The 72,089-nt window shown below is 35.0% G+C and overlaps 3 protein-coding genes and 1 long non-coding RNA gene across 4 annotated transcripts; all 4 read left to right on the forward strand.

Moving 5' to 3' along the window:
- The first annotated feature begins 28,848 nt into the window (after positions 1-28,848).
- LOC145117592 (profilin-2) lies at positions 28,849-30,455 on the forward strand. The gene is made up of 4 exons (XM_079053890.1): positions 28,849-29,095; positions 29,768-29,905; positions 29,993-30,137; positions 30,224-30,455. Exons 1-3 carry the CDS (start codon positions 28,973-28,975, stop codon positions 30,125-30,127), a joined length of 396 nt encoding a protein of 131 aa, XP_078910016.1. The 5' UTR covers positions 28,849-28,972; the 3' UTR covers positions 30,128-30,137; positions 30,224-30,455.
- Positions 30,456-37,235: 6,780 nt separating this feature from the next.
- Positions 37,236-39,055, forward strand: LOC145113662 (uncharacterized). The gene is made up of 4 exons (XR_013710823.1): positions 37,236-37,322; positions 37,414-37,498; positions 38,331-38,394; positions 39,007-39,055. It is a non-coding gene; the product is annotated as an uncharacterized LOC145113662 (long non-coding RNA).
- Positions 39,056-48,614: 9,559 nt separating this feature from the next.
- Positions 48,615-50,637, forward strand: MKK6 (MAP kinase kinase 6). Its single transcript, XM_079053893.1, has 7 exons — positions 48,615-48,809; positions 49,073-49,157; positions 49,275-49,409; positions 49,519-49,743; positions 49,855-50,037; positions 50,131-50,354; positions 50,444-50,637. Exons 1-7 carry the CDS (start codon positions 48,736-48,738, stop codon positions 50,580-50,582), a joined length of 1,065 nt encoding a protein of 354 aa, XP_078910019.1. The 5' UTR covers positions 48,615-48,735; the 3' UTR covers positions 50,583-50,637.
- Positions 50,638-61,051: 10,414 nt separating this feature from the next.
- Positions 61,052-62,021, forward strand: LOC145116247 (uncharacterized). Its single transcript, XM_079052607.1, has 2 exons — positions 61,052-61,395; positions 61,563-62,021. Exons 1-2 carry the CDS (start codon positions 61,160-61,162, stop codon positions 61,804-61,806), a joined length of 480 nt encoding a protein of 159 aa, XP_078908733.1. The 5' UTR covers positions 61,052-61,159; the 3' UTR covers positions 61,807-62,021.
- Positions 62,022-72,089: the final 10,068 nt, after the last annotated feature.

The raw sequence follows: 72,089 nt of genomic DNA on the forward strand, positions 1-72,089 counted from the left end.
TTTATCCTAAGCTATTTCCTTTTTGGATTCATCCATGGTGATTGAGTTGGGGTCCCTTAGCTTGTTTGAGATCTATTTCGGGTTTAGATGCTAGATTTGAGGTTGCAACTTCGGATCTAGGTTAGTTTTGAGCTATGAGAGCATAAAGCATCATCCTTTGGGTTTGTTTGAAAGGATCCTTGTCTCAAACCCAAGCCCTAGAGTGATTTGGACCTTTAAACCCTTGGTTTCACGTAAAGTTTGCAACTTTATGTGAGGGTTAGATTGTAGAAGGGTGGATCTATGGATTGGAGCCCCTGCATGGCTCGAAAAGCCTCTGAATGGATTGAGAACTGGAGAGACTCGACGAATCACATGGGTGTACTCGACGAGTTGTATGTGATGGGTTTTTGAGCATTCTAACACTTCCTAAGTGTACATGCAACCCTAATAACCTTGAATCTATGTTTTCTCTATATACATGCAAATTTCTTTTTCAAGGTTATTTCCTAACTAGCATGGCATGGGGATTACATAGAACATAAAACTAGTAGAAATACATACCTTGTTGTTGCTTGGATTCCTTCAAGACTTTGTGAGCCTAGCACCCCAAATGTTGTGCCTCAAATGCTTCACACAACACCACAAGACTTGGAATAACTTGAGAGAATACTTCTAGCACTCAAAATCGGTTATGCCCTCTCTAGTAACACTAGGTCCACTAGGTCTACTAGGTCTACTAGGTCAACATTTTGCTAGCCATAGGGTTCCTTTTATAGTGTTGTCACAATTAGGGTTTACACATGAATGCCCTTAATTGTCATGACTCTTGATTTCCCATGACCCATGGATTTGTAACTCCCATGGACTATCCATGGAGCTCCATTTGGTTACATCCATAACCCATAAACCATGGATCATTAATCCACCATAAAAGAATTGATAATTGTCATAATCAACCCTATATACTTAATTAGTCTCACTTTGATCACCAAATTAATCCTAGATTAATACTTGATCAATACTAATTAAATAATACTATTATTAATATATTAGAACTTATAATATATTAATAATCATAAGTGCCTTATTCTCTCATTTAGTCTATCCAAGTATTGCAATGCCATGCAACCCAAATGGACCATGCCGGGTCGAGTCAAGTACATACCAAATAAAGTTATGGACTTAGACACTATATCCAACAGTCTCCCACTTGGATAAGTCTAATAACTATATTTGCAAATATGACTTCAAAATCCGAGTAGCAATCGTAGCTCTTTCAAAGTCTCTCGGAACTGAGATGATGATGATACGCCATTTAAGATAAGTGATCATACAATCCTCTGTTCTCATGATATCAGCCGGACAAACACATGGAACATGGTCTTACTTATTTTCCAGCATTTGTTTCTCGATCTCTGATTTGTTTCGACATAGAACTAAATTGAACACATCAATTAGGTTCTGACCGGGCCCGGTACATAAGTCAAAACCAAATCATCGAGGGGCCCAGATATCGCTTCTATTTCTAGAAGGAACAGATAAACTTCGACTGATATGCTTGTACTAACTACTTGTTGAATTATTCACAAAGGCACGTTTTATAACATCGAGTTACCAATGCGTTTTCGTACAATCAATGAATAACCAACTCATAGTCAACAACTCATATCTCTAGGTTTGAAGATTTATATGATATTACCGTCTCACGATCACTCGAGATAAATTCCATGAAGTGATGCAAGTGAGCGTGGGTTGAATCCAATACTCAGCCCTTATGAGTACTCATGAATGTTGTAGCAACCATTGCATTGTCCAAAGCACTTTAGACAAATCATACAAGCCAAATTCATGACAGTCTTGATTCATATCTACTTCCAACATATGACTGACTGTGGATGGTTTGAATAATATGATATATACCATAACATAATTATTCTGGAAGTCAAAACATGCAAAGTGAAACATAAGAATAATACTAATCTTATATGGCCCCAACACTTTGAGTGTAAATAAAAACACCTTTTATTTAAGCACCATATTGATTACTCATTATTTATGTTTCGATTAATCAACTTTATGCTTGAATTAAAACATTAGTTGTCCCATGCTCCAAGCATGTACACTATGTTTTTCCAAACAACAATTATGCCATACTCCAAGTATGCATACTATGTTTACATATGGTCCTCTCTTTGTGAAATAGATCAATTGACAATATTCCAATGATGCTAATTTCACAATTCCAGTCCTCGTTGTAAATGAAAGAATACCAAACTCTTGCCATCTACTGTAATCTGTTAGATTCTAAACTTATATGCAATGATCCCCTTGTAATGACTATGCACAGAAGTCACAAAGACTTGGCAACAGAAATTACAAAGTATTCCAATGGAAAACAATTCCATGGAAATGAAGTCTCAAATTCAAAGTACATTCCTTTGAACATCCTTCTTAGCATTAAGTTCTTTAATCTTACACAGATTCAAAGAATAACTTTCACCTATGGAGACAATTCCATATTACCATTTTGACCATCACTTCTGAACAAGAGTTGCCTCTTTTCAAAATATGTTAATATGGTCCTTACTCTATACTTCTAATTGTCCATGAGCAACCAATCTTTGGTAAACCTCAGATTGTCCTCGACAACTTTGCTTAATCATTTTAGTCATTTCCAGTTCTATTCCTTTTTCCATCTTAATGCCCTAGGCATTTGGAAAATTTAGAATGGATGAATATTATAGCACATGTAATCAAACCTATACCCAAAGCATATGGGACATGATTTATGCTATAAAATTTTTATTTGCCATGTTTTCATAATTCGAACTATGAAGAGGGATGCCGTAATCATAATCGAATTTTGAGAACGCAACATATATAGAATTTCCTTATGTTAAACCATTCCAACATAACATTCATATATATTCTTGACTAAAGTAGATTAAATTCTCAATCTAAGCTTGTAGAATTGGAGTGAAGTATAAAATCATCTCCCTTAATTATAGCAAAACAACTTTTTCAAGGTGAATTGAAACTTTTGTTTTCTATAATTAACATTGCTAACCTGCAATATTTAACATAATCGTCATGCTCCCACTAGCATAATGATTACCAGCATAACACTTTATGCTCCCACTAGCTTTGACATGTACTCAGAAATCTACTGGACTTCTAGAAATCAATACTTTATTGACTTTCTTACAAAAGTTCATATTTCTGATACTAGATTGCTTTGATAAGACTTTATCAAAAACATACACCTTTCCTTAGATAGCTCACATGTTTGTCTAGACCTTTTGCAATTCTCACTAGTTAGTGTGCCGGTTAACCACACACGCTCCACTAACTATATGAGAATGCAAATATCACAACCGCTATCTACTTAAAATCTTCTTAGTGGAAGCGTTTCCTCACCATCATTTTCATGAATCGAAGAGAAACCTTATGACACTTAGATTTTATGGTGTATGTGTTCCTATCCATGTGAATTTGTCATAACCATAATCACAGGACTAGGTTAGTGACACTTCCAAATTCATATGGACTGAACTTGTGCAATCTTAATTTCTTGCCACCTGGTAGCACAATGCCCACCATTGCTTCCGGGTTGTTATGCAAACAATTGAGAACTCATAGAACTCACAAGCATAATCAACTTTCAACTGGAACAGACACAGAAACAAGAATATGTCAACACGATAGGTTACAAACCTCAAGTCGTGGGCTAGTGATTAACAAAACTCTTGATTTAGTTCTTGAAACTATTTCAGAATCATTTAGACTCCCACTATCCTCTTGACATATAAGACTTCTCTTTGTCAAGAACCATTCCTTGACAAAACAAATATTCAAGATCTAGTGCGGATTCTTATCAAGTTAAACACTTCTCACTATTGGTCTTAGCTGGTCTTTGTTTTATCCAAAACATCACAACTTACCAATCTCAAATGTACAAGAATAGGAAACATCTTACTCTACATTTGACAAGTGTTATGAACTTTCTAAAGACTATGTCACTCAAGTTACAATCTTGGAGTATAACTCCAGGATTTGTTTTTGGCACGAAGTATGAATTATCTTTTGATTTAACCATTTCAACAATTCACGATTCCTCTCCTCAGGCAACAAACACACTAAGGTGTCCTTAGAGGATCAATTGTGATATGGTTCCATAATCACTAAGATAATCATAAAACAAAATACACAAGTACTCTCCCATCTCTTCAGATTGGAGAAAATTTTATCTTTCTGCCTTATTTGATTCTTCTTATTCATTCTGCCATACATTGAAACTTTTCCAATGTTTCAGAATTACACTTAAACTCGTAAGCATAACCATATTTACTAAACTTTAGTAAATCATAACGAATAATCTTATCTATCTTTGTGGTGGACCTGACCAGCACACAACCAAGTGTACCCAATCTTTTAGTCCTTCACTTGACTCACATGTACATGTGAACAAGGAATTAGTCTTAATTTCCCAAAGACGAAAACTTCTCATTCATCATACAATACAAGTTACATGATTCCAAGTTTCTATCTAACTGAAACTTTGGGCGATGAGAATCTTTCCTTATTTGGTAAATTATGATACTACCACAAATGAAAGAATCAAATCCATTTTCAAATATTGCTATTAATGGAAACATATAATCAACAATTTTTTCACAAATGCCATTGTAAGGATACTTAAAATAAAATCAAAACTTTTCTTTATTTTAAAACTTTGCGGAAAACTTATCCTTACAACCCATATGAAAACCTTGTTGTTATCTATTCCTAAGCAATATGTCTCAACTCTTAAGTAATAGCTCAAAATTCTGATCACCGAACCATGCGATCAAAATCCCTCTTCGCGATCAGAATCAGCATATACTTCCTTTAAGTTTCTTCACTTTTCTTTGATTCTTAAAACATCAACATGTGACCCAGTCACATCATGCAATAAGAATCTCTGAATAGAAACTTAATAGAGTTAGACAATGGACTTTACCTCAAGTAGAGTCAAACATTTGACTTTACTATCCTTATGGACTTTTAGGTAAATTTGGCAGCTTCGCAACCAATGCCCTTCCTTTGGCAACAGAAACATATGGCCTCTTTGGAAACGGTACACGGGACTATCACAGACTTAGCCTTTCTCTTTACCATTTGGTCAACCGAGTTGACTATGGCCAATCCCTTTCAATTGGGAAGAGAAAGTTTTTCTGGACTTCCAATGTTACCATTGTCAATGTCCATGGAAGTTTGGGAAGTTGATCTTCCAATCAAATTTTGCTTTACCAATGCTCCAAATCATTGCTGATTCAGCATCATCAAGCAAATAGGTAAGATCATTAAGGGTCATGTCGTGATCTGTTATCAGGGAGTGACCAAGTCAACAGCCAGCTACCTTGAGACTTCGACACCCTACTCTCCCGGCTTGTCAATATGTGACTTAATCTCCAAGACCTAAGCACATATAGACTTTGTTTGCCAATAGGGATTGAGTGACTTAGAACTTATCATGTCTTGAAACTTGTGGGATAAGGAGATTTATTGGAGGAGGTGGAGGAAGTGAAGTATGATTTCCAGTCCCACTAATGCACAACAAAGGGATTGATCTTTCACCTTGGTTGCCATTTGGGATATCATCTTCATTAGGAAGCTTGTTCCTAAAGATTTGGGAAGACCATAGCTGTCTAAACTAGACATCTATAATGGGAGAAATTCAAGTTAGTTGATTTAAAGTCCTTAATATAACACCCAATATGAAATATTAAAGCTAGGACCCAACAACCTATTTATAACTGGAAGAGGGATGCCGTAATCCAAATTATAAAATAGTTGAAGGTAGGTAAATGATGATTTACCAATTTCCTACCATAAAAACGAAATATAATTAAGTTTTTAATTGGATTTGAAACTCCTAGATCTTTTGAGATACATTGAACTTTCAATGGCATGTTTGAATCTCGATTGTGCCCTCTCAAGTTTGTGACTGGGATGCCGAGGATCACAAACAAGGTGTGAATAACCATACAAATTGACTTGGTACCCTCAACAATATTACCTAATCGATGTGCCGGTTAACCACACACGCTCCACCGATCTATAATAAAGTCAAGTTACCCTTTGCCACACTTACTAGTCCATGTTAGTGTGTCGGTTAACCACACACGCTCCACTAACGACTTGGTAAGGTACAAAGTGTAATTTTATGGGCTAGCACCAATTTCACATTTTCCTAAAGTAACTAAGATTGGGAATTTATAATGTATAGTTACTTTATAATTCATTATACTTTTAATGAGTATTTAAAGTCGTATCCTACCCGTTCGGCTAACGACCCTCCACCGATCAAGGAAGCGGTGGGTGAGAGTGGACACCCATTAAGTCACCATTTTATAGGCAACAACCTTATACCCCCCTTATAGACCGGCTTCGTGAATGAGGCCTACTAACGGTAAGAATGACATATTCTTATACATATCTATATAATTAAAATTATAATAATAGTATAAGGGTGTATTTTAAACATTTAAAATACTTGGTGGTTTAATCTATTAATTAAACTATACTTAATTTAATTAAACTTAAACCATGTATTTATGGAATTATTAGACAAAAATGCAAAAATGGTCCCTGTGGTTTGTCATTTTTTGTGGATATGGTCAAAACCTTTTGAAAATTGGATTTTTGGTCCTTATTGAGAGGTTTGTGTGTGGAACAGGTCCCTGGAGTTAACCGCCATTTGTTTTTGGCTGTTAAACCCCACATGTGCATTGCACACGAGGGCATAAATGTCTTTTTACTCAAGAGGAAACAATGGGCATAAATAATTCTGCACATCACAATTAAAAACATTACGTGAACAGTTTCTTCAACCCAACACTCAATCAAAACATCACTCAACCACAAATTAACAATGATAAAATCCACAACCCAAACAACCAACAACAATTGAACCCTTACAGTAAAAATTGATTGATTCTTTGTGTATGTTTGCATCTTCATTCCCAGCCAAGAACAAATTGGTTCTCGTTCTCGTGTATACCTGCAACAAAACAAGAAGGAGCTTCATGGAATCCCCATTTCCCTCACGACCACACAGCAACCCCAACACCACCAATCGTCTCCCACAACTCCACCACCATCTTCCTTCCATTGTTGTGACCGGAAAAGAAAGAGAAGAAACAACTGGATTAAACCTATAACAACCCTCTCAACCCAACTTCGGCCTCCCTCGTTGTCACAGAACACCACCAAGACCGACGAGACCCCCCGCTACTTCCATTCTTCTTTTTCTCTTCGGTCCAGCCAAGCACCATCGGTAGTGGCGGTTTTATGGTGAACCATCGAGGAGCTACCCCTCCTCCTCCTGCTAAAAAACATCGCCCCAAAAACCCCTGATACCGTCGTTCTCCTCCCTCTTTCTTCTTCATTTGCAGTCGAAGAACCTCCACCTGAGGCGAGTGTAGGTTTGCCGGCGATCAAGAGGGTGATGACCCTCTTAAGTTTCCCGATGCTCCTAGTCGGCTCCATAGCATCAAACACCCCCAAAATCATCGTCAATCTGCCCTGTTCCTTCCCCTCTCATGATGTGCTCGCCGATCGACCCGTTCGTTTTTTCATTCTCGATCAGACGACGATTAAGCCCACAAGGATCGCCAGAGATCGACGCCCTTCCCTCCCCTCGTGATATCATCCACCGCTGGAGCTTCCATCGATGAATTTAGTTCATCCGTCTCCTCTTGAGTAAAAATACATTTATGCCCTCGTGTGCAATGCACGTGAGGGGTTTAACAGCCAAAAACAAACGGTGGTTAACTCCAGGGACCTGTTCCACATACAAACCTCTCAATAAGGACCAAAAATCCAATTTTCAAAAGGTTTGGACCATATCCACAAAAAATGACAAACCACAGGGACCATTTTTGCATTTTTGTCGAATTATTAACTCTTTTAATTAAACACTTTAATTAATTTAATGAAGTCCATAAAGCTTGAATTTTACCTTTAAAAAATTCTAAGAGTTCAATTTGGAATTAAAGTGTAAGGCTTTTCAAAATCCAAAACTTGAGGGCAAGAATTGAAACTATTCCAAGTCTCTTCAATTTGTAACTTATGAGTTTTAATGGTTCATAAAATGAAGACTCTTCATTTTATGAAACCTCTTTAGTTCTTTAATCATAATTAAAAGAAGTGATTTTTGGTTATCCATAACTTGAGGACAAGTTATGGACACCATCATTAGCATTAAGATCATGAATTAAACAAGCATGTAAGTTACACAAAATTCCTATGATCTTCTAAAAACTCATAAGAACAAATATTCATATCAAACAATTTCAAAAAAATCATATAAACATATACAATACTTGAAAATTGATAAAAAGTCATGTAAAATGGGTTAACATAATCATTATCATTTTGAAAAACAGATTTTACAAGTCCAAAACAAATTGGGATAATGATCTTAATCCATTTCCAGCAACAAAACTCGAAAAAACTGCCCAGCACGCTCCTACTCGCCGAGTGCATTATTCTACTCGTCGAGTAGGATGAATTTGTTCATGGACTCGGCGAGTCCTCCCCATGGACTCGGCGAGTCCAGTCGTCAGAGTGCAGAATTTTCGATTTTTAAGCAGTTTTGCATCAAGTATACAGAAAACAATCCTAGGCTCTGATACCACTGATGGGTTTTTGAGCATTCTAACACTTCCTAAGTGTACATGCAACCCTAATAACCTTGAATCTATGTTTTCTCTATATACATGCAAATTTCTTTTTCAAGGTTATTTCCTAACTAGCATGGCATGGGGATTACATAGAACATAAAACTAGTAGAAATACATACCTTGTTGTTGCTTGGATTCCTTCAAGACTTTGTGAGCCTAGCACCCCAAATGTTGTGCCTCAAATGCTTCACACAACACCACAAGACTTGGAATAACTTGAGAGAATACTTCTAGCACTCAAAATCGGTTATGCCCTCTCTAGTAACACTAGGTCCACTAGGTCTACTAGGTCTACTAGGTCACCATTTTGCTAGCCATAGGGTTCCTTTTATAGTGTTGTCACAATTAGGGTTTACACATGAATGCCCTTAATTGTCATGACTCTTGATTTCCCATGACCCATGGATTTGTAACTCCCATGGACTATCCATGGAGCTCCATTTGGTTACATCCATAACCCATAAACCATGGATCATTAATCCACCATAAAAGAATTGATGATTGTCATAATCAACCCTATATACTTAATTAGTCTCACTTTGATCACCAAATTAATCCTAGATTAATACTTGATCAATACTAATTAAATAATACTATTATTAATATATTAGAACTTATAATATATTAATAATCATAAGTGCCTTATTCTCTCATTTAGTCTATCCAAGTATTGCAATGTCATGCAACCCAAATGGACCATGCCGGGTCGGGTCAAGTACATACCAAATAAAGTTATGGACTTAGACACTATATCCAACAGTATGAACATGTGCATGGACTCGGCGAGTTGGAAGAACAACTCGGCGAGTCTGTTGAAGATTGCCTTGGACTCGGCGAGTCTGTTCTTGGACTCGGCGAGTCTGGTCGCAAAACCCCAATCTCCTCTGGTTAAACCTTGAAGCAGTGAGTCGGGAGGTGACTCGGTGAGTCGAGCAGGATGGGACTCGGAGATCATTGGACTCGACGAGTCTTGGGGCGACTCGACGAGTAGAGTCGTGTTATGGGAGTTTTTTGTATATGAGAACTCGACGAGTCGACGGGTTGACTCGGCGAGTAGAGTCAACCAGGAAGGTTGACTTTGACTGAGGACTTTGACTTTGACCAATAGTTGACCAGTTTGACTTCCAAGGGTACTTTGGTAATATTGGTATTTATGGAATTGGTTCTTTGGTAGTGTTCTGTGGCGAAGTTCGTGTCGGTGGTCGGAGCAGCTTGATCGTATCTCTTTAGTCGGCAATTGCAGGTGAGTTATCCTCACTATATCGACAGGGTCTACGGCACCAAGGCCGGCCCTTTATCGGATGGAAATCCGGGTATTGTTTGATATGTTATTGCTTTGCTAGATCCGCATCCTGGTAGTTAGGATGGTGTTATGTTAGTGACCTGGTTAAGGTCGGTACCCCGGTATATAGGGTAATGTTATGCTAGTGACCGGTTAGGTCGGAATCCTGGTTAGGATGTTGATATGCTATGTGATCTGTTAGACTGTTTGTTTGGTTAAGGATTTTTATGTGATTAATTGTTTTATGTGCACATGGTTGTTTGACGGGGGTTGGGTTGAGGCGGGTCCTGCTTTGTGCTGTAGGCCAACATACCCAGGGAGGATCGGAAAGACCGAAGGCCCGGCGAGCGGTCCGGATAGGCTGAAGGCCCCGAGAGGGCGGACCAGACGTGCCGAGACTCAGAGAGTGGATCAGGTGGATTGAAGGCCCGGTGCGGGCGGACCAATCACACTGTAGACTCGGTATACGTGGCTAGACTCAGAGAGTGGACCAGGTGGATTGAAGGCCCGGTGCGGGCGGACCAATCACACTGTAGACTCGATGTACATGGCTAGACTCGAAGGGTGGACCAGGTGGACTGAAGGCCCGGTGCGGGCGGACCAGTCACACAGTAGACCCGATGTGCATGGTTGTTCTATTTGTGATATGTTATGAGTATGATTATGTGTGGTTGGTATTTTGGGGGTAACTCACTAAGCTTTCGGGCTTACAGTTGCAGTGTTATGTTTCAGGTACTTCAGGAGATCGTGGCAAGGCGAAGGCATGATCGTACTGCTCCTCATGTTTTATGATTTATGTGATATGGTTCTGGGGGATACTCTGATGTTTAAACTATTTTGAAAACGAGATGTATGAACTTAATGGTTTTTGAATGAATTAAAAATGTTTTAATTTGGCTCAATTTTTATGGGTGTTACAGTTTATCCCGTAATCGCCAAGGCATCTGATTAGTCGCCAACTTTCCTATCACCACGTCGTGTTGGAGATCACCACGACGTGGTCTTCAGTCCTTATTTATTCTTCTTCTATTTCAGCTCCTGTTTTCTGTTGCCAGCTCCTCGTATGCTTTCTTTTTTTCCCGAGCAAGTCTTCGCTGCTACAAAACATATTTTAAACATAATAAGCATCTTTTTCCCCAAAATAAACATGATTATAGCCAAAAGTATTAGAAATATGCATGAATTATATAGGTAAATATGCACACATCAGTTATCCCTAATATATCCTTGCTTTTTGATGACGTTTTTTATAAGGATTTCTTTTGGATTTCTAATAGATGTGGCAAAGCTAAGTTAGATTGGACTACTTGGCTTCATAGCCCTTCTACTATTATCATGCAATTGATTTTTCTAGCTTCTTGTTAGTTTAATATAATTCAGCCGTTCCAAAAAAAAATCATACATTCTTCGAACTAAGGGTGTCAAAAACCGACATGGGGTCACCAACCCATAGGGATATGTTCCGAAAAAGTTAGTGTATTTGATAAGATATCGGTGTGGGGCAGGTCTGAGGGTGGGTTTAACCCTCATCTGGGTGTGAGTTTAACCCATGTTTAGTTTTTGTGGAGGGAAAAGATGGATTTCATGAATTACGTTGGAGGTAACCTCTTTCATTTTGTTTGACCACGTTAATATCCTTAATTCAAATAAATTAGATGATGTATATAAATTTATAACTCAATAAAAAATCAATAATAATAAGTTATAAAAAGTAAGATATTGTATGTGGGGAATATTTTTATTTTGGCTTATGCTAGTCAAATCCATCATATATAAAGTGACTTGACACCAAATCACAATTCATGATTTTATAGAAAAAATAATTGATTAGTTATAATGAACACAATCCACTAAAACAATTCTATTTTATGTAGCAAATATTATATAAAATTAGACAAATATCTATGTATTAAGTAAGTTTTTTATAGGTTAAAATGTGGTTGTTGGTATTATGTTTTAATTGTCCATTGATATATCTAATGACAAACAACTTGTTTGTTTCATTATGAATCTTGTTCATATTTGTTACGATCAAACTGAATCCCAACATTTACATTAATCATTTACCTTGGGAAAACCAATATAGTCAAAAAATAAATTAGGACATTTATCGACTCACTGAAGTTATTGACATTTATTCAACTATGGATAATAATAATATTAAACTATAACACTTATTTTAGGAACATACCAAGCATATTAGGATCATTAAACATATTATACCTAACTATGATATTGGTTTTGAATACTTTATCGGTTTTAATAAGGCATTAGGTTTACTAAGTGTTAGACTTATTTTATAATAATGAACTCATCTTTTGGTGATGTGCTTATCTAACGTGTTAGGCCTATATAAATGAAAAGACCTTAATGTCATTGATGTTTAAATATGAATATTAACGGTCATTAAGCAACTATATTTTGGACCTTTAATGTTGCAAAATCTTGGGTAAGTTTTATATAGATTATAAGGATGGGAAGGGGGGGACATTTTCATTCAAAATTGAAAATGGTGAGAGCCTTAAATACTAGGTTTAGTATTACCTTATTTTAGAAAAGCAAGAGAAGAAGAATAAAAGAAGTTGATTGATCGTTTGTCTATTCTTTCATCACATCCCACTAATGTACCACTATATCTTTTTTCAAGCTTTTAGTTAAATGTTTTAGCACCATTCATTGAGGATCACCACTTTGATCCACCTAAATTGAATTTATGGTGTATTTTGTGATTTATTGGTGTTTGGGTGTGGATTCAATTTTTCTACATCCATTATAAAAAGGAAATTTTGTGCAAATGGTCATTTTAGAGGGTTTGGAGTTTGAAATGATGAGGATAGCGATTAACTATCAAACCAACGGATTAATATTAATAAATATGTTACTTATGATATAATTAGATGTTTGTACATAAATTTGAACTCAATGGATCCATCTTAAGTCATTAGGAATCGATTTTAAGAGTTTGACTCAAGTTAGATGAACTTCTAAAGCATTTCTTCTAGGTTTTACTCGTATTTGGTGTTGATGTCCAATTACACATATATTTGTTTCTCGTGTTTTAAATTACATATACAATGTAATTGTTTCATTTCACTCAAAATTGCTAACTTGTTTGTTTTAGGTATGGTGGTCATTTGGTTGCTTCCAGTGCTTCCTTATGATATGTTAAGAATATCAAGAAGATGAAAAAGATTAATTAAGCCTATGAAATCCTACTAATCATATATGACATTAACTAGGGATTTTAATCTTGGTTAATTATTTATGTGTAGGTGTTGTTTAATCCCTCTTACATTTATAGAAATGTTTGGGAGACTAGCTAGACATTTGAGGTAAGTACATTATCACATGGGCACAAGTCCCTTAATATAACAATTTAGTTTAAGTTTTTCTTGTATTTTATATACTATAATATTTCTTGATTAATTCCATGCAAAGTTTTTTGAGAAATAGTATTGATATGATGACGTCTTTGAAATGTTTACTTAATGTATGTAAGACGTTTAGAAGTTTTAAATCATGATATCAATGTATTTTAGAGGTTTGAGAGTGAAATGGATATCCCAACGGTAATCCTGTGAAAAGTTAGTGGGCTATATGAGAATATAACGAAGATCATGAATAGACACACGACGATTATCATTTTCCATGTGAGAAAGAATTTGGCTAATCATGGAACGGTGATAATATACATAAAAGCTTTAGTTTACATGAGAATTTGGTGTTGAGACTTCTCAAATATGATTAGTTAGGAGTGATCAATAATGTATTTGTATCGGAAAGTACTATACTGTAATATGTGATCGGATCTAGATTAAAAAGATAAAGATGGGGTATACTCCAAATTAGGACTTCACATGAGAAATTGAAAAATACCATATATATATATATATATATATATATATATATATATATATATATATATATATATATATATATATAGAGAGAGAGAGAGAGAGAGAAACTGATGTATATGATCAAGTTCGTCGTCTCGGTAAAAAAGAAACCAACTACACCTACGTAGATAGGGCAAGTTGAGTTGAATCTACAGGGAGTTCGCGGTAAAACTTCGTGGTAAATATTCAACAAAAAAACTACTACTTGCAACTATCACGGAAAAAAAATTTAAACTAAGATTTAAATAAAAAGGCAAGCAAGTTTGTATTGCAAACGATTACCAATGATAAATAAATGTTACTTCTGGTTCAATGTGAGATGATTAAGAATCAAGTGTTTATCTCCCCTTAAATTCCATTTTATTTATGAAAACATAATCAATGTCAGTTAACATGCAATAAATAATTTTGGGCACACAATATGCTATTCCAACTAATTGTGTTACTCCATATGTCTATTTGGATTAGGAACAGTAAGTGGTTTACCAATATTATGTCTTATAATTACCATTTGCAATGTTTAGCATTTAAATTCACAAGATTGGAAATGAGACAAAATGAATATGGATTTTGTGACCAAGTTGCCAAAGACCAAAAAATGGCATGCCATAATTGATAGTTTTATTAGGTCACAACAAAAAGCTTAATGCGGAAAAACACTTAACGATTAAAAAGGGGACATGCAACCTAAAAGGATCTATTTCTTTCACATCAAAGCAACATACTTTGAATAACAAAATCTAGCATAAACCGTAGGAATTTCGAAAACTAGAAATTAGGGTTCCATACCTTAAACTTGTTATAGCAAACAAGTTACTTGATTCCTTCCTTTGTAGACTTGAGAAGCTAGCACTAAAAGTTTAGTGCCTCTAATAGTTTGTACCCAAACCCTAACAACAAGAGCACAAGAGGAGAGAGGATAGAAGAAGCAGAAATTCGTCTCTTCTTGGAGTATATAGCATGGACGAAAATAAGGCATCCAAACGGTCCTATTTATACCTGATAAGATAACCCTAAAACCCTAATCCTGAATAAAATAATACTATTTCAAATCTGGGTGGTTATCCAAATTCTTATCTTTAGAAGGAATATTCTAGATGTCTTTGGCATCTCCCAAAATCGTCCACCACCATGGAAGGTTCTGGAATTCCTTCTTGTTCAACTATTGAACAATTACACTTCGGTCTTTGCACCATAAATTACTTCCAATTAACTCATAATTAAATCCAAATTAATTCTGATTAATTTTTAATTAATTATTATTATTTCAAATTATTATATTAGTCATATAATATATTAACAAATTATTTATTGTTTTTTATTAATCATATAATAAATTAATAAATCAACCTCTCTCTTCAAATGACATTCTACATATTTACTAGTTATAAGGGCAACCCAAAAAGAATTTTGATTCTAATTACAAGTCATACCAATTTAGTTATGAGGTTAGACATTTTAATCAAATAGTTTGGGTAATAGTGGATTGCTTGACCACAAGTACATTTTTCTTGGCAGTAAGAAAGAGTTAGCCAATCGAAAAATTTGCAAAGTCATATGTGAAGAAAGTGGTGAGATAACCTGGAGTGCATATATCCATTGTGTCAGACATGGATAGTCGTTTTGCTTCATATTTGCAAGAGGAATTCGGGACCGAATTGTGTTTTAGTATAACTTATCACCCGTGAACATATGGTTAAAGTGAGAGAACCATTCAAAATTTAAAATAAATAAGGTGTTAATAAAAGCAATTGACATTAATGTAATAAAGTCATTGTAATTTATGAATTTGACATAAAATTTGAAGCAATAGATGCTATTATAATAGAGAATTTAGTTACAAATCCTTCAAATGAAATGCTTGTCGGCAGGGTCGACTCAAGTCGATTTGAGGCCCCTGGCAAAATAAAAAAATAAGGTCATTTTTTGCCTCTACATGCGACGACTTAATACCAAAAACTTTTTTATTTATAAAAAAATATAAGTAGATATATAAAAATGGGCTCCGCAAATTTGGAGGCCTTGGATCATCGTCCATACTGTCCTACACTTTGATACGACTCTATTTGTTGGAGGAATTCAAAGTTAGAAATCATTCATTGTGCATGTGTGATGTAATGTGTATTTATAACTTGAAAAATTGAAATGGAGATAAAAATTGAAATGGAGATAAGAGAAAATCAAAATGAAAATGATTCAATCGACAAATTTTGATTTTGGTTAATATGTTACTAATATGAGTTTTATGAAGTTTTTGTTAGAAGGTTAAAGGATTTTTTTATTCAACAGATTCGTTCAAAAATCTTACCAAACAATATTAAATCATTCATGCATCTTAACAATTCATCAGTAAATCATTCCGTTTCTACCATTCTGTCATTAACTGATTCCTACACACGACATCAGGATCCCTACCGATCCTTACCTCGCTGGATCTTAATAGCATTAGTTCATACAAAACAAAACGATTTATTAGATGGCTAGAAATACAAAAACAATTTTGTAATCAATATTACTAAAAAACTAAGTTAAAGGATATTCATAATAAAAACTTTATAAGAAACTAAGGGGGTGTTTGGCTTGTCTTTTGAGAGCCCAAAAGTTCTTTTTGGAAAATATAAAATGCAAAAGATGTTTGGTAAAAACATTTTAAAAGCAACTTTTGGATTTTTTATGCCAAAAGGACTTTTGTCTCCCAAAAAGATAAGCCAAACACCCCCTAAATTATAGAGTATGTTTTTGTCACACCCCGAAACCGTGATGGCGGAATCGTTCCGGGGTGGAAGACGTCATGCGTAGTATCACAACAACTGTATCATAGCAAGCATAGTAAACACAACCAGACATTGAATACATATATGAAAAAGGTTTACATTGTTTAATACATAGTTTTAATCATATCAAAAGTAAAATGGTAAAGACGTGACTCTAACGCTCCGACTTCTCCGAACTCTTGGAAGTACCTGTCTACTAATTCCCTGAGAATACAAGCAGTTTTGAAATATATCAGCATAAAGCTGGTGAGTTCATAAACGTTTAGTTTTGGTGGAAAAATGTTCTTTGATCCTTTTGAAAAGTGTTCCTCCAGAAAATCCTATATTTTCTTATGAAAAGCGTGTTTGAAAACCCATTCCTTCCATGACTTCCAGGTTCGTACAGAATATGTACAATCTAATGAGTCGTGGAATGAATATGAATATCCGTTGGTTGTAAAACAATCCGTTTTGAATAGCCGGTTTATCCCGGGAAAATCCTATATTTTCCCTGAAGGTTGAAGGTTGATTATCCGTTTTAAACTGAGGTTTGCAAGTATCTACCATACTCGTGTATATAAAAGCATTTTTCTTTTAAAAACCCTGGTTACACCCAGAGAAGTATATTAGTCTTAAAAACTAAATAAAAGAAAACCGTGATGAACTAAGTCCTGAAGATATTATTATTAATACCCTCCAGTAATTAAATCGGTTATTACGTTGAGGTTAGTTCACTTGATTCATTATTACAAAAGTAAATCTCTGCTACCTAGGTTTTGAGTTTCATGACCATAACTGACTGGATAAGGCCCGCAACGGCCGATATCCTTAATGACTTTGTCACCCGCAGACCTGCCGGTCCGACTGTAGCTAGAAGTGAGGTGCGAGATTCTCAGTCCCGTATAGATCTATACACAACAGTTACGCTCTCCCTACAAGAGACTATGGTCACAAGTGCTAGTCCTACACCCTGATTCTGTGGGAGTGTTACCAAGGACGTGTCTCAAACTTAGCCTAACAAATTTACAAGTAATAATACAAAAAATCCTGTTTATGATTTGCATGAATCCTTTATAAAATAATACATTTTACTACATGATTCACAAGTTCATTGTTCTAGTTTTGAAAACTGTTTCTACGTGTTGATTTCTTAATCGGTTGGTAAAACTGTTTTCCGTGTTAAAAGTATACTGAAATATGATTATCTTAAACAAAATAATATATTTTGAGCACAAGTTTCCTTGTACTTTTGCTTGTATTCCCCCCCTGAAAACATGAAAAACTCGGAAAAAGCGTAGGGGTACGAACTCACCTTGGATGATTTGAATGAAGGATCGACACGAAAAGTTGGGTGTTCAAGTGAAGTCTTGAACACGATTTGATCCTAATTAACATGCAATGATACATAAAGGAGTCAAATGAAGGTATTTCACCACCAAATGTGATCGAGAACCACTCTAGGAACTTGGGACTACTTGCACTAAGTGTTAGGACCTTAAAGGATTGCGTTAGGTGAGTGTATGGCCACCTTTAAGGTGTGTGCGGCCATGGCTGTGCGGCCGTACAGAGGGTGTGTGCGGCTGTACACAGGGGTGTGCGGCCGTACACCCTTCATATGTGCCCCAAGAGTCGATTTTTCGGCGTTTTAAGGTTCAAACCAAGTCCAACTAGAAGATAGGGAATGAAACTCTCACTTTGGAGGTTCTTTGAGGTGTGTACAGCCACCTTATGAAGGTGTGCGGCCGTACACCTTCATGTGATGAAGAACATGATGAACTTTGATGGTTAAGGGCTTAGATCAATGGGTCCTTCATGTATGATAAGCTAGGTGATGGAAAACTCACGTTTTTTAGGCCTTGAGAGCGTTCTTGGATGAATTTTTTAGAGAGAGAAAGTAGAGTGCAGCCAAATGAAAGGAATGAGTGAAGGGGTCAACCTATATAAATAGGGATGAGTGTGCGGCTGGAGGATGGGTGTGCGGCCACACACTCATGTGTGCGGCCATACACTCAGGTGTGCGACCATACACTCCTTTTGATGGAGTGTTTGGCCTATTTGCAACCCTAAATCTTAAACCAACCCATCCCTAATTCAAACTTTGGTTGTACAAGGCTTTAGATCATCCAAACAGGCTCAAAACGATGCTAAAAGATAGCTGAAACGAGTTTAGCATTGATAGAATTGGCTAAGTGTACAAGATAAAAGTTTCGGGTTGTCACATCATCCCCTCGTTAGAGGGAATTTCGTCCCGAAATTCAAGAATAAAGTTGTAATTCGCAGACTTGGAAAAGATGGGGTACTTTTGTTTCCTTGGATTCTCGTGCTCCCAAGTGAATTCAAGTTCTCGTTTGGTATCCCAGTGAATCTTCAATATCTGGATACGACGTTCGTCTCGTGCGCTGGACTTCCTGGTCCATGAGTTCTAATGATTCCTACATTAAGTGTAGACTCTCGTTTAACTCGATATTATCGAGGGGAATCGCAAGTGTCTCATCGGACATACACTTATTTAGGTTTGACATGTGAAAGACGGGATGTATGTTGCTAAGTTCTCGAGGTAACTGGAGTTTGTACGCTAAGGGACCGATCCTAGCTAGGATCTCAGACGGTCCAACGTATCTTGGATTTAGCTTTCTACGCTTTCCGAAGCGTATCAGGCCTTTCCAGGGTGAGACCTTTAAAAGGACACGGTCACCAACTTGGAATTTCAAGGGTTTTTGTCTCTCATCGGCGTAGCCCTTTCGTACGATCCTTTCTGCCGTCTCTCGGATGATGACTTGCGAGAGTGCTATTGTGGACTTGACTCTTGTCTAGCTGTGTGTTGCCCACCTCAGCCCAGCGCAGATGGGGTCTGTACTTATGGTTGCAGAGGGCTTCGAACGGCGCAACCTTTCTACTGGAAAGGTCGCCGTTGTTGCAAGAAAGTTCAATTAAGGGTAGATGTGTGTCCTACGACGCATCTTCAATTGTCCGGATGGTTCCCTTACTTTGTCCTTCTCTTTGTGGATGATACTCTTCGTATGAATACTTTCGGGTTTCGAAGAGAGATGAATTTTTCGAAGTTCGCATCTAGTTTATCGTCACGAGCGACGGGAGTTTCGCGTTCGAACGATTTAAGACAAAAGGGTTTGATATAACATAGACTCAGTCGAACTAGACAGGATGATGTCGTAGAATCGCACGTTAAGTTAGTCCGGGAGAATCGTTTTGTTAGAACATTGATGTTCCTAGATGAACGTCTCTGGTGTTTTCTGTGTTTCATTTGAGCTTGGTGGGTAATACTAACGCGAGGGTCCTGATATTTTGAAACTATGAACTCTCGATGGAATGGTTCTCACTAGATTTTCCTATGATTGCTTGGCGTATACAAGTCATGAATAAACACAACTGACTCTAATGTAACACTAGGCTACCATAATTTACCCATTAGGGCGTCAACTTTTAAAAGTACGTCATGATTAAATTTGGACGGGAAAGAAATCACGATTATGAATATTTATTGAGGTTTTCGGAACGTACCAATACACAGCAGGTTTCTTTGATGCTTCCTCATTCCCTGAGGTTAGACTCCTCCTGTTTCCTCATTGTTCTTCTCTGTTGGGCAGTCTCTTTTGAGATGTCCCATTTCGCCACATACGCAGCACACTTGGACTATGCTACCATCAGTAGTGGAAGTGATGTGTTGGGTCGGGGTGTTTGCGAAGCGGGCTTCCTTGCCATCCTTAGCCCTTGGACAATTTCTTTCGAAATGTCCGGGTTCGCCACAATTGTAGCAAACCTGACCCATCTTCGAGGTGTTTGGCTGTGCAGGTGCCCTGCAGTAACGGGTGGTGTGTCCTTGTCTGTTGCAGTTCTTATATTAAAGTGTTCGGCACTTTCCTACGTGGTGGAAGTTGCATTTCTCGCAGCTTGGAAGTTTTCCAGCATATTGCCGCACTGGCGTTGGCACTGGTTTGGCGGATGTGGTGGCTGTAGGAGTTATCACGGGTTGTCGTCTCTTAGCTAGTTTCTGAGACGATTTGCGCTTCACCCCTATCCAGAATTTTTGTTTGGCGCTCTTGGGTCTGGGAGTTGGAGTGTCCTCCTGGATAAGTCCTTGTTGGTTTTCTGGTGTGCTACTACAATTCGAGGTGTGGAAACTGTTCCCATTTGGGTTGTTAGCATTAAGAACAGCTAGAGCGGCTGCTACAGCTGCTGTTACAGTAGCTTGGAACGTAGCTGAGTCCATCTGGAGGATTGGTGCCTTACTGGTGGATTGGTTCTGTTTCTTCGGAGGCACAATCTGCTACATGTCAAGAAAAGAAGCTTGTGAGCAACAATGGTTGCCTCTGGATGTATCCTAAATGTTTATCTATGCTTTAAGATTTCCCGTTTTGCTATCTGACTCTCATTGATTCGACCCACATCCCCATGATGTGGTCTTAGCAAGAATAGAAAATTTTGAACGCAATAAAGTTCTCATACAATAAACTTACGAACTCCTTGTTATTCAGCTCATTCCGCTGGCTGGATAACTCTCACATTTTCGTCGGCTCTTGACGATATGGAGATTTAGATATACGGATAGTTTCGGGGGTCAAGTCGATACGGGATTCAACTTGACACTCGGAAGAAATCCCTTGACTGTCTTTGGGGAAAGCATCAGGAAAGTTGCAGACTTCGGAGATGCTCTTGAGGCCTTTAACTTTTTGTGTCTCATCGACAACATGAGCCAGGAATGCATGGCATCCCTTTCGCAGATACTTCCGGGCTTTGGCGCAGGAAATGATACGAAGGTTCGAACAAATTTTATTACTATGACCAGTGAGGACTTCGTCAGAAAGAAAGACTGAGACGAATCACCCTCTCGAAGCAAAGGACATCGGCATGACTTGGGCTCAGCCATCTCATGTCGATTATGACGTCGTAGCTTTTTATGGAGGCCGATATGAAATCGATGGGAAAAAGGAATGATCGTCTTAAGGTAAGAGTACTTCCTATGACGCATGCTTTTAAAGACAAAAGAGATGTTTACAGAAAAGAGCTACTTAGAACATAGATATGAAGGTTATTCCTTAGACCAAAAAGGGAGGATGAGTAGAGTGTTCTCCTATCGGCGACGGGCACTCCTCAGATGGATCCTTAAGTTAGCCAGTTGACGCTCCATGTCAAGCAGGCAGCTCTCGTATACTATCTGGTGTGCTCGGAGCTCTATGACCTTAGCTCGAGTGGTAGATAACTCTCGTTGTAGGGCTTCATTGTTCCTTGCAGCTTGCGCATGAGCAATCTCGAAGCAACAGATGCGGTCCGTGCTGGTGTTCGAATCAGTTTCGAGCTTCATAGTTCGCTGAAGGGTTGCCATACATAGCTCCACATTACGATCCACTCGGCGTATCAGGATTGGAAGGGCCCTGTCCGCGGGGCCTCCTTCGTTCAGATTGTAGAAGTTGCGGTTTCCTTCATATGGGAGGGGTTGGTCTTGCTCATAGCTCCACCTATTCAAACTCCCGACCCACATAGGCGTTGGACCTTGGAGTTCAACTCAAGGGTTAAGATTTGGTATTGGAGTCACTTAAGGTAGGTTTTCGAATTCAGGTTCCGAGTCAGTCTCTTTGGGAAATGGTTCGGCAAGGTCATTTTCCAAAGGGATTTCATGGTTTCCTTCTGGCTCTGGCTCGATCCATCCATCATCTCCTTGGTTGGGAAAGTATGGGTTGCCAGTGAGGTGGAATCCAACCATGCTATCTACGCGAGGTGATGGTAAAGGGATAGGCATCGAATCTAATAATACTTCCAATGATGGATTCTTGGGTAAGTTTCTGGTTTGGTCGTTATAGCATCCTAAAATACTCCTATAGTATTTTAACCCTTATGTTTGGTTCTAGAACTCTTCTGGTATCTAGGTAAGTTTTTAGGCTTGCTGCAACACCACAGTCACTCCCGAGCACATGTGGTCATGTCTCGACTGAATACAGTTGATCAGGCTATATTCACCCTAGACATGATTACATAACTGCCCAGGTTTAACCGCGAAGTCCAACATCCAAATACTTTTGTTTTGTTCTACTTACGACACAGATTCTGATACTCGGGTATACTTATATAAAAATACTTGTATTTTTTTGAAAGTATACTTTTAGTTTAGAGCACTTAGGCCTCTTAATATTTATAGTTGTATACCATGTAAGGTTCGGTATACTTAGTTCGCTATAAACAAGGGCTCTGATACCAATCTGTCACACCCCGAAACCGTGATGGCGGAATCGTTCCGGGGTGGAAGACGTCATGCGTAGTATCACAACAACTGTATCATAGCAAGCATAGTAAACACAACCAGACATTGAATACATATATGAAAAAGGTTTACATTGTTTAATACATAGTTTTAATCATATCAAAAGTAAAATGGTAAAGACGTGACTCTAACGCTCCGACTTCTCCGAACTCTTGGAAGTACCTGTCTACTAATTCCTTGAGAATACAAGCAGTTTTGAAATATATCAGCATAAAGCTGGTGAGTTCATAAACGTTTAGTTTTGGTGGAAAAATGTTCTTTGATCCTTTTGAAAAGTGTTCCTCCAGAAAATCCTATATTTTCTTATGAAAAGCGTGTTTGAAAACTCATTCCTTCCATGACTTCCAGGTTCGTACATAATATGTACAATCCAATGAGTCGTGGAATGAATATGAATATTCGTTGGTTGTAAAACAATCCGTTTTGAATAGCCGGTTTATCCCGGGAAAATCCTATATTTTCCCTGAAGTTTGAAGGTTGATTATCCGTTTTAAACTGAGGTTTGCAAGTATCTACTGTGACAACCCGAAACTTTGTCCGTTTCCGTTACGCGATTTTCGTTAATAAAATTTCGAATTCATTAACTTTTCCGTCAAACTTCTTGGTTTAGAAAATAATCTAGTTATTTATATAATTAAATTATTTACGAGTCGAACCAAAAATCACGCGGACACCCGAATATCTCGAAAAATCAATCAAATCTGGCTTAAGTGAGTTTACAACCGTAAACTCATTTACGACCGTAAACTCGTTTACGGTCAGCAAATGGTGGACCCCCCACCACCGACCACAAAACCACTATAAATATGAGACCTCCACCTTCATTTGAACATTTATGGCCAAAAACTCTCTCCTTCTCTCTTTAAGAACCTTGACCGTAAACACCTAAAAACACCTTCAAACTTCGGGAAACATCGAGAAACACCGTTTGGAGCCACTTCGGAACGTCTGGAAACGCTTATCTCTTCGAAATCTACAACATTGTTCTTGAGTTTACGGTCCGTCTTCAAAGACCGTAAACACTGTTCTTGAGTTTACAGTCCAAGCCTTCAAAGACCGTAAACCCTGTTCTTGAGTTTACGGCCGTAAACTCACCAAGCCTTCAGAAACCGTAAATTGTCTGTTGACCGTAAACCCTAGTTTACGACCGTAAACACCTTTTTGGTGGTGCTTTTGACTGAAAACCCACTTTCATCGATTCGATCAAGTCCCTGTAACATTCCTTAACCGAATACAAGTGTACCTCTAACACGTTATCTAACGAAATCGCTAATTTAGATACATATATGTATTTATTTGATAATAGGATTCCGTTAAGTGTCACGTGCAACAACTCGAGGATCTTCATTTCAGTCAACGATTTCACAACAAGAACTGTGAGTTCATACCCCTACATTTTCCGTATTTTTAATGTTTTCAGGGGGGGAATACAAGCTAAACATAAATGTTTTCAAAACTAATGCAATTCTCATACTTTAACCCTTTTGTACTGTGTTGAGCATAAGGGACGTTTTCACTAAAATTGCATAGTTTTCCGGATTCGCTATTCACTACGTTATACATGCAAACTATAATCGGTATAGTTTGGGATTTTATAAACATAACAAGTACAGAAACTTTCACTACTAAACATATGCACTAAGACAGAAACAGTTTACAGTTTACCTCACTACTTTATCATGGTATTCATAACTGTAATTATCACTACATACGGTATACATACGGATTTTCACTATGGTAGAACGCTACTACACTACATGTAAACTAGATTGTACGATACTGTGAGGCGCTACTTCAATACTATACCCTTAGGTGTACATGGATAAATCCTATCATAGTATAACCAGAGTCTCCTGGAGGGAGAGCGTGAGATTTGTGAATAGATCTATTCGGGACTGACAATCCCACACCCGAACTGCTAGCTACAGTTGGGCAGGCATGCCTAGGGTGACAAATGTCATTTAACTCGACGCCTGAAGAACGTTGGAAAGGTCTCTAGTCATATCAAGTATGGTTATACGACTCACAATATGTATAAATCACCTTTAGTTTACAACTTAACACTCTTCAACAGTTCTATTTTTACTAAATAGAACTGATACACACTACGTATACTGGCTAAAGCCAGGGTTTTTCAAACAGAACCGATTATGCAATGGTTTCACATACAAAATACTTATACCTCATGATCAGTTTTAGCTAGTCACATGAGGTAGTATTTTCGCATATCACTACAGTTTTCAGTAACGAACATTCATGGTTTTATACGAAATCGATAACGCTACCTTTTCACTAAAGAAAATATCGGATTTTCTTGGAACCATACAGATATTCATGGTTTATTACAGAACTGATAATACTACATTTTCACTAAGGAAAATATCGTATTTTCTTGAAACTATAAAAATATTTTCCGAACTCATCAACGATTTTCACTACAAACCACCGCTTATGAACTCACCAGCTTTATGCTGATACTCTTTCAACTTGCTTGTATTCTCAAGAAATCAGTAGTCAGGTACTTGATGGATTTTCGAGGAACTAGAGCAATAAGAGTTTTATGTTTATACTATACAAAGCTATTGGATGTAATTCAAACAAAGTTTCAGTCAAGTTTCAACTGATGTAAACATTTTTATTTAAGTATTCACTGTAATGGTTGTGTTGCTATGATTGATGTTATTCATTGGTTGTGATGCTACACATGACGTCCTCCGCCCCGGAACATTTCCGCCATCGGTTTCGGGGTGTGACATCTACCATACTCGTGTATATAAAAGCAGTTTTCTTTTAAAAACCCTGGTTACACCCAGAGAAGTATATTAGTCTTAAAAACTAAATAAAAGAAAACTGTGATGAACTAAGTCCTGAAGATATTATTATTAATACCCTCCAGTAATTAAATCGGTTATTACGTTGAGGTTAGTTCACTTGATTCATTATTACAAAAGTAAATCTCTGCTACCTAGGTTTTGAGTTTCATGACCATAACTGACTGGATAAGGCCCGCAACGGCCGATATCCTTAATGACTTTGTCACCCGCAGACCTGCCGATCCGACTGTAGCTAGCAGTGAGGTGCGGGATTGTCAGTCCCGTATAGATCTATACACAACAGTCACGCTCTCCCTACAAGAGACTCTGGTCACAAGTGCTAGTCCTATACCCTGATTCTGTGGGAGTGTTACCAAGGACGTGTCTCAAACTTAGCCTAACAAATTTACAAGTAATAATACAGAAAATCCTGTTTATGATTTGCATGAATCCTTTATAAAATAATACATTTTACTACATGATTCACAAGTTTATTGTTCTAGTTTTGAAAACTGTTTCTGCGTGTTGATTTCTTAATCGGTTGGTAAAACTGTTTCCCGTGTTAAAAGTATACTGAAATATGATTATCTTAAACAAAATAATATATTTTGAGCACAAGTTTCCTTGTACTTTTGCTTGTATCCCCCCCCCCCTGAAAACATGAAAAACACGGAAAAAGCGTAGGGGTACGAGCTCACCTTGGGTGATTTGAATGAAGGATCGACACGAAAAGTTGGGTGTTCATGAAGTCTTGAACACGATTTGATCCTAATTAACATGCAATGATACATAAAGGAGTCAAATGAAGGTATTTCACCACCAAATGTGATGGAGAACCACTCTAGGAACTTGGGACTACTTGCACTAAGTGTTAGGACCTTAAAGGATTGCGTTAGGTGAGTGTATGGCCACCTTTAAGGTGTGTGCGGCCATGAGTGTGCGGCCCAAGGGGTGTGCGGCCGTACAGAGGGTGTGTGCGGCCGTACACAGGGGTGTGCGGCCGTACACCCTTCATATGTGCCCCAAGAGTCTATTTTTCAGCGTTTTAAGGTTGAAACCAAGTCCAACTAGAAGATAGGGAATCAAACTCTCACTTTGGAGGTTCTTTGAGGTGTGTACAGCCACCTTATGAAGGTGTGCGGCCGTACACCTTCATGTGATGAAGAACATGATGAACTTTGATGGTTAGGGGCTTGGATCGATGGGTCCTTCATGTATGATAAGTTAGGTGATGGAAAACTCATGTTTTTGAGGCCTTGAGAGTGTTCTTGGATGAAGTTTTTAGAGAGAGAAAGTAGAGTGCAGCCAAATAAAAGGAATGAGTGAAGGGGTCACCCTATATAAATAGGGATGAGTGCGCGGCTGGAGGATGGGTGTGCGGCCACACACTCGTGTGTGCGGCCATACACTCGGGTGTGCTGCCACACACTCATGTGTGCGGCCATACACTCGGGTGTGCGGCCACACACTCATGTGTGCAGCCATACACTCGGGTGTGCGGCCATACACTCATGTGTGTGGCCACACACTCCTTTTGATGGAGTGTTTGGCCTATTTGCAACCCTAAATCTTAAACCAACCCATCCCTAATTCAAACTTTGGTTGTACAAGGTTTTAGATCATCCAAACATGCTCAAAACGATGCTAAAAGATAGCTGAAACGAGTTTAGCATTGATAGAATTGGCTAAGTGTACAAGATAAAAGTTTCGGGTTGTCACAGTTTTAAATAAATATAGTCAGATTAGGAAGGTTTATGACGATTTACAAGGGACCATGTGGGATAATGACTTAAAAGGGTAATATATTTTTCGATTTGTACACATTTGGTCACTGAGTTTTTTTTCGTCCACATTTACCCCTTCAACTTGTTAAACTGTATACATTCAGTCCTTATGACCGACTACTACAGGTTACCTGGTAAAAATGACTTAATAGGGTAATATATTTCTCACTTTGTACACATTTAGTCCTTAATATTTTTGTACACATTTAGTCCTTTTTTTTTTGCAAAATAAGTCATTTTTTTTGTACTCATTCAGTACTTATGAAAGATTTTTTAGTTTTTTCTCAAGAAATATTACGTGGGACATTCATTAATGAGGTGTATGAGGCTTTTGATGCTTATATCCATCGCGATCTCGACTACTCGGTTGCTTAGGTCATGTGTTCTAAACGTCATAACTTCTTCATATGATCTCGGATTTTAACGGTCTTTATATCCATGCGTTCGTATTTTAGTCTACTACAACTTTCATTTAGATTACTCCAATTAAAAAATAATATATTTTTACTTACGATTTTTATATCCATACGCGGTGGCGGATTTAGTATGGTCCCGGTGTTGCACCGACAACACCTGTTTTTTTTGTTCACAGTGGAAAATTTTTCGCTTTATTTTTTACGTTTATACCTATTTTCCATATATCGACAACACCTATTTCATCTCGGCAACACCTGCTATGTATTACTGCGTCTTCCCCTGTCCATACGTTTTTTATGAATGCATGTATGTATGTTTTTTTTATAAAATCGTTAGTAAAAAATATATTACATTTTAACGGGAGTAATCTTAATGAAAGTTGTAGTAGACTAAAAAAATGAACATGTGGATAAAGATCCTTAAAATCTGATATCGTATGAAGAAGTTACGATGTTCAAAATACAAGACCTAAGCCAAACCACAAGACTTACGCAACCAAGCAGTCGAGATCGCATTGGACATAAGCATCAACAACCCCAAACACCTCATCAATGATTGTCTCACGTAAGATGTCGTGAAAAAAACTTAAAGAAATCATTCATAAGTATTGAATGAGTACAAAAAAATGATTTATTTTGAAACAAAAAAAATGTTAAGGACTAAATATGTACAAAAATATTAAGGACTAAATGTGTACAAAATGAAAAATATATTACCCTATCAAGTCATTTTTCTCGGCTAACCTGGAGTAACAGTTCATAAGGACTGAATGTGTACAGTTTAACAAATTTAAGGGGTAAATGTGAACGAAAAAAAAACTCAGTAACCACAAATCGAATGATATGGTGCCCTTTTAAGTCATTTTCCCGTACAAGACCATACCATGAGGACAATGGAATAATTTCTTATAAGTGCACGTCATATTGCCGTTTTTTGTACGCTCTATTTATCTCCTTCACCTCTCCCCCACGATTCTCGAACTCCAACAGCTTCTCTCCACACAAATCACCCGAATCGGAGCACATACAGCGATAATCGGAACAAGATGTCGTGGCAAGCATACGTCGACGACCACTTGATGTGCGAGATCGAAGGAAATCACCTCTCTTCCGCCGCAATCATCGGTCACGATGGGAGCATCTGGGCCCAATCATCCAGCTTCCCTTCGGTCTAATTTCTCTCCATTACGTTTCACTTTTTACCTAGTTTCGCTTCATCTAACTCGTTTTAGCACGTTTGACTTCGATTTAACTTCGGATCTGATCCAAATCGTCACTGTTTATTGTTAGATTAGTTGAATATTTTCCGTGAGATGTTGCATGTGGTTGATTCGTTTGATCTGTTATGGACCTTGATGTGGATATCTATACTGTTTGAGTTCTAAAGGCGCATGTGTTTTCATCGATGTTAAGGTGTAAAAACGCCGAGTCTCTGTTTATTTTGACCTAATTTATTTAAAATCAAATTCAACCAGTACAAAATCTTGACATGACGTATGATTGTAAACTTGATCTCGACATTCGATTGATTTGAATGATGTGAAATATCTGGATCGAAACAAGGCTGAATGAGAAACCATTATTGATTATTTGGTCACTATAAAGGGAGAAAAGCTTTTTGGATGAGAAACATCAACAACGAGAGACACATGACACATATTAACACCATGAAATCTTCAGATATTTGATTAGTTCGACTGAAAATCTGGTTATGGCAGAAACATATACAAATTCAATGTTTCTATATGCTTTTTTGTGTGGGTTTCAAGACATCAGAAACCCATCTCTAGATGTTTATGATATGCCACTAACGTCCATCATTCATGGCTGATATTTTACAGGTTAAACCAGAGGAAATAACTGCAATCATCAATGACTTCAATGAACCTGGTTCACTTGCCCCAACTGGTTTATACCTTGGTGGGACCAAGTACATGGTTATTCAAGGTGAAGCTGGAGCTGTGATTCGAGGGAAAAAGGTAATATCACTTCACAATTCACATTGATCTTGATTCATAATTATCATATATAAAACACAAGGGTATATAAGTAATTTTGACTTGCAGGGACCAGGAGGTGTTACTGTTAAAAAGACGACAATGTCCTTGATCATTGGTGTGTATGATGAACCCATGACTCCAGGCCAATGCAACATGATTGTTGAAAGGCTTGGTGACTATCTCCTGGAACAGGGTTTTTAATTGCTCTTTGGTATGTTTTTGTGTTTGCCCCTCTTGGTATTGATCTGTTGCATTTGGTGAGGGGTAGTTTGGTAAATTTGGAATATTATTTTGCAGGGAAGTGATACAATTTTAGTAATTAAAGTTGTGCAAAGATGTCCTGGAGTTGTAAGCCAGGTGGTTTGTGCTTGATACTTTTCACTTGTATTAAGTGTGATGATGGAAGTGGGACACTTGTTTAGTTCCTTATTTTTATTTTTTTAAAACTTTATGGAGTGATTTTTGATGGATGTTTTTAAATGATTTGGGATTATCTCATATTAATATGACTACACCTTTGCTTGTGTAACATTTTTTTGTGGTTTTATTCACCTTTTAATTTTGTGTTTGAGCCTTGTGGTCCCCTTTGTTAAAAAAACATGATAGGACAGATCGTACTGTGTTTAAAAAAAGTTGGACAAAAACTTGTATCCATCTATGTAAAAGACATGAATGTCCTTCTTATTGTCTTATTGTAAAAGTTTTGTGTTTTTTACCACATTTATCCTATATAGGCAGAATGTATAACACCGTTCTTCCTCATAACAAAATCTCAATAAATATCTCCAATGTTTGGAGAGAGCAATGCAAAAAACTATTTGGTAAAATATTCTGTAAAAATAGTCGTCATTTTTATGTTATTAGGTAATATGCATGCAAGAAGAGCCTGTTCTTAGTTGATTTGGTGAATATATTCTTAAAATCAATGTTTTAGAGTACATATTGCAAGTTTGTTATAACTTATAATGTTTTAGAGTAGTATATTATTAGGTGTGAAACTCATATATTATACGAGTTAATTTAAAAAAAAATTAAACATTAAAGTGTAAGCAGTAAATATTATTTAATGTAAAATTTTAAAATAAGAAAGGAAGAAATGTTTTCATTGCAATTTAATTTCATATATATTATATTTAATACTTTACATATATAAGTATATGACTTTAATTTTAAAATTTGAAACAAATCATAAATTGACAAGTGGATAATATTTATTTAAAAAATACCACAAAATGACAAATGTCAAAACTAATGAGAGATTGACAAGTGTCAAAATTATTTTCATTTATTAGGGAGGATATATATATATATATATATAAGACAATAAATAGTTTAGTTCGTTTGATCATTTATGTTAGAGTAAATTACACTTATTACACTTATGGTTAGGGCCTTGGGGTAACTTGTATGTTTGATTCTTAATTTATTTTTTATTTTGATGGTGCAAATATGTTACATGCGGAGTCCAAATATGTTACATGCGGAGTCTTAACATTCAGTCTTTTTTAACTGGTAAACCCAAGATTGTCAAGATTGTTAAGATCAGAATCCTACGTAAGATCGTTTTTGGGTTTACAAGATCGAGATCGGGATCCTAAAATCCCACAAAATAAAACTTAATTTTAATTTATAATTTTAAAACATGAAATCTCTCTCTCTCTCTCTCTCACACACACACACACACACATTTAAAAGCCTACATTCACAAACTAAACAATTGATTCACAAAGACATATGTTGAACAAAATAACAGAGAGCGGTACAAACCACTCTAATCAACATTGAGATATCCATCTCTTTACATGGTTACAAGATCAAGTGTGAACCCAGAACAATGAATTATTGATCTTTTGAACAATATGTGAAACCGAATTACCAATATAGGAACTCTTGATCAAAACTAGGAAATGACAAAAGTCTATCTAGAACCTAATCGATCTATGTGTTTGATTAAAAATCGATCTATGTGTTTGATTAAAATCCTAAATGAGATGTAGAAATTCAATCTCTGACAAATCAACGGTTTAAACAAATGATTAAGAAAATCATCATAAGGATTCAATAGCATTTGCATAATCAGTTTATCACACCAAGAATCCAATCAATATCTTCTAATCACATATTCAACCTTACAAATTGAGTCGGATTTTGCAAGCTAGTTTCTTTAAATTCCAAATGCAAACAACTCCCTCAACATAAACACCGTTGCAATAAGTTTATTGTCGTGATTGCGTCAATTTCTATGATTGTTATGATTGTGTTAGGTGTTTGTGTTTATCTCGTGCACGAGCAATTGGTAGAAGGGTTAGGCAAGATCAGAGGTATGGATTTGGAGGGCAGAGGAAGCGAAAAGGGTTCACGAAGTGTAGTTATAAATTGTTGATGGAGGGACCATATTAGAGTTTTTAATGAAGTATAGTTATAATGTGGGGTGTTAGTGTTTATGAATGGATGCTTGTATACGAGATATATTGGGAGGTTTGGAGACAATTAGGGCCAAGGCAATGACGTCAAGCAAGAAGGAGATGTATGTTGTTCTTAAAGAGTTAGTGTTACTAAAGGACACTCAATGTAAAAGACAACAATACCCTTGCATACGATGCACGTGATGGGTTTAAACAGTGAAACAAGACAAAATGTTAAGGCAAGGACTAAGAGCGTAACATATTAAAAACTTGCTGACCACCTAAACTAAAAAATAAATTAGAAAACAAACATACAAGTTATCGCAAACCATAAAAAATGTTCATGTAAATTACTCTTTATTATATAATAAAGATAAACCACAAGGACCATTCTTGTAATTTACTCTTTACTTTATTATAAACCTCTCACACCATCATCCAAATTGTTGACTTCTAAGCAAATTTGCTAAACAAGACAAATATTTGATACCTATATTTTACTTTAATTTGTCCTATTTACATATAGATAATATTTTAAATCAATTATACTTTTTTCGAAATAAAGTGCATCTTTTCATATAAGTAAACACATTCCTTTAATAACAATAACAATAAAAATACATACATCATGTTAGCAGCCACACCGTTTCCATAAATCTCCAACATAAAAAGAAACGTAGAGCCATACGGGAGGATCTCCTGCAAAATGAAATATCAGCTCATAGTGAATTAATAACCATTAGTTTGCGGCAATAGGGAAAGACAGACACACACAATAAAACTGGAAATAAAGAGAATATACTAATACACAATTGGCGTGAGCAACCAGTAGCACTAAAAGTCTAAAACATGAAATAAGTACTAACATAATAAGCTGAAAGTAAATGTACGACAAGTATGGCGGTAAAAACGGCACATCAAGTACCAACATGGAAAAGAAGCAAGTGGCGGTAAAAACGGCACATCAAGTACCAACATGGAAAAAAAAGCAAGTGTCTACATTGCTAAGAGCATCTTCAATGAGGATTTATTTTAGAACTTTTTATTATGAGAAAATGTCAGTGTAACCCACAAACTTTACATATTTTGGTTTAAAAGGTCATTATTGTTATTTTTTGGCTTTATAAGGGCATAAATTCACAATTTACTGGCTATTTAGGGATTTTGACCCTATTCAACCGGTTTCCTTGCCTAGTCACCACCCAACTCGGTTAGAGAGTCATCTCATCCAACTCGAATCAACGACTCACCAACGAGTTGGCTTGCTTGGGCCATAAGGGGTTCAATGGTCCCCTAGTATATAATAGAAGGATCTGGACAAAACCCTAAAATATCGTTATCATTTCCGGCCAAACACTAGCCGACAACCATTCGACAACACTGTCTTCCATGGATCCTACACCCACACCATCACCGGATACTATAAACTCCAAAAACTCCATAAGCTCAACCAACGGACTTAACTTGAACGATTTGCACACGATCTTTTGTGATTGTGGTGAAAAGATAGTTGAGCAACAAGGTCAGGTCGAGCGTATGAAAGAGGACATGGGTCGAGATTACCTTCATTTCAGGGTCGATGTCCTCAACATGCAGCAAATGTTCGACCATGTTGAGAAGCAAATTAAAGCGATTGCTCTGTTGGTTGTGGGTGTTGTCGTCTTGGGGTGAGCATTTGGACCGAACCGGGCCGGCTCTTGGACCGGACCGGTTATGGAGAATATTGTGGACCGTGGATCGGACCGGATGAGTCGTGTCCGTGTCCATGTCCGTGTCCGGGTCCAGGTCCGGGTTTTCCGGTTCTTAGACTCGTTTGGACCGGTACAATTTTAATTGCATAGAGTACAAGTCGTTAAAATAAGTTTTTGGGTTTGATAGAACTCGTTAAAACGAATATGTTGTTGGGTTTGATACGATACAACTTGTAGAAATGATTACTTTTCTGTTTCATGCATTACTAATCCACCTTGATGTATAATATTATAACTTTTAAAATTAATTTTCCAAATAAAAGCAACTAACATATAAATCAAGTTCACCAAGATCCTTTTCATATGATTTATCTGTCAAAGATACATAAAATTCAAAATTATAGTCTAAAATAATAGTTAAAAAGCTGAAATTTTTCAGCTTTGATAGTTCAACTTTGAAAGATTGTAACTCATTGAATATAATATCAAAATCAACAAAATTATAGTCTAAATTCATCTACAAACTGTAAATTAAATGTTGGAAAAAAACCGCGTGTCAATCCGACTTAAAACAAATAAGTTATGGTTGTTTACAATTTTTCACAGATTACAAAATTTTAAAAATGTTGCTGAAAAGCTGAAATTTTTCAGCTTTTATAGCTCAGCTTTGAAAGACTATAGCTCATTGAATATAATACCAAAATCAATTAAATTATAGTCTAAATTCATCTACAAACTGTAAATTAAAAGTTGGAAAAAACCGTGTGTCAATCCGACTTAAAACAAATAAGTTATGGTTGTTTAAAATTTTTCACAGATTACAAAATTTTAAAAATGTTGCTGAAAAGCTGAAAATTTTCAGCTTTTATAGCTCAACTTTGAAAGACTATAACTTATTGAATATAACACCAAAATCAACAAAATTATATTCTAAATTCATCTACAAACTGTAAATTAAACGTTGGAAAAAACCGCATGTCAATCTGACTTAAAACGAATGAGTTATGGTTGTTTAAAAATTTTCACAGATTACCAATTTTTTTTAAATCGGGTCCAACCGGTTCTAAACCCGGTAAAAACCGGACCGGACCGGGAAAAAACCGGACCGGTTTTGATGGATTCTTAGAACCGAGAACCGACCCGGGGGTCCAAAAAAATGGTCTGGTCCAGTCAGGTGCACCGGTCCAAATGCTCACCCCTATTGTCGTCGTAATGTTCATGGTCATGATTTTCATCATTCACTTGATATTTAGCAAGTGAATCTAATGGACATGGGTTGTGATGGTATGCTAATCTAACGGTCGTAGTATAATGGTAGTTGTAATGGTGTTCCTGGTCATATATGTTATTAGGATTATGTGTGTTTAGTTTGTGTTAATGACAATCCAATGTGTTTAGGTAGTGGTACTCCAGTGGTGGTTGTAATGGTAATGTTTGGATGTATTTTGAAGTCTTGGTTACATGTAACAGGCATTTTGGTATGATATTGGTATAAATGTAAATTGAAATACATGTCTGATAAAATCAGACATGAATGGCTTATAATTTTTTGCGTTCATTGGTGTTGTTGTTTAAGGGTAACTTTTGGTGGATCTATGAACACGATAAGCACTAGAAAAGATTATGAATCTGTTGTTGATGGTAAATATGAATAGTTGGATGTACTTTGTTTGTCTTAGTTAATGGTAATTAAGTGTGTTTGGTGCACCAACTATGACAGACGTTAGTGAGGCCAAATAAAGGGGTATTTTCGTCAGTTCCTCTTTAAAAGTACTTTACATCCTTACTCGACAGTAAAGTGGAGATACATCCCTCTCTTTTTACCTATGTTTGTTTGTCTTTGGAATTAAGTATCCCTTGGAATTAACGAAGCAAAAATGGTGAAATGCTCGTGTGGATGTGTCGTCATAATAAGAATGTATTCCACTCCGTCCAACCATGTAAGACCCTTCTATGCTTGCCCCACTAAGGTGTGTGTTACTTTCTTTATTTGTCCACTGTATCCCTAAATTATTACTTTCTTCCATTCTCAGTCTCTCACTCAAAAATTCTTTTTGTTAGGGACCTCGTGATGGTTTTATTTGTTGAGTAGAAGAAGCATACACTAAGAATACGAGTGTTGAAGCAGTTATGATTGCAGGTTTGACTAGGTCAAAAAAGAAGCTTGAATCAACGATTTGGAAGATAAAGATGTGTTTAGTTGTGTGACAACCGTCAAATTTCGGTCAAGTCAAAGTCAAACAAAGTCAACAAGTCAAACCGGTCAACTCCATTAACCCTTGTATGTTAGGGTTTACATTATACAATTCGCTATTTCAATGAGAAAACATCATTTGAAAAATTCATGTGTTTCATTTTCCTTAGCCTTAACAGTGCTAAACAACGAACCAAAGCGATAAAACACTATTGCACAATCATCGGGATTGTGTAAGACACTAAATCATGGCTTAACGGGGTTTATGGACCTTTCGTTGCGAAGCCGGACACTCAAAAAGATCACAAACGAAACCTCTCACAATCTCTTTCACTCAACCTCTCTCTATTAAAATCTCTCCCAAATCTCTCCCGAATCTCTCCCAAATCTCTCTCAAAAGTTCCTTTAAATTTTTGTAATCATTCGGGCCATCCCGACCCTTAACTGGGTCAAAAACCACTTGAAACGGGATAAAAACGGGTAAAATAGGCTTAAGGACCCAAAACTGAAGCTTCAGGACCGAAGTCCCTGTCATAAAGGAAGACGACACACATTTGTCTGTCGTAACCTTACGACGCGCGTGTTGATGACACGCAATGAGTATCAAGGAAGCCCCCGTCATAAAAGAAGACGACATGCATTTTTGCGTGTCATAAGTTTTCCGGTTTTTCGACTACGACTTCGTTTTAGGCCCGTTTTTCATCATTTTAACGCGGGATTTTCACCAAAAACTTTATTTTTACAGTTAGAACTCTATATTTCAGTAATACCCACGTTTTTAGGGCCATTCATACCAATAATTAGTGGGGGAGGTGCTTGAGGTGGAAAGATGACTTTACTTTACTTTATGACACATGCCACCACTCACACCCACTACATGGCCAACTCTTTCCCACTACATGACCAGCTCTTACCCATTACATGACGAACTCATACCCACTACATGACCAGCCCCACTCCTTGTCTAAGTACAAAAACCCATCCCCTCTCTTCATACTTCTTTCATTCTCTCATTTTCCTCCAAGGATCACACTCCAAATTCTCTCACCATTCTCTCTCAATTCCAAGACTTCCAAGGCTGATTATCAAGCTTTCTTCCACTCTTGGTAAGTATAATTCATTCTTCTTATGATTATTACACATCCTTCTACTCAAAATCATAAGAATCTTACACAAACATCGTCACCTTCATGTTAGGTTCTCGATTCGTCAAGGCATCTTCTAAGTGTTCTTGGGTTGAACACTTCTCTTCTCCAACATCCATCCTCTAATAACACATAAGGTGAGTTCATACCCCTATATTTTCATGTTTTTCTTAAGTTTTAAGGGGGGGAATACAAGTTAAAACACCAAAAACACAACTAAACTCATTTAATAGTCTTCAACAGAAACGTTTAACTCCATTCACGGACTGTTTTGGTCAACTTAAAAATTTTAGTTTTCAAAACTGTTTCAGACGCATATAGTTCAGGTTCATACCTTTAAAATGACTACTTGCACATCACCATATGATTTTTCTACGATTTATGGTGATTTTTACAAAACTGTCTATCATTTCAGAAACAAAACCGGACCAGTCTGTGAATATGAATATTTTCACACAAGTTGGAGATCACTAAAAATCATGAGAAAATTTATGAACAAACTAGACACACTTTATAAACTCTCAGAATTTGCGGTTTTTGATTTAGACCTTTGATGATTTTTCTATAAATTTTCTAAGAACAGTAACAGAAACGTTATTACTAAAAAAATACCATCAATTTCATTTACGCCTTGTAACTCGTTGAGCAAGGTGTATATCATTATGTAATCATATATTATTACATTATATGTCATTTTGTCTTGGTAATTAGACATACATCAGAAAACAAATGGATTTTTACCTTCACAAGTATGGTAAATAATTAATTTTTATAAACAAAGTTTACATCCGTTATACACAAACATTTGGTAAACTATGACAATTATAGTTTATGAACACTACTACTACCCTTGTTGTGATAAACTATAATAGGTATAGTTTATGATACATTTACATAACAAACTATAATTTGTATTAATACTCTATTCTCGTTTAGCAGTTCCTAAACCAAAACTATTAATTATATTAGGTTCTACGCCATTTTGACTCGAACCGTCTATCGTACGACACACGCATTTCGTTTTGGGACTAATGTGAGTAATCTACCCCATATTTTATAATTTTCAATACTTTTGGGGTGTATCATGTGGTTCTAATATGTTCCAACTTCATTTTATTGTTTTATCACAATTGAGACATTGTTGGGACATTTATACGTGAGTCATTAATTGTATAACTATTGTTTGTTTACGCTACATGTACTTGTAGTGCATTACCATTTTTAGTCTAATCTCCATGACTATGCCCATATTCTTGAGGTACGTTATGGACAATAATAGCGCTATTGGGTTGACCACTCCGCCTTGGGACGCTAAGGTGATTGATCGCACGTGGTTGAGTGTGTTTGATGATTAGATGCTCCATCCTATATATATTATATATATATATATATATATATATATATATATATATATATATATATATATATATATACATATGTATATATAGGGTGAGGACTTATTGTTGTTGTTATCATTTGTTAATCAATTTTGGATTTATAAACCGTTATCTCAAATACAATTGTTTGCCGACTTCAAAAGAAAACAAATTTCAAATTATAAATGTTTCAACTTCACAAATTTTCTCTACTAAAATTAGATTACTCACCAACTCTCGTAGTTGACCTGTTTTTACCCATGATGCAGATTTGAAGAATGAAGTTGATGAAAAATAGGTTGTGCCTTAGAAATCCACAAGACTATTTAAATTTGATGTAATAAATGTTGTTCGTATTTGGATTTGTATTTGTATGTTGTGGATCTTGTTTGCATACTTAGTACTTAATTGAATCTAATCATATTATAACATAGTTGTCATGAGACTTTGAACAATATATCACGCCTTGATCGATTCCGACAAGGATCGGGGTGTGACAAGTTGTTAGTTGGATTGTTTTCTTTGGCATAATTGTTTACAAGTTGTAATGGTGTGTTGATGTTAATTTACTTGTTTCCATGTATCTTTATTTTACTTTAATAAAAAACAATAGTTATGTTAGATTGGTACTTTATTTGTTGTTAGTGACATTGGACATAACTTCAATTAGTTTAATTGCACATTTCTTTGCTCTCCTACACTGTCCCATACTCACATCAATTCCAAATTTCTGTTTCACTTCTTCCTTAAGTAGCCTAACACTCATTTTTTGTTTTTGTAAGAATTGTGTTGTATAATAACTACCAATCCATGCATAGTTTACAATTGAACCCATTTTGAAATTTCTTGCACAATTATACTCAACTATAAGAGACTTAATCTGGAAAGAATTTTCTTCACTCATCCATGAAGCCCACAATCTAAACATGCACTACCCTGAACAACATTTAACTTAAAGTTTCCTACTGTCATCTTTTTGTAGCACAATCGATAACCTTTAGCAACAACATAATTACACAACATATGTTTTAACTGTTTAGGACTTTCAAATCTCATTCCTAACACAGGATTTTGCTTTTTCCAATGAACATTTTCATCAAAAGTTGTTACCTCCTCAAGAATTGGCATGTTTTCATCCATCTGATCATATGGATCCTCATGAGGTGGACTGTCTGGGGCTGGTTGATCCTTGGAGCAGAGCTTGTTCAAAAACGCATCATTCAAGGTCTTGTTCATTGGAATTCAATCAACATCTGCAATGTTATCGTCCAAATTACCTTGCACTTGCACTTCATCTAGGTCAATGTCACTTTCTGTCTCAACATGCAACTCTTCTATTACTTCACCTACACCAGAAAACTTGTCCTTGGGGGTGCATACTTCATCTAGCACAACAAGAATCCATTAATGGACATTGACACCAACATGATCCATGTATACATAAATTACACAACCACAATCATACCCTACTTCGATCAACTCCTGGTGGTCTTTTTCAATTGCTATTATCCTCAAACCATCAGGGAACTCAATATCGGGCACGCAAAAGTACACATTAACACATGTCTCGTTTGCGAATCTTTGAATGAACAACACAAATTCATTTTTGTCCATTCCAGCAAAATCCACATCCTCAAACCTATGCTCCTCTCCATCTGAGTAACTTATCACCGGGTACCTCGTAAACATACCAGCAAAGTGAAGATTGATCTTCATGTAAACGGCCATAGCAAGAATCCAATGGAGAGTTTTTGCGAGGAACAATAGAAGAAAATAGAAGAAAGGGGCAAATGAAAGCGACTACACAAGAATATATCTTTTAGAGGAAGGGTTGCATATCTCATTTAACGATACATTAGGTGGCATCTTTTTTATGACATGTAAAACATAACCGGATGATTGGGAAGGGGGTCACCGGGTGACCCCTTCACTTTCTAGAAAATAGCATTAAAAGCCAGTAAAATGTGAATTCATGCCCTTATAAAGCCAAAAAATAACAATAGGGACCTTTTAAACCAAAATGTGTAAGTTCGTGGAGCTACAGTGACATTTTCTCCTTTATTATTGATTGCATCTTCAATGAAGATTTATTTTATAGCTTTTTATTATTGATTCATAGCTTATTTTCATTTAATACCATTGGAGTGCATTATTTTTTGTGTATTTATATTGATCACTTAATATATCTTGCATCGTCAATATCCTATAAAGTTTTTGACATATAACCCCTTCTATTTTTATTATATTTTTTTTATCACCTTGATTATATTTTAGTTTTAAATATTTTCCATTTATTTAATTTTTTAATTATTCCTATCATAGTTTTTCATTCATGAAATGTTTATATACTAATTTCTAATCATAATCTAGTTTAAAATATTTTATATTAGTTTATAACATGTTTAAAAAACAACTAATTAAATGTGGAGAATTTATAAAACATTTTAAATATATGAGGGTAAATTAGTTATATTTAAAAAAAAACTATTTAAATAAACTTAACCATTGGAGTGGTAACTTATTTAGAGGTCAAAATTAATTTTATGATGGTATGATATTTATTTGAAATGATAACATAGTCCACCATTGGAGATGCTCTAATACTACCCACTACCCAACTTTTAATCTCAATACAAATCTACAAGAAGTTAGTGTATGATCTAATATGCAAAAAAACAAATAGTTTGTTATACTGATAGTTAAACGTTAACTTATTGGGTCACACAATGAACCTTAAAATATATGAAAATAAATAATATATTTATGAGTGATAAATTACTATTTAGTAAACATAATGAATGAATAAACAATTAGTTATTTTTTGTTTATTAAAGGGTTATTGTCATTGTATTTATGAGTGACAAACTTTAGTATATTGGTTTAAATGGTCCCTCGTGACTATTTTTTGCATTTGAAGGGCACAAACTTATATTTTCAGGTTTTGAAAGGTCCTTTTGAAAAATTTGAAGGGGTCACCCGGTGACACCCATTCTAATCAGTAGGTTTAGATGCCAACTTAATTGCCACGTGTCACACCTAATGTAATGCTTTCTTTAGAACCTGAATCCAATCAAATCCCTTATAATCTTTCATCTTCGCCTGCTCTGATGTTGTCTTCTCCGGCTCCGCCGCTGTCTTCTTTGGCTCCGGCGGTGACCCTGATGTTGACTCCGGTAGAATCAAACACCAAGCATAGAGTAAGCATAGAGTCTGGTATGATGAAGATCGATTGAAGGCTTAGTGTGGATGGGATGCATTCCTTCTTTTTCAAGGGTTAGGAAAACCTGTCATCGTATTTTTTTTCAAACAAAAACCCATATCGATCTTTTGGTTAAAAACGAAGTCCATCCCTTGTGTAATAGTTGTTAAAAAGATCTAGAGAGAGAAACTAATGAAGATGAAGACCGGTGAAGATGAAACCGATGTTACCTCAATGAAATTGAACCCCAATCCCATATATGTTCAAACAAAATAACATACTGTTAAATGTATCCAATATCTAAATTAAACTATTAATTGAATTACATATATGATCAATAGAATCTCATAGATGTTCAAACAAAAATCATATTTTTACATCTTCAATCAAATCCCAAATATGTTCTTCCATGGCAGCGATTCTTCTTCTTTTCCTGTTCTTTCATGTCATTAATATCCCTTTATGTTTCCCTCATCTTCAAGCAGACCTCTAAATTAAACCCTAACAAAATCCGCCCACCTAAAAATTCCCTACAAATCGAGCCTTAAAAAGATTCACCGTAGATTATAAATCAAGAACAAAAATGGTGGAAAGTATAAGAAAGTTGGTTGATTTTTAAATTATGTCTGGGAAAAAAATTAAGAACAAATATTAGTGATGTAAACTCACTTGCTAAGCTTGATGACAAATCAAGAACAAAAATTTTGGAAATTATAAGAATAAAAATGGTAGAACGGAGGCTCGGATCTGTTGTGATCGAGTTTATTTTGCCCAAATCCATCATGGTTGCAATCACAATTGCAATGCATATCGATTTCCGAAGATAAATCTTGAATGAACAACATAAGCTATCTGGATTGCCCAACCAAGATACATATTAGGACACAAAATTCTGATTTTGCTCATTCTACATTTCATCATCACCGCCACCACCATGAAGAAGTCGACAGATTACCGTCTCGATTTTGAAGATCCAAATTATTAACACCAAAACAATAAAGGGGTGAAAGCTTGAGAACGGTGGAGTGATGGGTGGGGAAGAACCTGATTTTCAGTTTGTGTTTATGAAAGCATGTCAACTATAGAAGAAGGTCGAAGAAATGGAGATAATAAGTCAGTGTAAGATGCATACAAAAAAAAAACCACATAGATTATTCTTTTAAGTTTTAGTTTTTAAAAAGAAAAATAAAAACCAAATAAGTTTATTGTAACCAGTAAAACCGGCTTAAAATGTGTTATATCCCTTTATTAGCAGGTAAAACATAAGTTTATGCCCTTAGAATGCAAAAATGTTCACGAAGGACCATTTAAATCAATATACTAAAACTTGCTGGGCTACACTGACAATAACCATTTATTAAATAAAGCAAATAAATATAATGGTGTATTTATTACTTAAATAAATTGGTTATTCAAATATTCATTTTGTAATGTAACAATTTTGTTCTATAATATTATTGTTTGAAGTTACAAATTATATATATATATATATATATATATATATATATATATATATATATATATATATATATATATATATATATATATATATATATATATATATATATATATATATATATATATATATATGATACTTGATGTGTTGAAAGTAAGCTTTAAATTTATATCCCAAATTATTCAACTCAGAATACAATAGGTAGTGTATCTAGCCGCATAGTAGTAAAGTAGAGTAAGTAAGTAATCGATCACAGGGAACAATATTCTAATGAAAAAAATAATGATAAAAATTAAACTAAAGAAATAAACTTCAAATGGGGGTTTTATCTGATTTTTCAAGTTCATAAAAACTTAATTCAAGCAATCACTAAAAACACTTCAATTAAAGCAAACAACTAGAAAATGAGATTTAATCAAGAATTAAAAGATACTTTCGTTTAGTTTCGAATTCTCCTTTTTCATATGGTTAATTTCAAGACAATTGATTAATTCAGTTGGTTACCAAATTAACTATTATTAGTTATCTTGGTCCGATTAGCTAGTATGTGTCAATTTATGAACTTTATCCACAATGATCATGCAAATTAAGAACACCAAATTGATTTTAAGATATATTTGGACTATGAATGAATAAATCTAGGAATTATCTATCTATGATCAAGATAAACAATCAAACACATATTATGATGTAATAATGCTCTCTAACACATTTAATCAACTAACTTTACCACCTATACTAGGATTTGTTCAGTCACTAGCTCTAGCAATCCAATGATCATAAACAACTAGGTAACAGGTTCATGTAATCAAACCGGTCATCTAAATACACAAAACTTGTTGGCAAGAAAATAAAAATTGAAACTTTAACATGCTAGGATATTGATCTATCAAACACAAGCTAAAACCAACTTCAATAATCCATAAAAATAGAAATTAACTCATAGTAATAGGGTTCATCTAAAATAAACGAAAGCAAAGGAATTTTAGCCCATGATTACAGCAGAAACACATATAATAAAAAAGTAAACTAGGTCAAACATTGTAAAATCTAGGAAAACCGAATGATTAATGATGATTCTTTACTCTAATCTCTCTAACTTTTGTTCTTCAATCAAAATCAGGCCTCCAATGGGTCTCTTAGAGGTTTTGGTTGATTTTGGTCGAATAAATTAACAGCTCTCCTCCGGATTTGACCTAATAATCAATATTTATACTTGCCAAGCATTAGCATCCATGTCGTGGCTATGTGCTTGCCACGTCGTGGAAACATTTATAACACGTATTTCACGAGTATTGTTACTAACTCATCGAGAAGGTTCTTCATCTCCATGTCATGGGTTAGGAAATGCCATGCTGTGGAATCTTCTTTCATGCATGATTCTTCTTTTCTTCTCCTTGATGCACGAACCATCCCCCAAGTTTCTAACTTTGTTCAGTTTTGGTCCTTTTTCTTGAGAATGTCTTTCTTGGCTACAAAATAGAATTTATACTTTATAAGTACCAAATATCTTTGTATTTAACCAAATTATAGCTAAAATATATTGAAATAATGCATAAATATATGTATAAATATAGCAATATCAATACTCTTCAAACAAACTACTAAACAAACTTAAATGAAAATAATGAACCAACAACCAACGATACATATCCTAGATAAGTCACTTCTAGGTTGTTTTTAGGCTATTTTTATATAGCAATAAGGTACATATGTTGAACGATACTCTTGTTCTCCACTCCAACATTGCTTAATCGTTCTTTTGAACTCGAAGATGATAAAACATTGACAACATATAATCGTGGAGGTTTGTCCGCAGTGACTCCAGGGCATGAGACATAGCCTCATGTTTGCAGCGGGGGATTAGTCGGTGCACGGAAGCTAGTCGAGAACCCTTGTTAGGGAAGTTCCCATTCCAAAAAGAATATGGTTAAATGATAGAATCGTGATTTGAGTTCATTATAAACTACAATTTTGTCTTCCCCTAAGTTAGTTTTCATCTTAAACACATAAACTGATGACAAAAAATATCATCGTGGGAATGACATACTTGAAATCTAATGTTGCATAGGAAAACAATGGAATGACAACGAATCACCAACAAATGGACGAATAGTAGGAGACCAATAATTACATTGCGATGACCAAACAAGTGTTTTGTAGACATAATCTATCTAACCTAATTATATATGACATCACAACTTAGTTGCGTTGTTCATTTATATGTGCATGGTTAAACAAAAACATCGTGGATATGCAAACATAATTACTCACTCATGTTTAGATATCAAAAATTGGTAGGGACAGTTGAAACTAACTTTAAAAAATCAGACGAAGAATATACTGTTCCTCCGAATGTGTAGTAGCGGTTGTACATGGCAAAATGAACTTAGCTTTTTATATTGTGAATTCACAATCACTCTTTAGTGTGCTTTGTGTTTATTTTGTTACAATATGAAAAAATATGTGTAACACCCAGTTCCCAGAACAAATCGATTTACGACATCAAGGAGTCAAAAGCATGGTTTTGGGGTAAAACCGGGTGTCACGACGTCACCATAGAGAGGTCATGACGTGACAAGTGAATAAATGAAAATACAAATTTAACTGAGCTCACAACATAAGACACAAGTGCTCACGACGTAATATGGTATGCAGCTCAAGCCCATGATCTTTTAGGGTTTCCTTCATATTTAAACCCCATAAACTTCATTTTAGGGTTCATTAACTGAAACGTCCCATCGTGAGGATCGAAGGTCACGACTATTTTTTCTTTTAGTGGCTCACGACGTGACCAACAGATTGTCACGTCGTGAGGGGCCGTTGACCGTTGACTTTTATTGACCTTTGACCGTTGACTTTTTGATCAGTTTGACTTTGGGTCAAACTTGAAGGATTTGGCCTGTTGATTAATATTCTTCCATGTTTTGGTGCTAGAGGCCTCGTGGGATCAAGTAGTGCAGAAAAGGGAGTGCGTCATAGTGTTTCTGGGTTCTTCGATTCAGATGAGTTTTCCTCATTGTACCCGTGGGTCGAAGGCACCAATGCCATCCTACTAGTTTTGGTTATCATTTAGTAGAAGGATGCCATAGGGACTGTATGTAGTCACGTAGGATAGACTGATGACTCTTGATATAGGCTTTCTTGCCTGTTCCTTATTTGGTTGTGGCTCTAGAGTAGGATCATTTGTTCAGGTGTCTATCTCGCTTGTGGATACATATGGTTATGCATTCCTTGGAGAGTTAGTTATGTATTCTTATGTATAGGATGTTGTTGTGCTGTAGTGATCCAATATCTCTCTCTCTCTCTCTATATATATATATATATATATATATATATATATATATATATATATATATATCCTTGTGTGTTAGGATGCAACAATAGTGGTATGCTGGTTAGAGTACCAATAGGCTGGTTATCGTCTAGTGGAGTGCGCTACGGGCTGTATGTAGTCATGTAGGATAGCCTGAGAACTCATGATCTAACTTTCTTGCTTGTTCCATGTTTGGTTGTGGCTATAGAGTAAGATCATCTGTTTAGGTAGCTATCTCACGTCTGGTTACTTATGGCTATGCATTCCATAGGGATTAGTTGGTAGCGGAGCAGTGTGTTGTGAGGGGTCTAATAGGCGGTAGTGAGTTGTATGCTTTATAATTGCCTGTATTATGTGTCTATTTGATCCTTGATTGTTTATATGCCGATATATGGTGACAGATGGGGTTGAGGCGATCCTGTTGTGTGTTGTATGCCAATAGACCAGGTGCGTACCGACTGTAAGCCCTAGGCACGGAGGCTCGGGAAGAGTGGTTGGGTTAATGTGGCATGCCAACATACCCGAGGTAATCCAGTCCCATGTCTGTGGGCCCAATATGCATGCTTGTATATGTTATGATGTGTGCGATATTTTGGGGGAACTCACTAAGTTTCGTGTTTACCCAACTCTTATTGTTTTTCAGGTATCATTGGTTATTATGAGAAGATGAAGGCGTGACTGTACACATTCATCAACAACAATGAAAACTTCGCGTTTGTTATATTACCTTCTTTTTCAACAAATGTAAATTGGAACAAATGGTTTTCTCAACATGGATTTTACAATTAAGAAGTTTTACCTCAATAAAAATGAAATTTTTTGGTTGTGAAAATGTGACGTTACAATATGGTTATGTGGAATTATAGTTCTATTTTATATGATCATTTTTATGAATAACTCAAGTTTTTCTATGGCCTATCTAACAATTATCCAACGATTCAAATATCAAATAAAGACATGTTAGACATTATAGAAACAATCGATACTTGAAAACCTAAAATGGGTGTTGCCCTTGTCTCCCCTCCCCTCCCTTTGTTAGGTGACACAATACTATGAACCATGTTAGATGTTAGTTGAGTTTGCTAGTGTCACATGTCTATTCACATTTAAGTGGAAACTCGGTGATTGGTGAAGCTCTATTACATTGCATACTAGTTGTTAGACCCATGTATTAAATGAGTTAATTTAAAAAAAAGTTAAATATAAAGGTCAAAATATTTGAGAACTTTGAATTTATAAGAAATTAAGAAAAATAATAAATTATTATAATGGAAATGTTTTTTTATCTTTTAAATTTAAACAAATAATTTAAATAAATAAACAAAATAAACTAATGAACTTTAATTTTGAGAATTTTGAAATTAAAAGGTAAGTTGATTAATGAAATTGATATTCATTTATTACTATATTTATTGCAATTATTACATTAAAATATTATGTAAAATTTAATAAAATAGAAAAAACTCATAAAATGACATGTAGAAAAAAAATTAATTCAAAATAACCATAAAATGACATTTGACAAATTGAATGATAGTGTGACAAATAACAAAAAAAAAAAAAACTTTTATTTATTAAAACAGATGTTGTGATAGAAAATACAATCTAACATAAATGCACATATATAGGTATCTTATCCACACAACTGAATACATTTTGCTATTACCTAGAAATAGTATAATATGCATAGATAACTATCTTTTCGTGGATAGCATCACTCGTCTAAAAAAAAAAGAACTTGTATTTTTAACTCAGAGCTTTTCATTTTAACGTCATTCTACAAGCAGGGTTAAATCTGGGGGGCCAAAGTAAAAACATTTATTAGTTTGGGGAGTAAATCGGGAAGAATGTAATCTTTGTATTTGAAGTTTTGGGGACTTTTGGCGGTCATTTTTATTTGAATTTTGTTTATTATTTTCAATGGCGTCGGTCAGTCAGCTACTCAGCTTAACTATTCCCATTTCCATTTTTCTATCCGTTTCACTTTCACACATAAGTTGTGAGAAACCCTAATCCTACTTACAACGATGAAGGGCATGAAGTCACTGAAGCAGCTCAAGCTCTCTGTTCCTGCTCAAGATGCTCCGATTACCAGCTTCTTGTAAGTTTGCATCCGATCTCCTTTTCAATTTTGAACTAAGCGACGCTGTTTCTATGTTGATTTGATTTGTAATTGTGTTCGGATCATGTGAAGCCCTAATTTGTGAATTTTTGGTCTAATGAATATGAACGTAGTTACGCGTTTGTAGCGTCTGATATCTCCATTTGATATCATTTAAAGCCCTAATTGGTGAAAATTTTGATTTAGTTTCAATAAACGTAGTTACAGTTTTGTAATATCTGATGATTATAGTGGATTCTTAGGACAACGAGTGGGACATTTCATGATGGGGATTTACTTCTAAATTTGAAAGGATTAAGACTTACATCTGATGATAAGGAAAATCGTGTAAGTCTCTCATTGTTAAACCAAATCTGATTTGTTAGATTTGATTTCCTTTAACTTCTTACCTCCATGATCTTCCTAAAAACTCACTTTCACAGTTTCACTTTCGTATTTGTACAGCCCTCTGATGCCAAGGAGATCGACCTCCAATTTTCACTGGAAGACCTCGAAACCATCAAAGTCATTGGAAAAGGAAGTGGAGGCATTGTTCAACTTGTTCGACATAAATGGATTGGGAGATTGTTTGCTTTGAAGGTTGGATTTCATAAAACTCAGATTACTTTCCATCGTTTCCAGTGTTTGGATAAATGCCTTCCATATAAATATAAGCTACACCTTTTAAATGCATCCATTATGGTGACAGGTAATCCAGATGAACATTCAAGAGGATATACGCAAACAAATCGTGCAAGAGCTGAAAATCAATCAAGCATCTCAATGCCCTCACATCGTTGTCTGTTATCACTCTTTCTACCACAATGGAGCCATCTCTTTGGTTTTTGAATACATGGATCGTGGATCTTTGACTGATGTGATCAGACAACTCAAGACCATTCTCGAACCATATCTTGCTGTTCTCTGCAAACAGGTTATTGAATCTTTCAACACTTTGCACCTTCTACCTAACTCGAGAGTATAAAGAGGGTATTTACGTCTTTTTCCATGTCCTACCTTGTGAATCTTTTAATGTTTATGACAGGTATTACAGGGTCTTGTGTATTTACACCATGAAAGACATGTAATTCATAGGGACATAAAACCATCTAACTTACTTGTAAACCAAAAAGGTCAAGTAAAGATCACAGATTTTGGTGTTAGTGCAATGCTTGCTAGCTCAATGGGTCAACGTGATACATTTGTTGGAACTTATAACTATATGTCTGTAAGTTGACTTTTCATACCATGTTAGCATTATTATTTAAAATATTGTTCATGATATTATTTATTTGAAATTTAAAATGTTTATATTTTTAAGCCGGAAAGAATTAGTGGGAAGACATATGACTATAAAAGTGACATCTGGAGTTTGGGTTTAGTAATATTGGAGTGTGCTATAGGAAGATTTCCATATATACAATCTGAAGATCAACAAAATTGGCCAACTTTTTATGAGCTTCTGGACGCCATTGTCTCAAAGCCGCCGCCTGCCGCCCCATCAGATCAGTTTTCGCCGGAGTTTTGTTCCTTTATCTCTTCATGGTAACTTAACATATTAAATATGATGATAATTTATAAAAATAAAAAAACTGTTTATCAAATTTATAATATATTTGTATGTAAATGTGTAGCATACAGAAAGAGCCTAAAGACAGATCATCAGCTCTAGAGCTTTTGGGTCACCCGTTTATCAAGAAATTTGAGGATAAAGATATTGATCTTGCAATTCTGGTAAGTTCCTTGGAACCTCCTATAAATTTTTCTAAATAAGTTATGTATGTATTATAATGATATCAGATTTTTATTACAAAAATATGTAATGATATTATCTTTTGCATACTATAAGTCTATAATAGGTAATTCTAATATCATATGTTTGTGGCATGCTTTTTTGCCATTTATCTCATATTGAAAGCTTCAACGAAGTGTATGCAAATAGTTTCTTGATTGATTTGAACTTGATTCATTGTTATTGTAAAAATTAGGATTGGTCTGAATTTTTTAATATCCGGTTTTATAATTTCTGGTTAAAAGTTTATTTAATACTAGACTTTTTAATATGTATTAAAAAAAACTGTTTGTAAATATATATATTTTAAATACCGGTTAAAAATTCTAGTTACTAATTTTTTTTTTTGGGAAAAAATAGTGTTGTATAAATCGGCCTAGGTGGCTGAAGTTTTTAAAAATTTTAAAATTTTAAAATTTTACATCAAAGTTTTTAAATTTTTAAAATTTTAAATTTTAAAATATTACATTAAAAAATCTCAAATTTCAAAATTTGAAAATTGTAAATACTTATTTTTTAAAATATATTAATTTTTAAATAAATAATGATATACCCGATTAATCCTCTATTGAATCCCTGTTTAACCGATTAATATTTTAATATCCAACCTTTTAAAGAAAAGGCCTGGACCTTATAATTGGTGACGAAATTCTAGTTATAGGTTTTCTCACATTCGTTATTATTATTAATCTTTGGAAGCCCAACTTTTTAATTGTTGACTTGGCCCACTAAAAGGCCCCTTTAGCCGGATTTTATGATCATGAATAAAATGTGTTTTTATGATGAGATGGTAAGACAAAACCATAACACTCTTTTATTTTCTGATGGGAAGACGTTTTTATTTTTTTGAGCAAAAACCGAAAGCATGCGGAGAAAACGTATTTAAAAGATATCTAAAAAAGATAAAGATAAAATGATTTTTATTTTTTTCAAGATACAAAAGGATTTATAAGCTTAAATTTCATAAAAAAATAAAATCGATATTATGGATTTGAGGTTAAGGTGAATTTTCCATGCCTTCTTAAAAGAAAAAGAGAAATACACCTTTTTATAACAAGTAACGATTAACATTTGATTCGATTTTTCATAAGAAAATAAAGAAACATAAAGTTCCTTTAAGAATGGAACAAATTTTCATTCATGAGTCTTACCTAACTAGGCGTGAGAGGGTACTAAGACTTCTCGATATAATTACATGTTGCATTGCTATAACTCCTTATGTGGAATTTGGGATAATGACTTGAAAGGGGTTTCATTGCCTTACATGGTGATTTTCAGTAGTTGAGTTTTCAGTGTGTACTCTTTAGATCTTCTAATGCAAGCTATAGATCTTGTAACGTAGCTCCTTGTCCTCGTGATGTAGTTCCTTGTCCGTGTTGAAAAAAGCCTTGATATGGTGGATATGATGATCATGTGAACGTAAGGATCATTAGCTATTCAATGAGAATAGCTAGGGCTGTCTGTGATTGTTTCTCCACTTCGACTTTTGGCTTTGGGCATAGTATAGAGCCATTTACATAACCAAACAGGTTGTTGGAGACAAGAAATGGTTCAAGCATAACCTTCCAATACCCATAGTTTGTGGGTGAAAGCGAATTTGTGAGAATTATGGGATGTTCGTTACCCTTTTAAGTTATTATCCCGTGAAGTTTGCATCTTAAGCCGTTTCAAGATTTTGCAAATGCATGTACTTTGAGAGAGACTGCTTGGCCGCTTATATAACGAGCTAAACATTAAATCAAAGGTTAATCCTCAGTTTATGACCTAAAACCCTAAAGTTTAACCCAAGGTCAAACTTAGTCAAAAAGTCAACATTTGGTCAAACACCCACCCTGCACCCTATAAAGGACGCCTCAGGCCCACTAAAAGATAAAATAATTGGGATCTCAGGCTAACATAGACGCACTTCAAAAAACCCTTGAAAAGCACGTCGTGCCAGGGAAGGACGTGCCACGTCTAAACCTTTTTTACAAGGTCAAATGACTTAATCCTTTAAGTTAAAACCCCAAATTTATAGATTTGGTCCTTAACAATGATTTAATGGATAAAGTTTCCAACTTCACCCATTAAGATACTCCACTCAAGCAAGATCCAAACTTTGTTACTAAAAAATGACTTAAATGACCATACAACTTGCAAGACATAATGGGTAGGCAAAAGATCCTAACTTTTCTAGTCCAAGAATTATGTGCTTGCGGAATTTCACTTAACACTTAAGGGCATATGTAACCTAAATGATCTATGTCATGGATTTATAATTATCTTTTAATTAATCTTATAATTAAATTTGTTTTTAAATCCATAAGGATAATGCATTTAATTAATCTTATAATTAAAAATTATCTTTCCAAGATTATCTCCTATTATTTAGGGTTTTAATTTTAATTATCTAAGGCATTCAAAAATCAGCTTTTGACAGATTTAAATATAAATAATTACCAAAATTAACCACACAAATCAGACTAGGCAGCAAAATCCTGAAAATCGATTTTAGGCTAATGCCATGTCGTGGTAGATAACTTTTCAAAAGTTTTTGTTTTATTCAATTCATCTCATGTACAACCAATGTTAGACACACTTAGGCTCTGATACCACTGATGTGTTTTATAAGTTACAGAAATTATGTGTTTGCGGAATTTCACTTATTATTAAGGACAAATGTAACCTAAAGGATCTATGTCATGGATTTATAATTATATTTTAATTAATCTTATAATTATATTTGTTTTTAAATCCATAAGGATAATGCATTTAATTAATCTTATAATTAAAAGTTATCTTTCCAAGATTATCTCTTATTATTTAGGGTTTTAATTTTAATTATCTAAGGCATTCAAAATCCAGCTTTTGACAGATTTAAAATTAAATAATTACCAAAATTAACCACACAAATCAGACTAGGCAGCAAAATCCTGAAAATCGATTTTAGGCTAATGCCACGTCGTGGCAGAAGGTATGCCATGTCGTGCTAGACAACTTTTCGAAATTTTTTGTTTTATTCAGTTCATCTCATGTACAACCAATGTTACACACATAGGCTATGATATCACTGATGTGGGGGAAATGTGGAGTTGTAAACCATGGTCTAGAGTACCTCTGAGGTAGTGCAAAATGCGCTTAAGTACGTGTAGATGAGGCTTCCGTGGGTCATACATGAATAGACAAACCTGCTGGATCGCAAAAGCAATGTCTGGACGAGTGAATGTGAGGTACTGAATAGCTACAACAAGGTTGCAGTCAAGGTTGTAAAAATCGCTCGGTGGTAGCTCGGCGGTCGACTGGCGATAAGCGATTAATCAGACTCGGCGGGGATTAATCGGCGATTAATCGGGGACCCTAAATTATTAATAAAATTATTTAAAAATTTAATATTTCCTAAAAAATTAAGTATTTGGAAATTTTAAATTTTAAAATTTTGAAATTTTAAAAATTTTAGTATAATATTTTAAAATTTGAAAGCTTAAAAATATAAAATTTTAAAATTTTGGTGTAATATTTGAAAATTATTATTTTTTTGAATTTTTTAAATATTTCCCGCCTATAACCGCTGAGGACCGCCAAGGCCGCCTAGGACCGCCAAACCTGAGTTTGACCGATTTTGACCGGATTCCGCCAAGCACCATAATCATAATCGATTCGAGGCCGCCAAACGATTAATCGCCGATTAATCGGCCGCCAATGCCGATTTCTGCAACACTGGTTGCAGTACATGAATGGATCGTCAACAGGAGGACCAGCGCCATCCAACTTATGAGAAGTCTCGACAGGTGTGCGAGCTGGATTACATTGAGACATATGTGCTCGCTCAAGGATCTCTGATGCATATTTGCGTTGAGATAGGAGGAGACCTCAGAAGAGCGGGTGGAAAAAATCCCAAGAAAATAGTCCAGAGCTCCGAGATTGGTCAAGTCAAACTCGCAGCTGAGCTGGGCAATAATAGACTGAAGAAGAGTCGTAGACTAGGCCGTAAGGACAATGTCATCAACATATAGAAGAAGATAGGCAGTATCAACACCATGATGGTAGAGTCAGTGAGACTGTGTGTGAACCCCATGTGAGTAGCATGCTGAGCGAACTGCTGATACCAGGCCCTAGGAGCTTGTTTTAGGCAGTACATGGTTCACTAAAGGTGATATATATAATCTGGATGCTGAGGGTCTCTGAATCCCGGGGGCTTATGCATGTACACAGTCTCTTGAAGATGATTGTGAAAAAAAGGCATTCTTCACATCAAGCTGGTGAATGAGCTAGTGCCTGGAAATAGCCAGACTGAGAACCATATGGATAGTTGCCGGTTTGACAACCAAATTAAGAGTTTCATCACAATCAATCTCCTATTGCTGACTACGATCATTGGCTAAAAGTCTTGCTTTGTAGCGAGATAGGGAGCCATCAACATTAAATTTGTGTTTGAATAACCACATGGAACGAATCATGTTGGCTCCCGGTGGACATGACACCAATACCCAAGTATCGTTAGTAATAAGAGCATTGTATTTCTCATTCATGGCTTTATGCCAGTTTGGATCTTTCAAAGCCTGTAAGTGTGACCTCGGGACAGTAGAAATTGAGGTGGAGAAAAGATTAAGGTGGTCTATGGGTTTCACAATGCCACTCCGAGATCAGGTGTGCATGTGATGAGTAAGAGGTGGATGAGGAAGGGGAAGGATTGACTTGAGGTGGAGATGGAGGAGGTGTGGGAGGTAAGGTAGTGTCCCCAGCTTCGGAGGTACGGGGAGGATCAAGTGAGTTGGGGGAAGGTGGAGTGGGGTTAAGAATCTGATGAAGATTTGGTGACATAGCTGAGTCAGATAGGAAGTCATAAGAAGGAGGGCCGGTGGGTGTGACCGAGCCGTAGGGGAATATAGACTCATAAAATGAAACATGACAAGAGAAATGATATTTCGAGTGGAAAGATCGAAACATCGAAGACCTCGATGATAGGTGGGGTATCCAAGGAAGATACACGGGGTGGAACGAGGTTAGAATTTGTGAGTGGTGTGAAGGCGCGGAAAACAAAGGCAACCAAAGACACTCAAGTGGTAATATGCGGTATGACGTTGGAAAAGGCGGTAATGTGGAGTTTCATTAGAGATGGAAACAAATGGTAAGATATTAAGATAGGTTGCCATGTGGAGAGCTTCGGGCCAAAAAGTGAGAGGAAGGTGGGAATGAAATAAAAGAGTTCGCATCATGTTATTGATAGTGAGAATCATTCGTTCGGATCTACCATTTTGTTGGGAGGTGTGAGGACACGAGAAACGAAAAGTAATTCCATGAGAGACGAGATGGTCATGCAAAATTTTGTTGTTGTATCCCCGCTCCCCCTCCCCCCGGTTGCAACATTGTAATTATTTAATAATACCCCCAAATTGAATGATTATGACGTTGGAAAGATGTAAGAATTTTTGAAAAACTTCAGATTTATTTTTGAGAGGATATACCCAAAGATAATGAGTATAGTAATCAAGAAACAAGACATAATATTGCAAACCACCATTACTAGAAATAGGAGACGTCCACACATCAAAATGAATAATTTTAAAAGGTTTAGAAACAATAGAATCAAACAAATAAAATGGAAGTCTAGTGTACTTGCCAAGTTGACAGGCTTGGCAAGTAACATTATTTTTTGGTAAACGACAAGAAATTGAACTACTAGAAAATAAATGCTTCAAGACTTGATCTCCAGGATGACCGAATCGTTGATGCCAAATGGTAGATGACGTGGAGATGAAGGCATGACTGTTGGAGCCGGTGATAGGATAAAGAGGCCCGAAGCTATCACAACGGATGAGAGGACGACAAGTCTGATAATCGAGAATTATAAAACCGTAATGATCAAATTCAATAGAGCAATTATTATGAGTAGTAAACTTGCATACTAATATAAGATTTTTGATCATATTGGGTGTGATAAGAACATTTGGTAAATGAAGAGTACGATAAATATTTGGAACATGAAAAATTGATTGTCTCGAAGTCACAACAGGTATTGTAGAACTGTTACCAAAAAAAAAAAAAAAATAGAACGAGGATAATGATTATTAGAGACAGATTTGAGTATACCTGCATTGGTGTGAACATGGTTGGTAGCCCCAATGTCCATTACCCAACCATCATTTCCTGGATCATTTAACGACATCGTGTTGAACAGTGTTGGAAGCGAAGTGGGCTGATCGTTACCAAGCCAAGCCCACAGGGGCTGATTTGGGGCAGTCGATAACACATGGGTTTGTGGAGTAGTAGCTCAAGGAGTTGGAGGTCTACTTTCTAAAATTCCTGGGCTGTTAGATGTGGTCCTGCCCAAATATTGGTTGTTGTGGTGGGCCGGTTGAAGTAAAGGATGAGAAGGAGCCCATATTTGTGGAGTTAGGGCCGAAGGGATCCAGGAGGGGGTTGCAACGACCGAAGGTAAGAAATAAACCCACCCACATTGTGTGTTGATCGATAACTGACCAAAAAATGGAGAGGGATGCTGATGTTGTCGTTGATAGTTGTTCCTGTCGCTGCCTCGTTTTCACACCCTCGGCCAAGGCGGCGGAACATGCCGGGCTGTACGACTAAGTTCAAGGATCACAATATATAGCGCAAGTACAACAATAAACAAAACAACATTTGTATTTCATCTTGATGTTTGAATACATGGTTCTCTTACAAATAATAGTATAGTACACAAATTGCCTTAAACAGTTAGTAAGAGTTACAAGTTTTCTGCTAACAACAATAATACTTTTAAAAAGTCTAAAAAGTATTTTCTTTGTAAGTATAACCATACCCAAAACTATGTTTGTAAAGAGTCTTTGAAAGCCAAAATGTATTTTTGTATAAGTAAATCCATACTTAAAATTGTGTTTGTAAAGAATCCTTGAATATACTTTGAAAACCAAACTGTACTGTTGCATAAGTAAATCCATACTTAAAATAGTTTTGAAAGCAACCAAGCCCATGGTTTGTAGTGAGAGAAAGAGAAATTCTAGTTAATGTTTATAGTGAGTTATATAACCAAGCTATGACTGAGTGTACCCCCTACAACGCTTCATTGTACGTCGTAGTAATGATAGTAGATACTTATCACCCGCTTCGATTGATCGGCTGAGGTTGTAGCTAGCAACCGCATGTGGGGATGTCAACCCCGTATATATTTATACATATGCATCTCACTCCGAAAGATTAATGGTTATAGTAGTGTGAGTATGCTAAGTGTTTAGACTTAGCTAATGAATATAGTCTCACTAAAAAGCCTTTAACTAAGGTATGTTAATAGCTCTCAGCCCTAATTTATAAGTGGATAAGTTACCAGGCATAATGAATTGTATGGAGTTTATAAAAACCGAGTATATCTATTATGAATATGTAGTATAAAGTACTCGCTTTTATAACGAGGTATGTCTCAAGAAATGTTCATGTATAAACTTTATAAATATACATGTATAATTTGGATCCTTGAAATACTACAAGGTTTATGACATGCTAATTTATGACATACACAGTCACATAAAATCATAGGTTTTATAGCAAAATGACATATGTTATTTTTATTAGTTGTATCGTTTTAACAACATAACATATATAGATATTGGGGTTTAAAACTAGTTCATGTGTTTGTAACATATAAAAGTTAAACCTTATTTTATGTGTATTTTTGTCTTATCTAGTCGTTAACTCAAAGCGTAACTATCCTAACGAAGCGATTGAAAGTCATAACCAAGTATTATCCGATTACAGTTATACACTTTCTTTTCGTAAAAGAGTCGAGACGACGTACGACGGGAAAGTTAGCTCCTAAATCAAATACTACATCAAAACCTTATTAGTAATATATATCTAACTTTTCATTCCGAGACCCGGAACTGACCCCACACAACGAAACTTAGGGAAGAAGGCGAACTTCTTGGCGGAAACAGGCGTTTAGATGTCTCAACCCTATCCATAACGGATCAGGGTATTTTTCGGGCATAAAAAGTTAGGAACATGATAACTTCCTAAATTAAATAGGGTTCGTAAGAAAATTGACCGGGAATCGAAATTCATTTCCTAAGACACCCCATGATTCAACCGAAGGTTGTGATTTGACACTTAACATGCATTTAACCATTACATGGTTGTTCAATTTCTTAAAACGGTCGTATCTTTTGCATACGAACTCCGTTTTGAACTTTCTTTATTTTTTCGGACTCAGGTGAACATGTTCTACGAGACTAGAGTGATTGCTTCGCTCATAACCGCTTAATATGGATTTTCAGTTTTTCAGACATATTACTAGGGTTACAATTTGTGTTTTATGATTCCTTTGAGATTTTTCCATCAATGGAAGTAAGATAATATTTCATATCTTATTTTAATTGTAATGAAACTATTTATTTTCCAAAAGATGTACTAAAACTCAATAGGTCAAATTACAACGAGGTTCGCGGTGACTAGATAGTCTATAGTTTTAGACCTAAATTTCGGTATGTCACACTCGTCGACTGAAGTTTCCCCGGTGAGAGTCGCCCCTGCCCCTACGGGTCGCCGACAAGGGAGGAGCTGCGGCGTGAAGAATGAAGGTGCTGATGAATGATGTTCGTGAGAAGGAACAATCACACGAGAGGGACCAAGTCTCGTTTCTTCAACCAAAAGCGTTGATCTCATCTCAGAAAAGGTGGGTAGAGGCTTTGAGAAGGAAATTATGTCGGCAACACTGTCGTATTTCTCCGGGAGTCCATTTAGGGCATGAAGAACAACGTTCCTATCCTTAACTTTTTCACCAAGACCTTCAAGTAAATCAGTAATCTTCTTTATTTTGTCAAGGTATTCATGAATGGTTAAGTTTCCCACCGTGACGTTTCTGAGATTGTTTTCTAAATGCATCGTAGTGGACTCAACATCATCATAGAAGAGTGCGTGTAAGTTCATCTAGATTTTGCGAGCAGAAACTTTAATGGAGTAGGCTGAAGTGATCAAGTTCTGAGAAATAGAAGCAAATCTGCATAGCTTGACCACTTGATTAAGTTCTTGCTACTCCGTGTCTGTAGGTGGGGAGGAATTGGGGAATCGTATGTGGTGTCAATATGATCAACAACACCATATGCGATGCAGTGAGCATGGAAGATATCACTCCATGGTTCGTAATTACGAGCTAAGAGATCCAGAATGAGAGGGACATAGGTTTTAATATATGTGATACCATATGCCTTATTAGTAGGTTTTGTAGAAGAATTGTTTCACCGGTCATTGTGATGAAGAAGAGAGTAGCAAAGAAAGAAGGGAGAAGAAGAAGAACGTTGACAGGAAGGAAGACGGGGACGCGGCTAGGGTTGAGAGTTACGCTCTGATACCATGTAACTCAAGCGTATATATAAAAGAAACAATGGGCCAAATACCTATAGGGCCAATACAATACAAGACTAATTATACATGGGCCGAATACAATACAATATACACATATACATATAGTTCGCTAACAAAATGATTTTAATACTATAATTAGTTTTATAAATGTGATATTTTTTAAATTTTATTGCAAACACAATGAACGGACCTAAATGAAAGTCAAAAGTTTTGTTTAATTAACGATCACTTGTTATTGAAGAAATGTGAGTAGGCAATTACAAGGATGAAACCTTGACCACATAATTTTAAATCATTGATTATTCATCCATGCCTTCATTTGTGGTTCAGATCCGTTGTTAGTTTTATTAAATAATGGAAGAATATATATGTTTGTCCAAAAGGCACCAATATTGTCTCATTCTATCATTATTTAAGTCTATATTATATATTTAAGTAAATTATAATTTTGGGTCAGGAGCTTGATGTTTATCTGCAATTTTGGTACAAGTTGTGAAAAATTCATACATGTAGTTCCCGTTCGTTTCAATTTATTGCACGTATGTTTGTCGTTATGTCTAAACTTTTATAAGTTTGATTTCTAAATAAGAGATTTTGCAAAAAAATACCAAAAAAAAATTGCCACTTTCAATAATTACCAACGAGTCTGCAGAAAGGTTTCTGCACGAGTCCGCAGAAGGGTTTCTGCAGACTCGCCTTAGATACTGCAAACTCATTATCAAAGTCATAGAGGTTTCAATGGCAGATAAATGTCCATCACAATAACAAACAAAAAGTTTTAAATTTGTTCAAAACTTGGACTAAAATTGCAAATAAATGTCTCACAATAACCAAAGGGGTTTTAAAATTTTAAATAGATTATTATCTAAAATAAACTAGACAATAATCATTTCAATTCAAAGAGCTCGACACGCACGAACACTATCCACATATTAACTAAAATTATGGCAATTTGCGTCCTCATTCTAAGGGAATTCCATAAATGGAAAGGTTTGGTGACTAGATATGATAGTGTTGGAATTAAACATGGACCTTATTCATCACCACTCCTATCCGAGATTTCCCTACCCTACCCCTACACCTACCCCAAGTAATATATTTACATCCCAATACCCTTTTCAACATCATAACAAAGAACCCCTATATACATCTCATTCTATTCATCAAGTTTTGTTCATAAGAATCAATTGGTGATAGTAAGGATAATCAAATATTAGAAAAAAAAATGAGATTTAGTTCAAGTGATGAGGAAAGTAGCCAATCTAGACAAATTCAATGGATTCAGACAGAAGTTAGTATTACTGATCCTGAATATGATTTTGTCGAAAACTGCATAGAGGTTTCATGTGATTCTTTAGAGACATTGTCATCCATTGAAACGATTGATGACACTTCTTCGACATCATCTCCCGATGGTCCACTGTATAGGTTATCCGAGCTTATGGCACAATTACCTATCAGGTGAGATATTGTTTTCAGTATGTATGTTGTATTTAAAATGTTAACAAAATTTATAGTTTTCTATTATTTAAAACGTTAACAAAATTTATAGTTTTCTATTATTTCAAGAAATTTTTGACCTGGTAAACTACAAGTTGTTAATCATAAGTTTTTTGAATCTTATGTAGGAGAGGATTATCAAAGTACTATCAAGGGAAGTCCGAATCATTTGGATCACTTGCAAATCTAACGAGCTTTGAAGATCTTGCAAAGAGGAGTCATAGATTTGGAAGGTCAACAAAATCATCAATTAGAAGTGGTCAAAGTCAAATACTAAATCCCAAGAGCAACATTGTTAAAAGCAGAAGGAGTTCTTTATCTTTCATTGTAAAGAGTTCTCTGTTTTCTTCATTCGAAGCAAACCTTCTCTAATCTTTATATATATAGACTATAGTTAAAGAATATAAATGGGGTTTCCTATATACACTAACAAATTCGTGTGTAGTGTTATTGAGCGAAACTACCGAGACTATGATTTGATTAAGATTGGTTTGCTTTTTCATGGGATTTTTGTATTTTTATTACTTAAGATGTAATTTCAGGAATACAAATGTGTATAAACATACTTTAAAGAGTTGATTTTGTTATTTGCAAACTAGTTTATAGTGATACAAAAAAGTCATCATATTTCTAGTAGTGTAGTAAAAAATTCGAAATTCAAAGTATATATTGGAGTAAATTACATTTTTGATCTTTGAGTGTGGTTGGTTTTTGCGGTTTTGGTCTCAAAAAGTTTTGGTTTACAAATTTGTTCTTATTCTAACGATTTTGGTTACAAATTCAAGTAAAATGACTAAACTTAAACTTTATATTGTGATGACATGTTATTTATTTTAGAGTAAACTATAAATTTTGTCTCTATTATTCGCCCAAAACTATTGATGGATCAAAAACATTTTCAATTTGCACCACTAATTATAAAAAAAGAAAAGTTTTATGTTTTTGGTCTCAGACAATCTTCTTTAGAAGACTTTTTTCCATTTTAGTTTCTTTTTACATTGTTTAATATTAATATTAATATATTTATAATTAAAAAAATAAAGAATAAGACACTAAATAGAAAATATTAATATTAATATTTCTATAATCCAAAGATTTACGATTGATATTGAGCGATCGAACATCAAGGATCATCGGCGTATATAAAGAGCTCAAAGGTTGGTAAAACATTAAAGTGACGATGGAAGCAACCAATGTTTAATTTATCATATAATATAATCTAAAGATTTTCCATTATTCAGTAAATGTCTTTGGGAATTCTCATCCTATAGAGCTCATGATCAACATCATCCATGTATCAATAGTCAATCTTTCCCAACCCATGTCTTTTAACAAAGAAAAGAAAAAGGAAAAAAGTTGAGGTGAACGATTTGATTAATGTGGTGGTTGAGCTCGTGAGATGTGGCGGTGACAATGGACTGGTGGTGGTGCTGGTGGTAGAGTTGTGGTGGGAGGAGAAGAAGAAGTCATGGGAGGAGAAGGATAGATAGATGATGAAGAAGGCGGAGACTATGTCAACGATGGGTGGTCGTAGAAGAGAGGCGAAGACAATCCCATCCGTTTTAGAAACCCAAATGAGTGTTATTACTCAAGGAAGATGATCAATTATATGAAGATGTTCGAGTTAAAATAATAATAGAATGTCAAAATTGTAAAAAAATTGATAACATAATAACTTTGGTGACATTTACCCTTTAACATACAATCCATATACATTTACGTAAAGAAATTCACACTCACACAAACTAAGAGGATTTTGCCTTAACATTAAACTTGTAACAACAAAAATAAAACCAATAAAATTTGAATTCATGTTGAAATTTATAGTCCTTTTATAATTGTGTTGTGAGACAAACTGAATTTCATGCCTCATCTGGGTTTTAATTTACAAATCTGAATTACTTAAGGTTATAATCCACGTTGTAAGAATTTGAAATTGATGCCTCATTTAGGTTCTAACATCTACGTCAAATAAAAATGAATCGGAAAACTAAATTGTATATCTAATAAATTGAAACATAAGGTATCTTAGTGAAACTTAACCAATGGACATGTGGACATGTAATGGGCCTTTTGGTTTTTTGGCTCATTGCTTATAGCTTCCATTCACCTCTTACATCTTAGGTCTCGTTTGATAGTTCCTAACCAGGAAAGGTCGTATAGGTAAGAAATCCCGAATGAGTAAGAAACCATGTTGTTTGATTGTACATCTGACTGAATGCGCTGACTAATAAAAAATGACCATGTTACCTTACTGCTCTATATAGTGATAGATGATGTTGCTGAAGAATTATAAAAACATACTAGTATTTGTTATAACTTATGATCTACAAGATATTAGAATAAATTTAGATAAAATAAGTTTCCAATATAACATTTTTAAGTTTCAAAACTTATTTGACCCAAGAAGCTCTTATAAGCTCTAAGAAATGGTGGCTCAACGGTTTTTAGTCTCGCCATAAAGGATGACCAACTTTCGACATGGTGCCACAACTGGTCACATACTACATGTGAATATTTGACCCGAAAACAAAAGAGATTCTTCGATTTGCATAGGATACAAAGAAAATTGTTCAGAAACATCATTTCCAACAAAGACTATCTTGTTTCCAACATTCCACACATTCGTGAGAACCACCTCTACAACCACCCTTCTCCATTCGCACCACCATCTATGTCATTATCACAACATGTCAACATCATCATCTTCTTCACCCCACTTTAACCTCCATTATCACCCATATTGAACCTCCACCATAACCCCATCCATCCATAAAACCCCTTACCTCCACCATTACACCCTTATCTCCATATCAACCATCAAAATCACCAGCCTTCATCTCCATTAAAACCTGATATGTATGTATGTGTGTATGAGCAAATCAAATTGACGAGAAGAATCAAAACTTTGAAATATGAACAGAATAGGAAAAAGCCAATTTAGAACAACAAACATGAACATGAGAAAAAAATAATTGGAACATAACAACAAAAACCCAACTGAAAACAACATACATGAACATAACAACAAAATCGTAACTTTGATGAGAAAAATCGAAACTTTAAAATTAGATGAGAAGAATCCAGACATTTTCAAATCGTCGATCGGGGTACCCAATGAGAAGAGGCAGAAGGCGTACCTGATAAAAAAAGGAGAAGGCGTCGATCAGTGGGGGAAGAGGCACAAATCGTCGACAATAAATTGGAGGCGTGAAAGAGGAGAAGAATTGTGGATGGAGGCGCTGAAAGAGGAACGTAGGGCAATGGCACAACTGGAAACGCTTCTCTCTTGCTCAGTCAGTCAGTTGCCATCTTCTTACTGAGCCAAACTTTGCTTCTCGAGTCAGACGCCCAAAAATGATCTATCAAATGACTTTAACTGACCGAGTCAACAAAAAATGTCTGACCCGACTCGATCAAACGCATATCAAACACAACCTCACTATTCCTTTTCGCACTTATCATAGTCAACAACATCGTTTTTTTTAAGATGGGTTCATATCCTTTGATTTGATATTTTATCCTTTGTTATCTTTTGTTTTTTTGTTTTTTGTGTATTTTGTTTTGGTTGTCTTTTATTATTATTATTATTATTATTATTATTATTATTATTATTATTATTACACAAATGGTCCATGTGGTTTGTGGTAGTTTACGGTCTTCATCTGTATTTTTTTATTCAAGTCATATATATATATAATGATTTTGTTGTTGTATTTTAATTATTGAAGCCACTATATACCCCTTGTTGATGTGTTGTCGAAGAACTGACCATCCACCATCTACAACTTATATCATTGTCTATATACATCAAACCTCAAATACAGAGGAACCATATGGTAGAAGTCAGGTTAAACAACATGTTGTCACCATAGCATGACCGCACACTATACCACATTTCTTCATTTCCCACATGTACATGTACGAAGTTGCAGACCTACAACATTAGTTTTCTTGAAATCTGATACTTGAAAAATGTTTGGCGACATCTTTCTTGCCTGCCACCGAACACGCTTGTGCATCCTCCTGCACCATCTCTACATATGTGGTGAGTACACGAGTGACCCCCCCATTTCTAAAAAAGAAGCATCATGATTTTGGTAATTTTACAACTAAATAATATTTTGTCATTTATATAATATTTTACCTTCCAAGTCACCACGTTGAATAAAAACCCCTCGAGTGTATTCGCAGACAGCCTCAATGAGCATTGTATTGCTAACCTAAGTTAATGAACCAATAACATGCGGATGTATTATGTAATATCAAGGTTGAATACATTCCAACATAACACATGGTAGGGAATAGGGTATTGCCCATTTGGTACTCACTTATCAACTAATTTAACATAAATGGTCCTTGAAGTTTAGAACGTATATCAATTATTAACTAATTTTCATTAGAAAAAAGAATTAATATTAATAATAGTTCGATCGGCTGTCACTTATTCGAACATTTGTCAATTATTCGAATTACTATATAAATTCAAAAAATTGTATAAATTTGAATAAATTTTTGTACAACACAAAAAATATTATTAAATAATAATAATAATAATAATAATAATAATAAATTAAAAAAGAAAAGACAACAAAAGGAAAAAAAAAAGTCAAATCCCTTTTTGATGCAATTGATATTAAAAGGTAATTAAGGGTTAATTAGAAGTTTAACTAGTAACGTTGATACAATTAATAAAAAGGTACGTATAATAGCTTCCATTCTCCTCTTAAATTTTGCTCTTTCTTTTTGCAATTACCATAGTCATCAACATCGTTCTTTTATCATGGAATTCTTGAATTCGGTTTTGTGTCCGATCTTTAAACTCGAAGTGGAACAACTTGATCATCTTTTTGTTAGGTGTGAAGCGGCAGCTAGAACTTGCAACACTATTTTTCTTGGATCGACATTCATTGATAAAGCCGCGATGAATGCAAAGAAAGAAGGGTGGTTGATGCGATTGCATATACTACTATTTGGTACATTTGGAGATTCCATAATGACATGGTGAGAAATAGATAGCGGGAAAAGCCCCGTCGATTTCTTAAATGGCATGCCCTACGTCTCCTCGGTCTTCTGAATATTTTAGCTTTCTACTGCATTCTGGTTTGCCGCCTTCACGGCTTCATTACGTGAATTAGAGTCACTTGTCGATCAAAATTTAGTAGTGGGTCTATAATAGGTACACAAAAACTGATGCCCCCTGGATTGTTGATGCCCTGGGCTGGCCCAGTTACTGGTCTATTTTTCTACCTTTCTAAGCCAATTTTCATTTCTCCTTTTGGATGATGCTTACATTCTTATCTTTTTCTCCATGCATCACATATATATATATATATATATATATATATATATATATATATATATATATATATATATATATATATATATATATATATATATATATATACACCGAAGATAATAATGGTAAATTGCAAGAAGCAATGGGGGCTTTTAATTAGCCTTTAGTTTTTCGAACTTAAAAAAGTTCAAATGGCTTTTGAACTTTATAAGGGAGAAAAATGATAGCTACATTGAACTAGAACATGCTAGAAATAAATGCCATTGACTTTGCTCCAAATCCACACCAGCTTTGCAGTTGAAAAACACTTAGGTTTGCTTGGTTAACAAGCCAATATGAGGATAGAATAATTTAAAATTACATATGCTATGAAATTTGAGGTGAGATTCAAGTTGCATAAGATGCACCTCTAACTCTTTAAGGCCATTGATGGACATCTTTTCTGTTGGGTAAGGCTTTTTTCTTATTAAATTAATTCTATGTTCTAACTATAACTAAATAACTAATATACTCTTATCTCATTACATGATAAATAGACAATCTTTTTAATATAATACTGGTTTATTTGCTTATTCTTTTAGGTGTGTGAATGCACGCACACCTTTTCCTTGAGGGGCAACCCCTCTTTTTTGCATAAGAGAATACTTGTTGAAATGATCAAACGTTGTTATGTTATCCTAACCAATGGGTAAGGAGGACAGTTGTGACTTTTATAACGACAAGTAGTGACATTGTAGGTGCTGTTGATTCATATGTTTCTCGTCCCACACTCCCACAGTCCCACTTATTACTTATACATCAACAAGAAGTTTTATGACATGACAATGGCTGATACTGATACTGTAAGCAACCACAAACTCAAGCACATTAAAAGAAAATATTCTTAGATTAATAAGAACCTTTTAGTAAATTTTACAAAAGAAATCGCACACTAACCTATGGTAATTGGTAAATGATGATATAAACTTGTTAGAGAACAATTAAGGTCAGAAATTAGAATTTAGAAAACCGTAGCCCGATTGTCAAGTAACATTAGGTGACCATGGAACACAAAAATAGTCATCAGACGATTGAACATGAGTCAAGTGATAAAGCCTAACTTGTTTTTAATAGTTAGGAATCCACTTTCCAGGATTTCAAGAAATCCCAAGGAAACTGATCAAGAAAGAGGCATATGCCGGGAAGAAAAGAGCTGAATGCACCTTCAGAATAACCTTGCTACCACAAGGAGGGAAAAGAAACTTACAGAGGGTCGCCTAGGTTATCAATTTATGCGGAAGTATCCAAAATCGAACCCAAACAAACAAGAAATCTCGCAAAAGCAAGACACCAAAGACCCAAGAGGTCCAGGAAATAGTCCCACAGTGGAAACCAGAGCCACAACAAGGGTTGTAAGAACCCTAATATCCAACAGATAAACAACGCTCGAACTATAAGACCTTCGGTTCAAAACAAAACAGGTCAAATCAATACATTAATTACATACGTCTAGACTTCGACAACCAGAGAAGGTCAATCAATAAGCGTCAGGTTCTTGTTAAACAACAAGGCAACAACAATGCGTAACAAACTGTGATTAGCAGTTGTTCTGTTGATTCACGTCATTGACGCTGCTCTACGACGAAGGTGGAACGTCAGCATCTACCGTTCTTTCTTTTCTATTGCTGAATCACGGTTTGTTACATATTGTTGTTGCCTTGTTTTTCAACAACTAGACTAATGTCCGCATGCATTGCGAGACAAACCTATAGTAGAAGTTTTTACAAATATATGTTTTTTTAAATATAACAATAACGTTGTTGTTAAATTTGATATAATAATTCGTATACTAAGGCCACGTTTGATAGTTGCCGACTGAGAAAAGTCTGTCGGAGTAAGAAATTCTGACAGAATAAGAAATCATGCTGTTTGATTGAAAATCTCACTGAATGTGCTGACTGGTGCAATCCCGATGCTCTACACGTTTCTATGCAATATGATGATAACAACAACAATAATAACAACAACAATTACAATAATAATAATAATAATAATAATAATAATAATAATAATAATAATAATAATAATAATAATTAATTATAATAATAATAATAATAATAATAATAATAATAATAATAATGTATACAAAAACTTCCAGCATAATAGACATTAAATATATTATTTTAAATATAAAACACAAAAAGCCCTTCAGCTTGCTGGTACACACCATTTTTATCCAAGCCAAGGGTACTATTGGAAAGCCTTGCTTTCTTTCTCAGTCAACTATCTCCCAACTTCTTTCTCGGTCAGACCTTGCTTTCCGAGTCAGCGCCAAGATTTTGTTTATCAAACACCTTTCGTCTGACCGAGTCAGCCAAAAATGTCTGACATGACTCGGTCAGATGCATATCAAACATGGCCTAAATTGATATAATATATTGATTATTTTGAATTATATGATAATATATACATCTATTATAATTGCATAATCTCAATCGTTTGAATGACTTCTACCTGCGAGTTACACATAAATAAAATTAAATATGATATATGGTTTAATGTTATTTATAGTTGTTGTTATTGTTAATTAATTTTTTCAAATTTATTTGTTAAATGTTTTAATTTCCATCATTATAATTATTTAAAACATCAAACATTGTTTTTTGATTTTAAAGGTAACAATATAATCATTTATATAGAGTTATTTTTAACTATTGTTATTGTAAGTTATTTTAAGCTACTTATTTGAAAACTTTTAACGATTATAAAAATATCTTTAGGAAATATTTTAGTTAAATTGAGATTACAATTTAGTTTTTTGTATTTATCACTACAATTTATCACTTTTAACTATTTACAAAATATTTTTTGGTTTTTCAAGTGGAACTTAAATTTATATTTAAGTTGACATTGTAATGTTATATTTAAATTAACAATTTAAGTATCCAAACTGTTTAAAAGTTGTAGCTTTAAACTGATAATGGTTTACATACAACAACATATTAAATCTAATAAATTAAGTATAATATGTTAAAAGTTAAAGACATAACTTTATAAGTAGAAGTAAAGATATTATTTCAAAATTGAAATTTAGTATATTTATGATTACACTTTAGGTTTTATATTTATTTAACCTTATTAACCAACTTATAATCATTATTAGAAAGACACTACAATCAATCACTTTTAACTATTTACAAAATATTATTTGGATTGTTTAAGTTAAACTAAAATTTATATTTAAGGTGACCCTGTAATGTTATATTCAAATTAATAATTTAAATATTTTATACAAATTGTTCCAAAATTGTATCTTTAAAATGATAATGGTTTACATCCAACAATATATTAAAAGTTATAAATTAAGTATAATATGTTAAAAGTTAAAAAACATAACTTTATAAGTAGAAGTAAATATATTATTTTAATATTGAAATTTAGTTTATATATGATTATACTTTAGGTTTGATATTTATTTAACCTTATTAACCAACTTATAATTATTATTAGAAATAAATTGAAAAGTCATGGGAGTTTCAAATGAATATGATGAAAAAAAATATGCATGAGAGTTTCAAATGAATCTGATGAAAGGAAAAATGATTCATTTATAATATAGTATGATATGATATGATTCCTTACAAAATATATCTTCAATTAATTTCTAAAGTTATATTTTCTAGGAAAAAATTGGAAACTATGTTATGTTAACATCCCCTCCATCTTGGCATGGAAAATATCAAGCATATTTAGACATTATTATTTGTCCTTGAATAGTTATGTATTCATAACGAAATTAAAGGATGATTCCAAATCCTTTAAATGGGACATAGCAAAATGTTGTAGTTATTTTATGGAATTTATACTTTTCACCCTCAATCTTTCTAATAGCATGTTACGCTGCCCCTTCAATAACCACAACTGACAATAACTTCTTACACATTCTTTTTTCTTCATTTTCCACTACAACTTCAATTCTTTACATTTTACTTTTCTTCTAATACTTACAGCATCAACTAGATACACTGTTTCTTCACAAGAATTCCTTACAAAATATATTAATACAATTAATTTCTAAAGTTATATTTTCCCAGGAAAAACTTGGGAACTATATTATGTTCATATTTTAACAGATACTAATACTAATATTGATAGCTCACCTCCAACTATGGTACCAGGATTGCCAGGGTGGCGGCCACGTGGTTTTTTGGTGGCACTCCGTTAAGAACATCGTTCTGTTGTCAATCACACTGCAATTTCAATGGATCAAAGTTCTTTTTTTTTTTTTTTTTTTTTTTTTTTTTTTTTTTTTGTTGTTACCGCATCTGATGATTCCACTATTAAAATATGGGATTCAAGAAAGTTGAAAAAAGGCATTACATTCCGATCAAGGTTAACTTATTCTCTAGAAGGTAGTCAAGCATTATGTGCTACAATCATCCATGGGTACACTTAAGTTGTGACCAGAGCTTTTGATGGGGTCGATCCATATATTTCATGGGTCAATCCATATGTTTTGAGGTGATTACATTTCCATATATAGGGCTCGAGAATGTTGTAGAAAAGTACTCCAGAATTAGTAGTGTAATTAAAAAGATTAACATTGGAGAATGTGATTCCTACACTATTAACCTACTGTAAAGATGGTGATTGTGATGATGGTAATGATTATTTATAGTAGTCAAAATTGTAATAAAGAGAAACTTTGAAAGTACAATGCTACAATTGGGTAGATTTTTCGAAATACAATGCCTTGATAAGGAAAAAAGGTACAATGTTGCAATAGGAAGGAATGAACGTATGGTGCTATAATATACCAATAAATGAAAGTGCGTTGTTATTTCTGACTATATAGGTACTGAGGTGGCAAATAACACGAAGGTAATTTGGTTGACCGGAATCCATTATGTGTTTGGCTTCAATGAAATTGAAATTCCAGTAACTTTGGCTATTCTTTCTGTATACGAAAACTTGTGGTTACAAAATGATGGAATCAAATCATTTCACAAAAGGACTTGTGATTCCATAGCATTTCTCCTTGATAATAACATACATATCGTTGTTTGTTATAAGTTAATGGAATGACATCCATATATAGGTGACCATTTTGATATGTCATATGTAAACACGGGTCACTTTGGGTTATATATTGTATATCCAATGGGAAAATTTGATTAAAGGGGTCGAAAGTCTTTAAAAGTATATTCGAATGCATGCAACATTATAAATCATTTTAGTCAAAAAATTAGATTGTTATTCATTAAAATGACTATATTTGGAAGCTTTATACCGATATAACCACATTTTTGTTTTCAATGTCTATAACAAAATAACATTTATTCTGTAAAAAATGACTTTTAAATTCGTGACTTTATTT

This window comes from Lactuca virosa, chromosome 5 (assembly GCF_052849685.1).
Source record: "Lactuca virosa cultivar CGN04683 chromosome 5, Lactuca_virosa_CGN04683_v6, whole genome shotgun sequence".
Taxonomy (NCBI): Eukaryota; Viridiplantae; Streptophyta; class Magnoliopsida; order Asterales; family Asteraceae; genus Lactuca; species Lactuca virosa.

What these genes read in the sequence shown, in the direction of transcription:
- LOC145117592 (XM_079053890.1), top strand. Translation starts at nt 28,973, where the DNA reads ATGTCGTGGCAAGCATACGTCGACGACCACTTGATGTGCGAGATCGAA. An exon ending in AATCATCCAGCTTCCCTTCG is followed by an intron (nt 29,096 to 29,767) that starts GTCTAATTTCTC and finishes GATATTTTACAG; the next exon opens with GTTAAACCAGAGGAAATAAC. An exon ending in CTGTGATTCGAGGGAAAAAG is followed by an intron (nt 29,906 to 29,992) that starts GTAATATCACTT and finishes TTTGACTTGCAG; the next exon opens with GGACCAGGAGGTGTTACTGT.
- MKK6 (XM_079053893.1), top strand. Translation starts at nt 48,736, where the DNA reads ATGAAGGGCATGAAGTCACTGAAGCAGCTCAAGCTCTCTGTTCCTGCT. An exon ending in CTGATGATAAGGAAAATCGT is followed by an intron (nt 49,158 to 49,274) that starts GTAAGTCTCTCA and finishes GTATTTGTACAG; the next exon opens with CCCTCTGATGCCAAGGAGAT. An exon ending in GGAGATTGTTTGCTTTGAAG is followed by an intron (nt 49,410 to 49,518) that starts GTTGGATTTCAT and finishes TTATGGTGACAG; the next exon opens with GTAATCCAGATGAACATTCA.
- LOC145116247 (XM_079052607.1), top strand. Translation starts at nt 61,160, where the DNA reads ATGAGATTTAGTTCAAGTGATGAGGAAAGTAGCCAATCTAGACAAATT. An exon ending in ATGGCACAATTACCTATCAG is followed by an intron (nt 61,396 to 61,562) that starts GTGAGATATTGT and finishes AATCTTATGTAG; the next exon opens with GAGAGGATTATCAAAGTACT.